We start from the raw sequence: 71465 nt of genomic DNA on the forward strand, positions 1-71465 counted from the left end.
GATTAGATTTTTTTTATTTAAAAGTCCCGATTCTATTCCTTTTTCACATGTATATATGAATTATAGTTTGAGTTGCGATGCGGACGTGCAAGCAACTAGACAAAGAAACACAATTCTCTTTCTTTCCCCTCTTTTTTTTTGTTTTTATTTTTTTAAACGCTTTCGACCCCCAGACTATTGGCACGTAAAACCAAAGCAATCTCTCATGCTTTCAAGGAACTATCTAAATCAAAGCACCCACTTGAGATTTGACCTTAAAAAAACACCCCACGTGGTAAGGGCCTCCCCCCCCCCCCCCCCCCCCCCCGCATGGGTAGCTCAGCTTTTTATCAGCCAACGTGGCAGCATGATAGCTTGTTTGATTTTATATTTTAAAAGTTTTTTGAAAAATTATTTTTTTATTTTAAATTATATATATTTTTATATTGTTTTGTTGTGTTGGTATTAAAAACAAATTTTAAAGAGTAAAAAAAAATTATTAAATAAAAAAACTTTAAAAAACAGTTTTTATATAGTAGCACTATGCTATAAATTTGCCACACCTACGCAACTAGACGTTTACTTTGACCAAAGAAAGCCACTCCCTTCGGGGCCTCATAAAAAGAAGGAAAAATTAGATGTACTGACCATATTTATTCAATTTTCTGAGAAAAAGAGCAGCCAAAACATCACCAAATTTGAGAGAGACATGCCAGTGCTAACTGGCCAAAAGAGTGAAATAACATTAGAACACATGGATTCCTACTCACCATGTTAGCTCAAAGAATAACTCTTGGGGGGTGTCTATTTTAATGGAGGAGGGGTGTCTCACGGCAACTGATGCCGACGGCCAAAACCTAGCTTAGCCAGTGTGGCAGAGGGAGACCATCTCATAAATGCCATTCTGATGGCTGGTTCTTTACATATAAATTTACATGTATTTGATGTTATAAAAGTAAGGAATCTACACACCTTCCAAGATCCCTAGTTTTGCCAGGTGCAGTCGCCGGTAGAAAGTTTTCTCTGCCTGTTTGTTTTTCCTTTTATCAGCCAACCCTATATTTTTCACTTTATCTTTCGGTTGCTTAGAGTTTTGTCAGTGTTTTGTGATAAAAACATGGAGATCATAAAAATAGAAACTTATTTAATTGAAGAAAAAAAATATAGATCGAAAAAAAATATATCTATGTTATAGTTTTAAAATTAATTAATTCTATGTTATAGTTTTAAAATTAATTAATTCTTTTGGGTGGTTATATATATTGAGACCTTTTTATTTTATTTCTTTTCTTACCATCTGTATCCATTCTTTCTAACTCGACTAAGTAATTATTCTTCAGAATCAATGACATGATTCCAAAGCTTGATTGCATTCTAAGTTAAAGCTTAATATGGGGACGAAACTAAAACGGTATTAAAACGATATATTATAATAAAAGCATATCTTCTGAGGCTTATATATATATATATATTCGAAAATTCAGAAAAAAATATAACTCCTACCTAGAACATTGATAAACTACAAGTTTAACTATTAATATTTTTTTCAAGAAACAGTGAGGCTACACACTAGGCATATTAGAATGGCTGGTTCTTAGATTTTTGTGTACAGAAAGAGCATAGGCATGCTATTATGTGTACGACAGAAAGCACCCTAGTATTTTAGAAGAGGGTCGCTCCTCCCAGTCCCAGCAGGAAGTGACTACTAAGATTTCCATGGACTTATTGGCTTTTGGACCCATGGCCAACCATGTCATATGGTTGTCACGTCTTCTATCTGTTCTTAATTTGGGAAACTCAATATTTTTTACTGTCATTTGAGCTTGGCTCCTTGGAAACTACAAGTAAAAAGAAAAAAGAAATCATTGAAACTCTCCCTTAAATAAATAACTACATTTTGGATCGAGAATTTAGCTAATCCTAACAAGTGATCAAACTTGTGATTAAAGAGTATACTCTCTCATTTCCTTTTTCTTTTCTGATTGATAATTAATTAAGTGATAGCTGTCTCTATTTTTTATTTAGTTATAAGACCCGGCTCTGTTCATAACTCGATCAACTCAATAACTTGCCAATAAATGAACAAATTCTACCTTTGATCCAAAAATTAAAACGCTATTGAGCAATGATGCCTTTACAGATAAACACCTATATTTTATATCATTCACTCCTCTTTTAAGCAACACGAACTCTCATGACGATTGATTACAACAGACATGGAAAGGGACGGAAGCTAAAGAGCCATTGCTGGGTACATTATATATCATGTTGGCAAAGTGGACAAAGAAGAGATCCTAATAATGCTCTGCTTTACCCATCTTCTCTGGGGTCCCTTCTATTCGAAGGCTTTTATCGAGCTTGTCATTTGCCATATTTCTGCAGCTGGTTTAAAACTTCAGCCACGTTAGCTAACTGTAATTATAAAGTAAGAATTTTATATGTTTATCTTGTCTATTTCCTAAATGTTAATTCTAAATTATTATTTTTTCCAGCTACTATGATATTAATGATATTGAACGGAATAGCGTATATATCAAATACACACAAACATATCAATTAGTTATCAACTAGTTACATTGGTTCTAAAGAGAAACTGAAGGTTGGCCAGGAGATTGAAAGCTAATTTAATAACTTTTCGAACTTGAAATTTTATTTTGGTATAAACAATACCAAAATAAGACCTTTTGAATTACAACTATGGTGAAGTTGTAAGAAATTTGGATCGAATTAGACCTTTATGTTCATTGCAAAATAAGTTCTCTATAAAATAAAGATCCTTTAATATTTAAGTTAATAAATTATAGAAGAAAATGACAGCATAACAAAGAGAGCAATAACTTAGGTGATTGAATACTGTGATGGTTGTATGTTCTGTGTGATGCTTTGGATGAATATGTTTACTTTATCCAAGAACTAATTTAACCTAAAAACTTAAACTGTTAGGTGAGATTTCAATATATGATTTTATATTTTTCTCTAACACACATTCTCGAATGAAAGCTAGTTGGACTTGAAACTGTACAGGTTCACACTATTTCACACTTAATTTTTATCAAATAAATGAAATGGTGAGATTCAAACTTGTGACCGCTTGATTATTGAGGATCTGATACCATGTCAATGAACTACACTACCAGAAAACCGGAGAAAACCAACGGAATTACCGACGGAAAAATTCCGTCTCAAAATCTGTCGGTATATACCGATGAAATAAACCCGTCGGCGACACCGTCGGTATATACCGACGGTGTCACCGACGGGGTATACAGTTTGTCTGGAAATATGCAACGGCGTGGTGACATCAGGTGATTTTACCGACGGAATTACTGAGGGATTCAAACTGAGATAGCTGTATGGTGACGTGACACTTTCACCGACGGCATCGTCGATGGAATCACCGACAGATTAATTCCGTTGGGGATTCCGTCGGAAAAAACCATTATATACCTACCGACATGCTCTTCCTCTGTTTCTCCTTCTTCTTCTTTCCCATCCCACCTCTCCCCTCCCAAACTGCAGCTCCCCTCCCAAACTGCAACCAAACACCCATCCCAACTCTCCATTATTCTCAACACGAGCACTCAAGTTTCTTATATCTTGTACGTGGTTACAATATCCGTTTCTTGTAGTTTTTATCATTTTTTTATAAGTAAATCTATCATTTTTAGTTTTAATATTTAATTGTGAATTTTATTGTTTTAATATATGTATTTTGTTAACGTTTGTGCTTGTTTAATTGTTATTTGTCAAAGAAACTTGTAGTATGAATGTATAATTTTGTAGTTGTTATAGTTTGTTTTAGATTTTCTCAAATTATATTTGTTTATAAATTGTTGAAATTTTGTTTGAATTACACCGAATTAAATGTGTCGTTGTGATGAAATAAATAATTAATAGCTTGTTTAACGAGTCTTGTTTAATTGTTATCAATTCTATTTTGAAGTTGTGATTTCTGTAAATTTATATATGTATAAATTTGTATGTATGAACGTTGATAGTTGATAATTGATAATAAATATTTAACATAAGTGTTGTTTTAGTTTGTTGGATAATGTTGGGGAAAACCAATATTTTTGTTATGTTTTATAGAGGTTCAATAGAAGTCATGGATGATCGTTCATGGATGTATCGGGACTCACCCCAAGGATTGTGGAGGATGGATTATTGTAACGGTGTCCAGGGTTTTATTAATTTTGCAACATCTATTCCGAGGAATTTTACTGATGGCGGTATTAGGTGTCCATGCAGGAAGTGTAAAAATTTAAAGTTTCTGCATCAAGATGTTGTAACGATGCATCTTCTAACCAAAGGGTTCATGGAAGATTACCTGTGTTGGTATGCTCATGGAGAACTATTTGTTCCTGATGAGAGCATGGAAGAACAGGTGGTTGGGTCAACTTCTAGTGCTAGCAACATGCATGAAGTTAGAAATGAGAACAGTAATCCTTACAGGAATATGGTTATGGATGCAATGAGAATGAGTGAAAGTAATGTCAGGGAATGTCCAATCGTAGAAGAAGAACCTAATGCAGAAGCAACAAGGTTTTTTGATCTGTTGAGAGATTCTGACGAACCATTATGGGATGGCTGCACGAACCACAGTAAATTATCAGCTGTAGCACAGGTGTTCACCATCAAGTCAAATCACGGGTTGAGTGAGGCCGGTTATGACAAGATTATTGAATGGGCGAGAAGCATTTTACCTGAAGGAAACAGGCTGAAAGAGAACTTCTATGCTGCCAAGTCCATGATGAAACCCCTCGGTTTAGGATACCAGAAAATTGATATATGCCCTAATTTCTGCATGTTATACTACCTTGAAAATGATGAGATGACCGAGTGCATGACATGCTGGCATTCCCGTTACAAACCCAGAACTGGTAGAGGGAAGACTCTCGTGGTATATAAAAAACTTAGACACTTCCCAATCATACCTAGACTGCAGAGGTTATTCATGTCACCAAGGACTGCTGAGCACATGACATGGCACCAATCACACCATGCGGTTGATGGAGTGATGGTTCATCCTTATGACAGTGAAGCCTGGAAACACTTTAACAGTATGCATCCTCACTTTTCAGCTGAATCAAGGAACGTGTGTCTTCGGTTGTGTACAGACGGATTCAACCCATTCGGGTCATTTGCTGCTCCTTATTCTTGTTGGCCGGTCATACTGGCGGTTTATAACTTGCCACCGGGGATGTGTATGAGGCCGGAGTTCATGTTTTTATCTATGGTCATACCAGGTCCGAGCAGTTCGGGGCGGAATATAGATGTTTGTCTTCGTTCGTTGATTGATGAGTTGACGCAGTTGTGGTCCTCTAGAGCTTTGACTTATGACATCTCGAGGAAATAAAATTTTGTTATGAGAGCGGCTTTGATGTGGACTATCAATGATTTCCCAGCTTATGGAATGGTTTCTGGTTGGAGCACACATGGAAAGCTAGCATGTCCATACTGTATGGAGAACAACAAGGCATTCACGCTAACAAACGGGGGTAAAGCTTTTTTTTTTTACTGTCACTGTCGTTTCTTGCCACATAACCACAGGTACAGAAAGAACAGAAAGGATTTCTTTGTTGGCAGAGTTGAAAATGATGTTGCACCCCCGCGTCTTTCCGGTGAAGAATTGTTTGATGTTGTGTCAGAGTACGGTGAAATTGTGTTTGGTCTCTAATCAAGTAAGCAGAAGTTTCCTGGTTTTGGTTTGACCCATAATTGGGTGAAGCGAAGTATCTTTTGGGAGCTTCCTTATTGGAATACCAATCTTCTTCGCCATAACCTTGACGTCATGCACATTGAAAAGAACGTGTTTGAGAACATTTTCAACACCGTCATGGATGTGAAGGGGAAGACAAAGGACAACATTAAGGCTAGATTGGATGTAGCGCTGTTCTGTAACTGTAAAAATATGGAGTTGGTTTGTGATGGGTCACGGGTCGCAAAACCAAGAGCAAGCTTTGTGCTAGAGAAAAACGCACAACTACTAGTTTACAAATGGCTTAAGAGTCTGCGTTTCCCCGATGGACATGCCTCGAACATATCAAGGCTGGTTAATACGGAGGAATGCAGATTATATGGAATGAAGAGTTATGACTGCCATGTGTTTATGCAAACACTCATCCCATTAGCTTTTCATGATTTGTTGCCAAAAGGGATATGAGATGCACTAACGGAGATTAGTCATTTCTTCAGAGACATATGCTCCAGCAAGTTGAATGTTGATCACATTGAAAGGCTTGAAAAAAATATCATTGAGACAATATGCAACCTTGATAAGATATTCCCTCCATCATTTTTTGACTCAATGGAGCATCTACCCGTACATTTACCGTTTGAGGTAAAAGTTGGAGGACCGGTCCAGTACAGATGGATGTATCCATTCGAAAGGTTAGATATTATAGTTGCTATGACATTTATAATTAAATGTTTTTATTTTTATTTTAATGTTTTTAATTGATAATTTTTTATTAATATATATATATATATATATATATATATATATATGCAGATACTTGTTCAATCTTAAAAAAAAGGTTAAGAACAAGGCGCATGTTGAGGCGTCAATATGTGAGGCGTATCTTGTTGAGGAGATCTCAACATTTATCTCATACTCTTTCGAACCTCATTTGAGAACGAGGATAAACCGTGTTCCACGACATTATGATGGTGGTGAAGTGCATTCAAGTGGGAACTTGTCAATATTCTCCAATCCTGGACGACCCACACCTAAAAATGCTGTGAGGGGAAGATATTTGTCTGAAATAGAGTTCAGACAAGCACACAATTATGTCATATTTAACTGTGATGAGCTGAGACCTTTTATTAAGTAAGTAGATGTTCGACTTAAACTTTGTCAAGAGTGTACTATTTATGTTTTGTGATACCATACACTCATATAATTTGGAACAAACTTGCAGGCAACATCGACGATACTTACTGTCCAATAACTCACAGCTGACCGAATCCCAGATCTTTCAATTACAAGATGAACAATTTGCCACATGGTTTAGAACACATGTAAGTCCTATCACAAACTCATTATCTCTTGCAATGTAATTAATTGTAGTCAATGTTACATAATATCTGTTTATTGATTATTGTTGTATTTAATTTACAAGCTAGGTTTATCAAATGGGAGGTAGTGCTGCTATTTCACTATCTTTACTATGTCTGGGCCCTGAAAGAAAAGTCAAGTGCTATAATGGATATTTTGTCAATGGATATGTCTTTCATACTGAAGAATACGGGCATGGAAGAAAGACATACAACAACGGTGTTTGTATTAAGGGATCGACTTTTAGTGAGTTTGAAGTTGACTGCTACGGTAGATTAGAAGAGGTCATCGAACTGCAATATCATAGCGAGCAAAATATAGTGTTTTTATTCAAATGCTATTGGTATGACACAACTAACAGAGGAATCAGAGTAGATCCTCACTATGGTCTCGTTAAAATCAACTCACAAGCTAGACACCGCAACGTAAATGACATCTTTGTTTTCGCAAAGCAATGCCAACAAGTTTATTACACATACACCCCTTTCCTTTAGAAAGGACCGATCAAGAGTTGATTGGTTATCCGTTTTAAAAACAAAACCCAAGGGTCGTGTCGAGGTTGTTCAGAATAAGAACGAAGACACAAGTGTGATTGATGAAGTCTTTCAAGCTAGTGAGTTGGTTGAACCATACCAAGTTGCTCCGTCGATTGACTTAGAAGAAAATTCTAATTTTCGTGTTTTCAATGATAGTCTTGTTGATGTTGACACAGAGGAGTTGAATGTTGTTCTGAGCTCTACTAGTGGAAAAAAGAATGTTGTTGAAGAAGATGATAACGAAATTGAAGAGTGCGATGAAGCTGATGATAACAATTCAATAGAGGACGAAGATGAAAATTCCGACTAACTAAACATGTGATAAAGCCTTATTTTATAATGTAATAATTTGAAACATGAAATATTTATTCTTCTTTAATGGTCAGCCCTTGTTATTGTGTTGTGTGTGCTGTAAGATTGCAATTCAAGATTTTTTGATAGGGTTACATAAAAAAAATAAGAAAAATTTACGGTTTCACCGACGGGTATATCGACGGACTATAACCCGTCGATATTCCAAAGAGAGTTGCAAAAAAATTATGGGATTATGCCACCATCACCGACGGATTTACCAACGGAATATAACCCGTCGGTATCTCACAGAGAGTTGCAAAAAAATTACGGGATTGTGCCACTATCACCGACGGGTTTACATACGGAATCACCGACGGCTTTACGCACATCCCGAAGCGCACGCATGTCTGACACGTGTCCGACTGCACCAATACCGACGGCATCACCGACGGATAACGCATGTATGAAACGTGTCCGTCTGCACTAATACCGACGGATTTGCTGACGTATTTGCCGACGGATCGAAAAGTTCGGCAAGATTTTTGAACATTTTTGGTGCGCATTTCAATTAATTTCCGACGGAATTACCGACAGAATTTAATGCCACCGACAACAATTAATGTCCGTCGGTAATTCCGTCAGAAAAATTGCCATATAAATCCCCCCTTTCCCCCATTTGGTTCATTTTTTTCTCTCGGCTTCGTTTCTCTTCTTCTTCATTTCTGTTCTCCTCTCCGTTTCTGTTTGGTAAATTGAAGAGATTTTATTGTTTTGGTGGTTGTGATTTTACCAAGGTATGTATTCTTTTTTCTTTATCTTTGTATTTTTTTTATTTTAATTATGATTATTTTTTTTGTGTTCTTTGTTTTGTGTATTGTTTGTAGATAAAATCTTAAATTCAACACACTATTAAGGTAAGCATTTTTCATTCCCAAATTTATTTTGAATTGATATAGTGTTTTTTAGTTTTGTGTATTGTTTGTTTTGTGTTTATGTTGTTTTGTGAAGTGTTTTTTGGTTTTTTAATTTTATTTATTAATTTAGGATATTATTGTTTGTATTGCTATAATTGTTATTGTTGAATTTATGTTAAAAATGTTAATTTATATATATAGAAATACATTTAATTAGTTTATCTTAATTTAGGATATTATTGTTTGTATTGCTATAATTGTTATTGTTGAATTTATGTTAAAAATGTTAATTTATATATATAATTGTTATTGTTGATTTATTTTAAAAATGTTAATTTATATATATAGAATTACATTTAATTAGTTTATCTTAATTTAGGATATTATTGTTTGTATTGCTATAATTGTTATTGTTGAATTTATGTTAAAAATGTTAATTTATATATATAATTGTTATTGTTAATTTATGTTAAAAATGTTAATTAATATATATAATTGTTATTGTTGATTTATTTTAAAAATGTTAATTTATATATATAGAATTACATTTAATTAGTTTATCTTAATTTAGGATATTATTGTTTCCATGTCATTGTTATTGCTTGTTATTACATTTTTATATTTATGTGTACACGCTAATTTTTATTTTGAGGTCCGTTAGGGTCGATCATGTTAGGAATGATATTGATTTAGTTATCTTTTGCTTTTGACCATGTAATTATTTATAAATTAAGAGTCTTGTCTCCTAAAACTTGAAATGTAATATTAATCCGTAAATTTGAATGTATGACTTTAATTTAATCTAATGTTTGTAACTCTAAGTACCAATTTAACAATGAATGTTCATAGTTGTAATTCTATATGATGTTATTGAATAAAATGTTGTGTTGATGATGATGAGTTGGGTTGAGATCTAGGATGATTGGATCGGGATGTGAAATAAAATTGGAAGTGTAATATGATTTTGTCGACAACTTGGGACCCCTCAGTACAGGGGAGACTCTTTCGATTTTTTTTTAAATAATCGAATTTAATTATGTAATTATTGGTATAAATTTATGTAGATGCGTAGAATGAAATCTACAGCACGTCGTCAGAAGACGGTTGCAGCTAATTCTTCTAGCAGCGAGGAGGACGTATCCTTAGGTGCTGATCACGGCGAGGAATCTACGTCAACTTGTGATGCTGCCTCTTCTAGCGCGGTTTCACAACGCAGAAGCACTGTGCCTTCACAGCGGGGTCAATTCACCCGCAAGTACCAGGCACAATGGAAGGATGACCTCTCAATGTAAGTTTGTTTAGGTTTTAGTTTTTTTTTATATACTTATAACATAATTTATGAACAGCTAATTAATATTACTACTTTTATTTAATTTCAGGTTCACAAACATTGAGGCTGCAAGGACTATAACATTGGCGTTTAAATCATCGATGGAGATTCCATTGTTTCAATGGAGCCAGGTTTCCAACCATCCTGAGTGGAAACCTAATATCGATGCATGGTTTAAGTGATTTCAGGTCGGTGTTAATTTTTAATTTCCAGCTTATTTTTAATAAATGATTTTTATAATTTTATATCTTGTACTATTTTTATTTTATATGAATTATTTATATACACATAACAAATTTGAGTGGTATAGGGCGGACAACAATGTTGTGAGGAGGGTATGGGAGAATCACGCGGCAACTAGGTAACATCGAAAATAATATTTATTTTTGTTTGATAATTTTATGTTTTAAATTCTAATTTGTTACTATGGAAGTAGGTTGCGTGATTTTTGGTATGACACCCAAAAAAAATCAAAAAGACATGCGAGGGATAATGGTCTTGAAGGATGGAATGAGGTGGCGGTTTGGCAGGAATTCAAACTGTCATTCATCTCGGGGGAAATATGGACGGCATATATTGAGCACGTGACCTTAGAGCGGTTCTCAAGGCGTTCACAGTCCGGCGCCGACAACCGGAACCGGCAAATTCATGGTTCGGTGACCACGCACACTGGCGGATCCGTCCCATTCAGCGCACATGCAAAGCGGATGGTAAGATTAATTTTAATGAAATATATCATTAATTAATTTGTCATTCCTTATAATATATTTAACTTTCAACCTATTTTTTCCTTACAGGCTGCGTCTCTTGGACGTGAACCGAGTCCAATGGAGCTGTTTGTAGAGACGCATGTGCGGAGTCAAGACTGCCAAAAGGGGGTGCAGCAGTTCTTGGACAACCGTGCTCAGCACTTCGTGGTATGTTCGTTCATTCATTTTATTTTGTAAGTTATTATTTTCTTGAATTGCATCTTGAATTGCATTTGATGATTTTTTTACCGACGGAATTTTCAGGAGACCTATAATAGCCGGTTGAGGGAGAGATATGGGGACAATTCGTCGACTCATCCAGATTTTGATCCAGATATGTGGATGGAGACGGGATCGTCTAGTGGACCCGATAAAAATAGGGTCTACGAGCTCTCCAACACTACGACTGAAAACTTGCGTTCGACTCGTAGTGTCTCAACTGTTGGAAGCTCTCCATCAGTATCGAACACCCAGTCTTAGGAGTTTATTGCGTTGAAACAACAATATCAACAACTCTCGATGAATTATGATGAGCTCCGTCAAATAGTCATGGAGATGAGATCAAAGATGGGTGACGATACTTGTGCAGCTTCTTTTTGGCCGTATGGTCCCGGGAAAAACTAGTCTCCTCCTCCTCCTCCTCCAGCTCCATCGCTATTCTTGTTTAATTTTGTTTTTTAAACACATTAAATTTGTAATGAATATTATTTAACATTACTTTTATATTTTTAATGTTTAATCCATTTTTTTTTGTTTATTAAGGTTTTTGACAATTAATAAATTATTTTTTTTATATATGTTAAATACCTACCGACGGATATACCGACGGATAATATCCGTCGGTATTACACAGAGAGTTGCCAAACAATTACCAGCCATGCCATCATTACCGACGGCATCACCGACGGATTATATCCGTCGGTGATTAAATTCAGACGACTTTACCGACGAATAATATCCGTCGGTATTTCACAGAGAGTTGCAACACAATTACCAGCCATGCCATAATTACCGACGGATAAATTCGTCGGTCCTTACCGATGAAATTTCAGACGGATGTATTCCGTTGGTAATATGTTCCCGTGGGAAACTTTTTTTTGGCGCGCGCGTATCCGTCTGTAAGACCGTCGGTGTTCCGTTGGTGGGTGTTTTTTTTTATTTGCGACAGAATTAGCGACGGAAATGAGGTTTACCGATGACTGGTATATCGATGAACGTGTTCCGTCGGTGATGACGTCGGTAATTATTTCACCGACGGATTTCATTGCTTTCACCGACGGAATTGGTCTGTCGGTGAAACTAGATAATGTTGTAGTGCTAGTTCAACCTAAAAGTTTAAGTTGTTAGGAGAGATCTTGAGATATGATTTTATATTATTATGTAACATACTTGTTGATCCAAAATATTTATACAACTCAGTTACTCCAACTTACCTGAAAAATAATTACTTTTGTTTGAAAGTAATCTGATAAGCTGAAAGGTTGATGCTTGAGGTTGATTGTCGTTAAAGGTTGGCATTTTCTGAGAAGACAAGTTTGAAAGATATAGCCATTAACGAGAAAATAGGTGCCATAAAAAAAACAAGTTAAGGGAGATAGTTGTTGGTAAGAAAGCTAGCACCGCACTAAAAATCCAGGCATAAACATAAGAGAGTGCAGCACCATACTGACTTTCTTGAAGATATTGACTCTACTTTACGGTGTGTGTTAGGCGTGGGAATTCTTGAGAATTTGCACGGGATTGGATTCGGTCATAAGATGGTTGGGACAAGGCCTATCATAGAGGCCACCTTATTGTTTGGGCTCCCAAACAACAAAGATCTTTTTTTTTGTACCATCATCATCGGTTACCATACAAAATTTAATTTATATATATAACGTAAATCAAAGGAAAAAAAGAAAGTAAGGCAAAAATAATGACCACTCTTCTAATAGTAAAAGGATTGTAATAGGAGAATCGAGCTCTCCATTATTCTTCTTATTGTTTTTTTAAAGAGAGAAATTCTACATTTCACACAACAAAATATTGTCTTAGACCTTTGATTCAGACCAATTTTGGTCCATCTATTTATATATAACCCAAATTTATGCTTGATTAGTAAATAATTTAGGGTTTATTTACATCAATAACAAGTTTTTGATGGATTTTAATCTTAGAGTTTTGGTTATGAATCAAAACCCATTTTGATAAAATCGTGATGTTTAAGTGATAATTGAAGTGAATGGATGCTAGATTATTGATCCTTGTATGATTTTCAACATGTATGTGCCCTTGTTTTGACCGTATCTGGTTTGATTTTGATTTCACGTTGCAGGGTTGGGTTTCGGTGTTCTTTATTTTTTCTAGTGTTTGATCCGTTTTGTTTAAGGATTTTATAGTTTTTGTGTTTTTTTGGTGTTTAATCTATTTTTTTCTTCGGTTTTATTTTTGGGTTGTTTTCTGGTCAAACCAAGATTTTTATTCGGTTTATGATCAAATAAAAAATTTTGGGTCAATTTAGTCGGGTTAAAATTGGATCAGGGGTTTAAGACCAAGTTTAGTTTGCCATGTTTTTGTTAAAGGTATTTTTTAGTTTAAGGGTGTGTTTGACAAACACCCCTTAAACCTATTTTAGTAGTTTTATTACAAGGAGAAATAAGTTTTTTTTACCAAACAAAGCCTAAAAAAATAATAAAAATAAAACTTTTTTTTTCCTTGCATATGGCCAAATTATAAAGTTTCCATGCATATTTTATTTTTTATATAAAAAATTTGCATTTTTATCATGCTTTGAAAAAAAAATACAAGAATTAGTCGAATAATATTATAACTAGTTTATGATTTTCTGTTAGAACTTGACCTACATTTCAAAAACACAAAAAAAATAATTGTTTTGTTTCTTTTAATATACAAGATTGTGAACTTATACATAAGATGCATTCTCGATAAAATAAAAAATAAATTATTTTATTTTTTATGTTTTTATATTAGAATGATTAGGTTTTAACCTAACAAGATAAAATTATCTTTATTTTGGAAGATTTTTTTTAATTTCAATATTTATTACAACATTAATTTTATAAAAATAAATTCATCTTAAATTTTTTTTTTTCAATTTTGGTAATAAGTAGTTCTTGTATTTTTTACTTCGATCTATATATATCAAGGCAAATCAACAACTAAGGTGTAATTCAATCATTTCATGGTAAGAGAATATCCGCTCAAGATCACCACAAATCAGTGATCGTTTCATGGCATGAAGATTGCCAGGGCACACCAAATAATTGATGTACATGTCAATCAATAATTTGTCAACAGAAAGATGAGCAAACCCTTATAACCACAAATATTTGCAGTTATAAATATATTAATTGTATAATAAGATGGTGTCTTGCAGTTTATAAACACCAACATTCTTTGACATAACCAAGACAAACTTTTAAAAAAAAACACTTAAATTAGTTCTCCAACTACTTGTTAATTCAATATGGTGTCCAAATAGAAAATTACTTCGATTGAGTCCCTCACCTATTTAGAATACCTCGATTGGGTCTTCCTACCTTATTATTCATAAAATTTTAATAGAAAATATCAAATTCTCTGTGAAACAGAGTAATTAAAATATACACATCAACTAGTGATAATAATTGATTTTATTTAATGTTTTATTTAGTATCGGTTCGGCCAACAACAATTTTAATTTAGCATTATAACCTCCCAGCACTCATTTTCAGTAAGTTCTTAACTATTTGGTGACAGGTTCTTTAACAAAATGGTCTCACGAGCTACTAAAATCAACAAGAACCGATCATCCAAGCTAGTTTGAAATAGGATGGTTAGAAGCTACCCAAAGACAAAATATAATACACTTATGCCTTTACCTGGCTCCAATATATATTTATAAACACAATTTACAACTAGTAAATGTGTGTTTGAGAATGTATTAATAATTATTTTTTAAAATAAATTTTGCTTGGAAATATATTAAAATAATATATATATTTTTTTATTTTTTAAATTTTATTTTTGACATCATAAAAAAATAATTTAAAATAAAAAAATATTTGAAAATAATTTTTGAACAAAAAAATTAATTTACTCATGATGTCAATCCAAATATTCACCTCATAGTTGGATTGAAAAATCAATGATTGAGATCTTTATCAAGTCAATGTGTTGTCTAATTAATTTTTCATGTTCTCTAATAAATATATATTGTACTAAAATACTATCTCATTTATAAAATAAAATAAAATGAAGGAGGTTTCAAGGGCTAGCTAATGTTAATTAACCATCAACAGTTTAATCATTTTGGATATCATTTTTTTCTTTGTGCTTCAATGTTTACCATTTCTTTATTAGTACAAAATTAATAAAATGGTTTGTTTTCATGAAATACAAGATCATTTTATTAAGTAGATGTTGTAGCCAAAAAAACAAAACATGGCTTGACAGAGAAGAGAAAACAAAATTTAAATTAGTCAGAATACATACATACTTACAACATAATATAAATCATATGAAAAAAAGGTAATTAACATTTTTAAAGGTTTACAATGGTATTTTTACTTGGCTCATTTGTTATTTTGAAATTGTTTAGGGGCATCTTGGTTTTTTCATGATTTTTCTACAATAAAATTACTTTATTTTCCATAAAAGTAAAAAATATATATTTAACTATTGTGTAAGCACTTTTTTTGTATTTATATTTTTTTGTTATAGGATAATGACTCTCGTATTATTGGAATCAAATTTCCAAAAGCTTGATTATACGGGCTTATTTGTCATTTCATAAATATTTTTTTGTAACAGTTTTTTGGTCATAGGAGCAATGTGGTATTTTCATAAATAAAACAAAAAAATAAAAAGTTACAGACATGTGTGTTGCACGAGTCAACCGCTTTACTGCTTTCGGGTGGTGCATATGACTGACTCTGGTGGTCAAAACCATTTTTCCACTGCATTATTCGATTCTTATAGGCCTTCTCTTCCTCCATGTGTGGCGTGTGTGGTCAATGGATCTCCAGTGCGGCATCGATACCTTTTTTCTTCCTCTTCTTTTCTCTCGTCTCCTAGAAATTTGTGTAACTAGCCCTCTAAATTTATAGATCAGTCCCTTTAAGTTATTTTTCTTTTGATTTTGTCCTTTATTTTTGTTTTCAATTTCATTCTTTTTTAATTTTTTTAGTTTATCAGATTTGATTCTTATTTTTTTATTTTTGTTTTATTTATTTATTTAAGATAGTTTTTGAATTTGTTTTATTTTTCAATTTCATCCTTTATTTTTTTTCTTCTTTCATATTCGATGCTCTTTTTTTTTTTTTTTGCTTTGGTATGTTTTTTAATTTGAGAATTTTTTTTTCAATTCATCCTTAAACGTTAAATTGGTTGAGAATTGAACTTCTTAATTAAATTCAGGTCTATAATTTCACAGGTTATGAATTTAGAATATTAACTCTGATTTAAAACATTTATTGGGATCAATTATTATGGATTGAAATAGTAAATTATTGTTTTGTCATAAAAAAAAAGCTTTCACACTCAGCATCTTTCAATTATTGTGGGTTAACTATTTTTTAATTCATCACTTTTTACTTCTTTTATGCAAAGTTAAATTACTATAATATCTTTAAAAGCAAACAACACTTAACTCGAGTCTAGGGTGTTTTTTCTTTTAATTTCACTCTTGAAGCTTGACTTTAGGAGCTTCATTGTAATATTAGGGGTAATTTGGTCATTTAAAAAATTAAAAAAATTATTTTTTTATTTCATTCTTCGATGTTGGATTGGTTGGGAAAGACTTCATGATTGGTTTTTTTTTCCTGCTTTATATAAAGTTATCTTGGTCACGAACAAAAATTTATTTTAGGGTTGATGTTCAAAATTACAAGCATATATATTTTTTTGTATAATTAAGTAAAGATTATTTTAAAAAAAAATTTATTAAAATCAATTAAGTCCATTAATCGAATCACAGGGTGACTGAGGTCATTCAATATATTATTGTCTAAATACTTCAAGTTTTCTTTTTGGTGTTTTTTTATAAGTTAAGTCATATTTTTATTTATCATTTTGTTTTTGAACCTATAAAATCAATAAATTCACATCTTTTAACATGGTTTAATTAAAAACTTACACTAAACTAAATTAAAACAACGTAGAGAGATTTTAAAATTTACCTGGTTGCTCTCGTTTATTATGACATTTTTTTTTTTTTAACTTCTAACAAAATTTGATGGCGGAGAGCACAAGACAATTATCTCGAAATTAAAGACCTCATACTGAGCACAAATCAAATTTAGTTGACCTGTCCTGTTGTGCATTATCCAGAGCCTAAAAATTAAATAACTTATGCTGGACAAATTAAGTTAAAAATGTGCCCTTTTATTCTCTTGCTTCATGTCAAACTGTCAAAGAATCATTCAATTTAAAACATCTTAGTTTCAAGATGAACCCTATATATCACCTCTCTTATCCAGTTAAAAATACAATATTCTTGCTGAATAACAAATTCATGAGAATTTTAATTTTCAGGTTGGTCCTATCATGAGGTTTAAACCTTACTAGTCGAGAAGATGACATATATCCCTCATTAAGTACCTACACAAACTTTGCATCTCCCAAGAAGATGAAAAACAGATGAACCCTTTAGATCCCCGGCCTTCTTTCTCTACAGCAAGAGTACAGGACATTAAAGTAAAATATCCCAGCAGATAGATGACAGTTAATGTCTGCTGCGATCCATTGAAATATACACAAGATAACAAACACTTGTTTTTTAGTTAAAAAAAAATATTGAAGTCTAAATTTCGCCCCCCTCGTCCGCCGTGGTATAGCAGAATTGAAGAGGGTAAGGTCACATTCACTTGATCATGATAGCTATCGAAGGGGTATGGTAATGCTGCCAAAAACCATTCCCTTCCCAACCCAAAAACCCTAACTCTCTTATATTTTAACTTTCCCATTATTTTACTTGTTCTTTTTTCCCTTTCAAGCGAGGTCCTAGCATTTTCACCTAAATTTAGCACCACTAAAAACCTTACCCTTTTAATTTTCCTTCAATTTCATAGTTACATCTCTATGCGTCTCTCTCTCTCTCTCTCTCTCTCTCTCTTCTCCATGACTTTCTATATATATGGGCCATAGAGTTTTACTGTTGTGATACAATAGCCAGTATCAAAGCAAAGAAGTTGTGAGAGAGAATCATAAAAGCCTTTTGCTTTCTGCTTTGTGTTTCTTTGCAATTTGCAGGAGCTATAGCTTACCTTGTTCTCTTTTATCTTCTTCTTGTTTGTTCTCCTCCTCCTCCTTCTTGACCTAAGGACCAGCTTGTACTCTCTTGACTATCAACTAATTAATTTCCTTACAGAACTCATCATGTCAAGCTGCGTCGATGTGGTGCCTCATGAGCAGCTCTGCTACATCCATTGCAACTTTTGCAATATAGTTCTTGCGGTACTATATATCTGCATGATTTCTTCTTTAATGGGATCTGCTTTCTCTTTTCATCAGTTCTGATTTAGGCCACTTATCTATCTTTCTTTTTTTTTGCTTTGTTTTGTTTGGTTCTGTTTATTTTCTTGTGTGTGTGTGTGTGTGTCTACACAAGAAAGAAACATTTTAGGTCATGATAAAAGCTGGTCTGGGTGATCAGGCTCGTTCTCGTGCTAATTCTTTCTGTGAATTTTTCTTTCTGGTGTTTCTTGATTTTAATTTGATATAGTCAAGTCTCCATCGTTGGACATTTCTTTTTCTTCTTCTTTTGCAGTCAAAGAAGAGTCAGACCTGAAGGTCCTATAGTGCTGCAACAGACCAGAGAGAGAGAGAGAGAGAGAGAGAGAGAGAGGAGATTATTGGCTATATTTTGTGCTCTCTTCTTGAATAAAAGGCTTATCTAACGTCAAAATAAGCCATTTGCTGATAAACCTGATGAAGACAACTCCTTCACCACTTGATCACCCCCCCCCCCCCCCCCCCAATCTCCCTCTGTGGCCAGCCAGTAACCTTTCCTTGACTAAAATTACTGCACCACAAAAGTGCTGCACAATTCCAACCTTATTTTGTCATAGGGAAGCAAGAAAATGGAGATCTCATGGCCACCCTATCTTCTTTAAAACACCACCCAACAGGAGGGAAATGAAGAAATTAACCCCACTAAGCTCTACTTCTGATTCTAGTGCTTGCTTTCCGTACATCTTTCTCTTCTGTTTTTTTCAAGAATAATTTGCAAACCCTCAATTCTATGCAGAAGAACCCTATTGTAATTATATCCAGAACTTTTCTGCTTCGGTTTTTCCTTTGTTATCCTTGCACTCTTCATATTTCAAAGCTTGGATCGAGAAAGAATTAAAGGAATCCCTTTATTTCAGACAGTTTATTATTGTTTTCATTGTACCCTTAATTCTTGCTAATCTTTAAGCTTTGATGTATAATTGTCAATAATCAATGTCTGCTAACACAGAAAGCATGAAATTTGTTATATATAGTGACTACTAACTATACCATTCCATGGAGATTCCTTCCAAGAAAAAAGAACAAACATTCTAAGGAGATCAGTTGAGTACTAATGGTGTTGTGTTGCAGGTCAGTGTTCCATGCAGCAACTTGTTTGACATTGTCACCGTCCGATGTGGGCACTGCACCAATCTATGGTCTGTGAACATGGCAGCTGCCTTTCAGTCCCTGTCATGGCAAGATCATGTTCAGGTAACTATATTTTGTAGCTTATTTTTAGGGGGTTGCTACATATATCCTCTAAAATCTAGGGTTTCTGAGCCTTTTTCCTCCTTTTTAGGGAATCAAAAGAGTCATCAGGATCTGAATTTTAACATAGATCGATGGAGTCTTTCAAAGCATTTCTGATTTCTCTTTAGGACCAACTATTTTTAATAGTTCTGTAGATATACCCTAGCAGCCGCCATAACCCAACCTATTTTTCTTGCTTTTTGTGGCTACAATAGCTGAATTTGGCGGCCACCACAGCTGCATTAGGCTCTAGACTCTAGAGATCACTAGGTTTTTTTCTTTTTCTTAATATCACTAGGTTATATGCCAACTTTGATTTGATTACACATTCGTTGTTAGGGTTCGTGTCTCATTGCCATCTTTTTCTTACAGCCCTTTTTCCAAGGTCTGTCAATTTGGGTTTTCTGTGCTTTATTTTTCATGTGCAGAAAAAATAAATAGACAATTCTAACAGATCAAGTCACTTCAATTCCATCTCTGATGCAAACATCACTTCAACTCTTTCTTTTAATTATTTGATTAATTTCTTAATTACTCTTAGTAATTAAACACACTAAATGATAATATATTTTTTGTTCTTCATATTTTTCTTCTGGTGGGCAGGCATCAAACCACATATCACATGATTACAGAATTGAGATGGGTTCCTCCTCAAAATTCAACAACAAGATCTCAACGAGAACCCCAGCTACCAACATTGTCACTCAAGAAAGGGTTGTTAATCGCCGTAAGATCGATCTCCATTGATCTTGGATTGTCAATTAATTAATTCATGTTCATGTTCATATTCTCTTGTTACCATTTTTTATTTGCTATGATGCCAATCTTTACTTTCTAAATATAACCACACATGATATTTTATTTTAAATTTGTTTTTATTAGTCATGTTGTACAAAACTTCATGTGCTGTTATTTTCCATTTTCAGCTCCCGAGAAGAGGCAGCGAGTACCTTCTGCATATAATCAGTTCATAAAGTACTGTATTGTTCAGTCACTCTTGAATTTTCCTTATCTTTCCCGTGGTGACACACTTTTTTGAATGTTCTTATTTTATGTACAATATTTATTAAAAATAAAATTTGATCTATTCTTAAGAAAAAATATTTCTTTTGCAGAGAGGAGATTCAGAGGATCAAGGCCAATAATCCTGAGATCAGTCACAGAGAAGCTTTCAGTACTGCTGCCAAGAATGTAAGTGGACAAGAACATTTTCGACTATTAACAAAAAAAAAAGTGGACAAGAACATCATTGCAAAGCTGATCATATAACTTTTGCTCAGCTTCAAAAATATATTATATATTTTCTTTTGTGGGTATTAATTATTTGTGTATCTTGTTTGACTAGTGGGCACATTTCCCTCATATTCAATTTGGATTGATGTTGGAGACCAACAACCAAGCTAAGCTGGATGATGTAAGTACTTGACAACTTACCCTAGATTAAATGTAAATCACATTGTTAATTTTATCTCTCATTTCTTTTTATTCTTAGAAAATAAAATTGCTTAGTATTTTGAAAAAATCCTTCAAGAACCCATATTGTTTATATATATATATATATATATATATATATATATATATATATATATATATATATATTAATTGATTTTTTTAATTAACAATGCGTTTTGAAAACATGGAATCAGCTCCTTAATTTTGAATTTTGGAAGTTGTATTCTTAATGAAGCTCCATTTATCACAAAATGATGTGGGATTGGCGCATGAAATTAAACTTCTATAATCAACTAGGACTCGTGAAATTTTCTACATAAAATTACTCCAACCGATATGTAGGTATGCTAATATTTGATTTTGCGCTGTCGAGCTTGATGATTTTTGTTAATTAATTTGGTTTATTAGCAACTCTACCTTGATTCGAGCTTTCTAATTACCACTTAATTGTGCACTTTAACCCCATATCATAGAATCATTGTAACACCAGGAAGAACCTAATTTGCCGATTTCAGCAAATATCATATATATCTCTTAAATATATATATATATATATATATATATATATATGAGCACGTAATTATATCTCAAGATGTTGGGAATTTGATGGATTGCTGTTCTTGTTTATTTTTCACTATTGATTACTTAATTTTGTTCTCGTTCACTTTGTACAGGGAAGTGATAAACATCTAATGTCAAGGTCAGCACTACTGAACAACTGATCAATATGGTTTTGACATTTCAAGACCACCTTCAAGAAATTCCATGCTCTTTGAAGTACATCCTTGAATTCAATGTGTTGTAATCAAGGAGGATATGAGTCTATGTTTTCTACAATATTGTATTTGTCCCCGACTGTTTAGCAGATGTGATTGCTTACTTGACTTGATGTAAGTTATTTACATTCGTCATCTATATGAATATTGCTCCACCTTTGTGATGAGTGATGATGCGGTTTGCATTGTTTTGGATATATTTCTTTAAATTATTAACCTTATATAATTCATGTTTTAAGAGAATATAAATTTATTTTAAAATTATTTTAAAGATAGATTTATTTTTATGTTCTTATCTTCGTTGCTGCTACCAGACACAAGAACGGTTCTAGAGATTTTTTTAGTGGAAATGTCACCATGAATGCTATAATTAAAAAATTGAAAATGAAAAAAATTGAAGAAAGATGGCCAAATGTCTATTTTGTGAAAAGGAAATTTATTATAAAGAGCAGAAACAGACTAATATTTAATCTTAGTATGCTAAATATGGCTCCACGATATTCTAAACATTAAAAAGAAGAAGAAGAAAGGTGTACTAAGAGAATTATTTTATATTGAATAGATTTTATTTACCAAATCAAACTCTTCATCCTGCATAAATATTTGAATTATTAAAATCGGATTTGGATCAAGTTAAAAGTAACATAATCCGTCATGGTGGTTATGAAATCTAAATTATTAATTTTGAAATTAATTATTCATAATTTCATGAGAAAAGTAATTGATAAATTTAAAAAAATGTCAACCACACCCACGAACTTCTTCAAACACATATATCACTTCCAGGCGAGGACGTTTTCCCCCTCGAATCCTAATATCCATTTCATTATTCAAGGATTTGAGCATGAAATCTTACAGTGAAAATATAAGATCTTAATTGTTGGATCATCCTCTTAGAGAGAGAGCGTTTTTTTCAATTGGTTGCAGGGTTAAACACTAGAACAATAGTTTATAGCGACAAACTTTATGTTCCCGTCACTGTGCTCATGTTTGAAGACTTTTGGCAACAGAAGTTCTTAACTTCGTCACCAAATGTCACTTTGAAATTCCTGGCTAAATAATTTTTTTTTTTCATTTCGTCCTAGAAAATGGTAGATTCATGTATGGATAGGTATAAGTTTAATTTGGGATGATCATATATAGTACGTAGAAGATTATCCCTAGCTAACAGATTACAATCTATTTCTTTCCTACAAACAAGGATTTTGGCAGAAATCTCGACTGATCATAATCTGTCGTTACATGCTTTGCAGTAAGGTGAGCTCCTACTTAGCCATTTATCAATGTATATAAACTATTTCTTACTTGGATGAAAAGGATAGAACATGCTGTCACACTTAAGTGTCATTCTTCCAAACTAACCAAGTGTCATTAGGTTATCAGCAATTATAACAGTTAATGACTGATATTGTCAAGTTAATTGAAAAATTATAACTCAAAATTTAGCTAAAAAGATAATGACTTCACCATAAGTTCAAATGGTATGCAGAGATGGATGAACACCAACAGTTTCGTATCACAGTTATAAGTAGTTCCCTTTACTTGGGAGATGCTAAAAAAGAAAAAGAAAAAAGGTTACCATGGCTTTATATAACAATCCAGCTCTATTAATTTCTATACATGATAGAATTTGAGAATGAAATGTATGAAAAAAGCTGTTTTCTTTCTCTTTCAAAAGAAGAAATCTAAGAAAAGAGTTTGTGTGTCTACCACTCATCATAATCCATGACCTCTTTGAAAAGGAGGAAATTTCTGGACCACCATTTTGGCTCCTGCAATGGCATTCCATATATCTCCATGCCCACAGAATCCTCCATAAAAGCACTAAAGGTAGAGCAAACACTTTTGCAGTTGTTTCAACCTTTTATTTCATTGAACTCTTGACTAAAGTGCCTATATGGTCAAAGTTTTCTGTTTCTATCACAGGATTCTCTCGTGGAAATTTTAAAAAAAGAAAAGAAAAGAGAGGTCCGTGTATATATATACATCTTCAAACAAAAAAGAGAATGGATTTTGGAATTTAGATTTTATATTGTATAATATTGGAGAAAAGGAGAGAAATTTATATAATATTACTTTCTCATTTATTAATTAATTGCTATATGGTTGAAGATATGTTTAATTACCCAATGATTTTAGTGGGGTCTCATGAGTTATAAGAAAATGGAATAAAAATGTTAAGTACTTATTGGTATTTTCAATTGATTGGTAGTAACATTGGACGGGTTAGCGTTGATGTAGATAATTTTACAGTGGAGTAATTAAGTATGAATAGTTATTTCCTGTGTTTACTTTGAAGAGAGAGGAAAATAAATGATTAAAAAAAACCAAATTTGAGACCCCAAAAAATAATAAGAATATTTCTATATAAATTTAACCCTCCAACAATTCAATAGTCTTCCTTTTATTTTTTATTTTTTATTTTATTTTTTAATATTAGATTATTTAGAAATTAAATTTCATAATTTTTTTATTTTTTTATGGAATTATCCTGATCTCATGTATTTATTTTTTTCTCTTAATTTCAACTTTTAACATTAGATCTATTTGAAATGGAGCTTTATAATATTTTATTTTTTTATAAAATTATCTTGTTCTCATAACCTAGATCGCAAGTTTATATATTAGCCTAGGTTGACTTGGGTTTGTTTTTTGTCTTTTTTTTTAATTGATTTTTTTATTTTATCCTTTAACATTGGATTCATTAGAAATTGAAATTCATATTTTTTTTTATTTGCTTTTCATGGGATCATTCTGATCTCAAAACCTAGATTGTGGATTTGTAAAATTAACCCACTTGAGTAGTTTTTTCTATCTTTTTTCTAATTTAGTTTTTATTTTTAATTTTATCTTTTAACATTAGATTGATTAAAAATTATTATTTATAATTTATTTTAATTTGTTTTATATAGAGTAATCATGATTTCATAACTTGAGTTGTAGATTTATCAGATTAGCCCTGATCAATTTAATATGTTTCATTCTTAATATTTTAAAAAATATATTTCAAAGAGTAAAATGTAATCATACTAATATTTTTTAAAAAAATATCATTAGATATACTTTATATATTTTGAGTTTAAAATTAAAAAATATATATATTAAAAAAACACATTATCAATTTTCTTTTTATTTCTCTCTTTATCCCTTCTCTTCATTCAAAACCACAATTTGCAGTTAACCTTTTTCTCTTTGTAGGTGAATCAAAGAGAAGAAAGAAGAGCGTAGGAGGCCAAATCAGGAAGAACAAATCTGTAGAAAGAAGGGCTCTTCAGCTTGGGCTTATATACGTTCCACCTCATCTCTTTTTGCAGGTGATAAGGACAGGAGAGAGAAGAGGGGGAGGCGAGATCAGGAAAGGAAAAAAAAAAAAAAAGTAAAGATAGGGCTTTTCATCTGCCAAAAAAAAGAAGTTCACCTACCTCTCTTTCCACCCGATGATGGAGAGGCGGTTGATCAACCTTGATTTCATTCATAGGCTGAACTCAATATTTCTAATTTGTTTATGTATATCCCAGCATCATCTGATTTAAGAAGTCTCAGATTGTGGTGGAGGGGGACTGTTTTTTTAATTGGAGTTTTGGAATTGGAGACAAAAAAATATGTAGCAAGATCAAAGAAGAAGAAAAAGGTTAGATTAACACTATTTTTGAATTTATTTTGGAAGTGGATCTTAACAATCTGATTCAGAATCTTATCCGTTTGTTTTCCAGGAATCTTTCGCCCCTTCCAGTCCCTAAGTGTGATGGCAAAGGAAACCAAATATAACTTGCTCTGGAATTTGACAGAACTTATGCAAGCTAGCACATTTTGCTCCATTAAACTCTGTTTTTTTTTTCTTGCCTTAATTTTCACTGCCAAGAATAGTTCCCCCATTGCCATTATATTTTAGTTCTCTGATTACACCTTTTCGTTATCATCTTCCTACAAGATTGCTCTGCTATGTTTTAGTTCGTTGGCTTTATGCCTTCCAATTCCTACTTTGAGAGGCACCCTTTATCTTCTTCCCCTACTATAATTTAATGTCTTAAAATGCTCAAACGCGCTATCTTTATCTCCATGTATCCATGTCCCTGCTTTTTTCCTTGAACTCGTAAACTTCTCAAGTGGACTGGGGAACGAAAGCATCTCATTTAAAGTTAATAAATGAAATAGTTGACAGATGGGGACGCAGCATAGCGCGAGAAAGTCAGCACCAGTGGTGAAACTAAGCAGGGATAAATAAAAAGAAAGATGGGAGAAGGAAGAGATGTGATAAGAAGAAAGGATATTAATGATTGATTCTCATCGGGATCATCAAGTGGATTGTAGTAGATTACAAGCTGGCACATATAGTGTTGTTGTTGTTTTGTGGCACCTAATTTATTTTACAGAAAAGAGAGACAAAATACAAAATAGTACAGTAATAGGAGTGCATGGTGGCTTTAAGCTACTACACAGCACACAGCTGCTGCTGCTGCTGCTGCTCTGAAATCTGCAACCCCATTTCTGACATTAGAATCTGAAACGTCAAATTCATGTCTGCGGAACGCATTAATATCATTTCAATGTCATCCACGCACGCACAGACACCCACAGGCCACAGTGACACATCCCCCTTCCCTCCCGCACCCACCCACCTCTCACCCTGTTTCTTTCTTTGGGTTTCATTTGGACTTTTTGCTCTCCTTGTATCTTGCTGTCTTCTAGTGGTCATGTATTCAGTTTCGTTTCCACTGTTCCTGTTCCTATTCCCATATACCTTAATAATTGCGGCATCTTATGCATTCATCATTGCTTCTTCTTCTTTTTCTTTTTCTTTTTTACTGTGGTTGGAGGCCTTTGCGACCAAAGTTATAAGAACCACTCTGGTGTTGAGCCGGTTTAAAGCTGGAGTTACGGGTTAGTAGAATAAGGTAGTGATTGGCAAGGTTGTTAAAAATATATTTTTAACACGGTATGGAAAATACAAAGTAAACTTGGATTGTAAAAACGTACTGTAAAATCGTGAAATTGTAAAAAGTTATTTTTGTATTTTAAAAATGTTTTTTTAAAAAACTATAGATTATTTTATTTTTTTTCTTCAAATTATTTTTATATGATTTTAGATTATTTTAATATATTAATATCAAAAATAAATTTTAAAAACTATTATTTATACCTAAAATTAAGCCCGTAAACATCATTTAAATTGATTCATGAAAGAACTTGATTAATTAATTATTATAATATAAAAATAATACGAATCATTCTGTGTAAAATTATAATGAATGATGCTTTTTAAAATAATTTTTTATTTAAAAATATATTTAAATATTTTTTATATATTAGTATATTAAAATTATATAAAAATATTCTTTGATGTTAAAAACATTTTAAAAAAATCTAGAAACACAAGCAAAAACTATGTCAATTGCCAAATAGCCATTAATATGAGTGATTCTTAAAACTTTACTTGGCCACATCATGCTATAAATATAGTCTTTAAAGCTTTATTTGACCACATCATGCTATAAGTATAGTCTTTAGACTCTTCACAACTTTAAGTATAGTCTCTACAGCTTTACTTGGCCACATCATGCTATAAGTATAGTCTTTAAGGTATAAGCCAAAGTCATGCTGATGTGAGTTGGAGGGCTAGAGCCTGAAGTATATAATTCTTAATGAAATTGTAAAAACGGTTCTAAAATTACAATTTTATGTGATTTCATTTGATTTTACTGATTTTAACCCGATTTCAACCATTTTTTAGTTTTTAAAACGATTTGGCACGTTAAGTATATATTGACTCGTAAAATTATACGATTTTACAAGTCAACTCGTGACTTTAACAACCTTAGTGTTTGGTATTGTGATAGGTTATTTTTTTAAAGTGTTTTTGGTTTAAAAAATATATCAAAATAATATTTATTTATTTTTTACAATTTATTTTTGAAGTCAGTATATCAAAATGATGTAAAAACATTAAAAAAATAATTTTTTAAAAAATAATTAGATTTTTGTTAAACACGCAACCAGCCACATTACCAAATAAATTCTAAACTTGTGGATAGATAGAATAACCTAACTCTATTTCAAAACAATGTAATTTTTTAAAAAATGTTTTTTGTCCATAACATAAGAAAACATAAAAATCTTTTTAAAAATAAAAATTTAAAAATCATAAGTTAATTTTTACTTGAGTTTTTCTAGATCAATGGAGTTTAACTGAATCAATTTTTTTAAATGAGTTTTAAAAAAAAACTCGACCCAAATCAGATTTTGAATAGCTATAACCATGGTTGAAACCCAAAATCCACATATCAAAAGATCTAATTCCGTGCCTTTATAAACAACTTGTGGAATTTTGCAGTCCCAGAACTTCTATTTTTTTATCAAATTGACAACCACTTGGTAACTTTGGACTCATTTTTATGCATCTAAATTGAGGTCTCAATTTGCGGCAAAGGGTTGAGGATGCATTTGGAGCCATTAGAACCCCATATGCACCAAACACCACCACTTGCGTTTAGTGTTTTAAATTATTATTAATTATTTTTTTTTCATGTAGAGCCCATTGTGAACTTGACACATAAAAGGGCAAAACATAGAAGCTCTGGTTTGGACCTAAATTGTATCTGTTGTGTGGTCAAAAATCAAACCATCTACAACAGCAATGGATTACTCGTAGAATTTTACTTTTCACAATTAAACTTGAGACTTGAACCCTAATGGTTTAAAGGGAAAAAAATCAAGAAGAAGAAGATGCACACACTTTCCAGAGCTAAATTAGATCGCAATCTAAGGTAGCAAGGACAACAAGAGGGAAGAAAATGAAATTAAACCAGGAAAAGAAGAGGAAAAGGTGGGGCATCATGAAATTGAATGGTTGTTAAGATGGAACCCACAGGGACAGGGTGAATAATAATAATTGTAAGCTAGCTGATAGGGTACAAGTTCTTCCTGCAATGAAAATGGGAGCAACATGTGATTCCCACGGCATCATGTTCTAATGTTGAAAACCAAAGCCTTTCTGTACACAAATTCTTCAATTGTGTGATAAGAATTTATGCCACTTACTGTTTAAATCATCAAGTTTCATCCACAACAAGGAACAGCTGGGGGCCAGTAAGGACCCCCTCTTGTCTGCCCCAAAGCAAACTCACCAGCAGGTATTTGGGCCTAAACAGATTCGACATGGGCCCTGGCCCAATCATCGGGCTTAGGGCTATGATGATTCAGAAATGAGAAGAACTACATGAGTTCTGTCAATAACTAATAATTCAATGCAGTTAATTTGGCAAATGTTGGAAAAGGATGAATACCTAAAAATACCAGGGAAAAAAAAAACATAAAAATGTCATTGTTTTCTTTAATAGCAGATGGCATCTTTGCCTATAGAACTGAAAGATAACCTAGTTGTCTTCTCTGATCCAAACTTGAACTTCAGATCGGAAGATGCATTGTCTGGTATTGAGGCGTTGCTTGTTGAAGGGAAAGAAAAAACAAGGGCAGGATCAGACTTCTTAGAGCCAAAACTATATGAAGGAATTGAGGATGCGTCTTTAGGTGGAGACGGAACGGTGGCTGAGGTTGATGGCATGATGGTTGGTGTTGGAGGCTCAGAGTTTACACCCGAAGATGCAGAGACAGGGAAAGTAAATCCGGAAGTTGTCTTATCAGAAGATAATGCCCATCTTTGATCAGGCTTGCCAACGGTAATAGAAGGCAAAACTGGTTTATTCCCTGAAGAGTGAGTGGGAGGCTTCTTCTGAAAACTTGGAAACTCCGAGGAAGCGGCATTTGGCACAGCCTTCATGTCTGAAGCTGAAGTATTATTTTTTGCAGCAGTGTCAGCTTGAACAGTAACTTCCCGAGGAGCAAACTTAAAAAGAAGATTCCCTCTATCTTCAGTCGCCTGAGCTGAATTTGTTTTGTCAGCTTGATCTGGTTTTCTCAAAGAGTCGGGGCCATTGGCCAAGCTATCATTGTTGTTTGAGGAGAGGGATTTCTTCCAGGAGGTGGCTAGCCTCAACTCAGCAGATTTCTCTTTAGGAGTTGGCAAATTTCTCTCCAAGTGTTCTAATATTTTCTGAGCCATCTGCCTGGAATGTGGAGGAACGGATGGAACACTGACTTTGGAGCTTTGTGGCTCACTATCTGCTACCAGAAATTTTGAGGGGCTACTTGTTCCTCCTTTTTCTGTACTCTTCTTTACACCTGAAAATAATCCTTCAAAGGCATTGAAGTTTTCCACCTGAGGACTGTTTAAAGTTGAATGATAACTAGCAGACCCTCTAGAAGGAGTTTCTGCAACAGCTTTATGCCGTATCCTAGTCCTACGAATGGGTCCAACAGAATCATGTACATCATCCACTGAATTGCCCCTTGAATTCACCTACAAGCTCAAAGGCTGAAATTAAGAACAATACTTGAAAGTTTATTGATAATGACAATAGTTGTACCAAGACAACAGCAACATAGAATCACAGACAAAAGGAAATTTCTATGACAGGACAAAAAGACTTCACCTTAGGCCAAGAAATTAGTTCATTTTCATGCAGCCAATGCATCTAAAATTCCACTGGAGTGTCAAGTCTCAACCAAAACTAGAATCACGATAACATATCACACAATTATGCCATATATTTTTTTTATTTTTTTGTCCAAGAAACAAAAGAACATGATAATCACTTCCACAAGACAGAAAAACACGATGACTATGAATATGGAAAAATTACCTGTCCATAAATTTAAAATTTTCTTGTCCAGGGTAACAGAACAACATGATGGCATCCCATTGAAATAAATTACATAGACAAGACATAAAAACACAATGACTCCAGACAAAGAAAGTTACCTGTCCATATACAGGAGTTTGAGGCTGCTGAAAGGGAGATGACGTCATATTCAAAGGCCTATCATGATCACCTTGTAACTGAAGCAACCGATAAATGTGTAGAAGAGAAAAGAGTCATCTCACATGTGATGAAACACATCCAAAAAAGCACCATTGGCATAAGAAAACTTGATTCCACATACCTGGGACTTAGACTTTGAATAAAAAGTTCTAGAATAAGGAGTTCGGGGAAAATTGTGAAGCCCGAATCTCCCTCTTTGACTTTGTGGAGTCATAAAACCACGCTGATCCTGTACCATGGCACCTGGCCAGCATGTGGAGGGCTTAGGTGAAGGAGATGGCAAAAGTGGCTTTGATCCAAGCAGGTTGCCAATCACTAATGCCCCTCGATCTTTTGAAACTAAACTCTTAGAGCCAAAGCCTACTTCTGATGCTCGGTTTTCCATATAAGCCCTTGCAATATCAATTGGTGAGGCTCCAACATCATCTGGTAGCTGTGAGATTACACACAACTATCAGGCTATCCATGGATATGAGAAAATGAAAACAGAGTATGCATCCAATTTTGTGCACTTCACTTGTGCATTTGCAAAAGTAAACCATTCCTAGCAATTATAAAAAAAAAAAGAAATTATAGAGGTATATGTGTCTGTATGTTGTATATGACTAGAACTTAGATTCCTGTCTTTTCTTGTTTCCCAATTTCCTCTCAAGCCTTTCCAGAAAAAAACTCTTTTCCTTGGAGGATGCAAGTAGACAGCCATGCCATTAACAAAAACACTGTCAAGCACTGATGTCCTAATTGTAACTTAATTCCTAAAGTCATAATCTGGTTAAGTTTACTTTAAGCCTTAATTCCAATGGTGTGCTGAAAAAATAGCTCATATGAGTGTGTGCCTGCATGCAGATGTATATTCAGATTAAATTCCAAACACAAATGTATAAGCAATCTCAAGAATGATCTTTTGCATGTATCTTCCCTGATATGAAAATCCAGTGCTTGATGCATGAGAAAGTACATGAATTTAGAGAAGTATGCGCCTTGAACATCTAATATACATTGTATCGTATTTATAAACACATGCTGCATTGAAAATGCACATTGATTGCAATAATTTATTCCACTCACAGTTGACTTGACAAGAGGGGTTGAGTTTCCCCAAATAGCTGTATTCAAATCTTCATGCTTTTCTTCGGTTGACTTTGTTGAACTTTCAAAGGGGATTGCAAGGCCTCCAACAACTCCAGGAATCACGCTTGAGTATCTCTTTTCTTGAATTTTTGAAGTTCCCCAAATAGTTGTGTTAATATCCTCTCGCTTTTCTTCAGTTGACTTTCTTGAACATTCAATGGCAGCAGCAGGCCTTCCAACATCTCTAGCAGTCATGCTTGAGTGTTCCTTTTCTTGCTCAACATTCGGAAGATTAGCAGCTCTTGAATGAAGTATCTCCATCAAACGATTAATTTCATCCCTGCATAGTGATGGAGAGAACTATAAATTTTTCATATTTAGATCATCACAACCAGGCTCCATGTCAGTTCAATGGCAATGGTGGAACAAAAGTGGTATGAAAAGCCCATGTTTCTTTAAGATTATATTTACACATGTAATCAATTATCATTACCTAGAAAACTTTTGGTCCTTCACTACTTGTTCAATTTCAGAAAGCCCATTATGACCAGAAATGCCAAGTTTTTGATGTTCATGGCCCTCAAAGTCAGAACCACTCTTGGATATTTCTGCAGCTCTGCTAGTACCAGCTACATCAGTTGATCTGGGTGCTGCTTGCTGCCAGAAATAATTCCCAATGGTGAGACTATTTTATTCACAGAAATGCCAGAAGTTAAAAAGCCTGAAGAACCCACAAAAGGGGGGGGGGGAAGAAACGGAAATGCGGGTTTACTTTTTACAATCAATTTGCATCAAGAATACCAGGTGTTTTTCTGCACCTTCAAAATAAGTAACGACTCATATAGCAAAATAAATTAAACAAATTCAACATGAATACACTAAAACATAAATGATCCAAAAGTTGCAATAGAAAAGGGGAAAAAAACACTACCTCTATTGTTAGTATTCATCAAAAACCATTCATCATACCAGGCATTACTCCTTACAAAACCATCAGCTAACCCGAAACGAAAAGTAATTGTTCCAACAAAAGAAAGTTGCAGCAAGTATGTCATCCAAATATTTCGAACTAGACTCAAAATTGGGAACAAGTCAAACAACACACGTCATTCATTTCAAGGCCAACATTCCTCAATTCAACCTATCTAATTGAAAGTTTGAATGTTTTTCCACAAAGATATAAAGTTTTGCCTTACATTAACAGTGAGATTGGCATCATCACCACTAGCATTCTGCTCCTCCACCTCCTCATGTGATTTCACTATAAATAAATTAAAAAACATATAACTAATCAAATTAAAAATAAAAACGTATAAATAAATAAATAATCGCAAATCGGCAGCTTCAAAAAATATTTAAAAAAAAAACATCATCATTCAAAATACTTAATACAAAACCCTAAATAATCAAAATTAATCACAAAGAAAACAGAGACTATCAAAACTGACCGTCATCTTCTTCCCGATTAGCATCGTCATCCACAGACTCCGATTTGGAGAAGAAAGAGGGGAAAATCAAGTTCGCACCGCCAGAAATCAACTTGTAAGCCGGATCCACCAGCTTCGACAACCACCGACGCCGTTGCGCTTGGTTATCCTGCGGCCGAGCATACGGTGTTGCCAGTGGCCTTCGCGACGGCGGTTTCCTCAATTTACCCCCGGCTCCTCGAACTTCCACTATCGATTTTCGTCCCAACGACATCGTTTCGCCGTCGTTTGTGCTTCCCATTTGATTTCTTACTTCTCTGACAGTGTCAGCCGTAGTGGAAGTAGAAATTTACCAGGTCCAGAGCGAGAGAAAGAGAGCAAGGAGGAGGAAAGGCCGCGCCTTGTTTTTTTACTGTGTCTTGTTTTTGTTATCGTTTTTAGGGGGGGAAACTACATTAGAGTCCTTCAATTATTATATATATTTCAACTTCGTATTAATGAAAGTTTCGATTTCACCATTCATGGATTGTATAATTGATATTCGAAAAATGTATATTTTTAGGGTTTTGGCTGGTGGGATTGAGTATAATACTATATTTCTTACCTTAACTTCCATAGTTTATTTTTTTCTCATGTTAATTAAATATTCAAGATGTTTTTACTTGGTTTAAATATTTAATATAAATTCCTTTTAATTTTTTTATTTTTTCTCCCTTTTTATTTTGTAAACTATCATGTGAAAATATCTCATAATAAATATATTTATATAAAGAAGGAAAAAACCAAAAATCAAGTCAAATAAGACTTGGTTAATCATTTTAACTATAAGAGGGTTACATTGAAAGTTTTGTAGAAACCACAGGATCAAATGTTGAAGCATTTTGAACAGATATGAATTGAGATTTAAATTTAAATTTCTTAATCCTAGGAATTAAAAATACTTTTAACCTTTTAATTTTCTCCTTTTCAAAATGACGAGAAATTGATTGCGGTGACCGTTGCGAATGGTCATGGTGAACCATCTTTATCTGGGACCGACTAATGGTGACAGTAACTTCTTCTTTTTTTCACTTGTTAAAAAAAATTTAGATAATTTTTGATGTTGTAGTAATTATTATTTTTTAAAATATATTGTATTTGAAAATATATTTAAATAATATTTTTTATTTTTTAAATTTTATTTTTAATATCATTACATCAAAATAATCTAAAGATATCAAAAAAAAAAAAAAGTAAAACAAAATCTCAAATTTTTTAAAACATAAAAACAAACCAAATATTTGATGTTGTAGATATCACTTTAGTTTTTTAATTTAGACCAAATTAGGTAAAAAAGTCCAGGTGTTTTTATTAATTTTTGAACTATTCAGTTAATTCAAGACAAGACAAGACAATTATTTTATAAAGATAATATCATTTTATTTTATTTATTTATTTTAGTATTGATTAATCAAATCAATAAAACCTCAATAATTTATCATATGCAACTGAAAAATCAGCCCAAATAAGGCTAAAATTGAATTTAATAACTACAAATATTATGGATGAACGAAAACGAATTCAAATAATAGTTGCATTGTGTGTTATTGAGAATTGATTGATAGGAGGAAAGAAAATGAAAACAATGGCATTTGAAATTAGATAAATTTCTAATTTGGGCATAACCTTGTAGATATTGACTACATAAAGGTACAAAAATCTCACCTATGATTTTATAATCATGGATTTAATCGGGTCTTATAATTTTTTATTATACTAATTTTGTATTGAAATATAAAATAAAAAAATTATTATAAAAAAAAGCTTAAAAAAACCTAGACACGTGAGCTTGGTGGCCAAACACTTCTAGATCTCTAAAAAAAACCTAGACACATGGGCTTTCGGGCCCGGGCCTATGTGCTTAGGCCTCGTATATTTTTTTTTATCTTTTTAAAGGGAAGAAGGACTTTAAAAAACTTAATCAAACAACACGTCATTTGTCTTCCTTAATTCTAGCCACTAGCATGATGATTGGAAAATCACAGCAGGATGTTTTTTGTCCTAAAAACCTTTTCTTAACCCATTATAACAAAAAAATCTTATAAACACTTTTATAATACTCAATTTATCAACCTAAGCAAAAAAATGATCAAAATTACAAAATTAAATTGAGTTAGATTTTCTTCCTCTACTTTGATCTACTTTCAGGCAATATTAAAATTTTAAATAATCACTATCAAACTCTTTTCATCTAATAGAGTCTATGAATATCAAGAGCAATAATTTTCTTGGTCAAAATTAGTGAAAACAACAACTCTTTCTATATCAAAATTCGACGATGCTCTTTTTCTTATCTCACAAAATAAAGACTAGAAAATAACAAAAATAAAGTTTTATACCAAAATTAAATTTGAGAGGAAAAAAGAATTAAGAGGCCAAAAAGATATCATTTTGGAAATTGAAGGACTAAATTAAACTTTTTACGCTAACTTTGAACATCCATTTATTTTCATCTTGGTTCTTCTTCTTTTAATTTTAACCCTGGTTAATAAATAGAAAGCAATTAGCTATCAATTTTGTAATTGAATGACTCAATCAATGATAAAAGAAGTTTGAATATCAAAATGAAAAAAGCATTGCTCCAACACTATTCTAGACCACCCTTCAATTTTTATTTTTTTTATTAACGTCTAAAAACTTTGGGATTATATTTGGAGGTTTTATGTTCAATCCATGAAAGAATAAGAGGGATTTAGGGTGGAGGGGCTATCTCACTTTTAAAATAAAAAGAGGTTTTTATTGTACCCTTTTCATTAATCATTATTTATTGGAATAATATTTTATTTTTTTTATTTAATGCTTTATTTTTAAAAATCATCCTTTAATATTGTATTTTTTTATTGAGTTATTTTATTCTCATTACATGGATCACGGGTTTAGCGAGTCAATCAAATTGATTCGAGTTTTTTTCTTTTTTTTAATTAATTGTTTTTTCAATTTTATCATTTAATATTAGATTTGATTGGAAATTATATTTTATTATTTGTTTTATTTTTTTATTGGATTATTTTGACTTCATGATCCAAGAATTGAGCTTAATAAATTAACCTGAGTTAATTCATGGCATTTTTGTGTTTTTTTTTAATTGAATTTTTTTAATTTCATTATTTAAAATTGAATTGGTTGGGAATTGAGCTTTATAATCTGTTTTAATTTTCTTTCTATAATGATATTTTAGTTTTATTATCACGATCGTGAGTTTTGATATTTTAACCCCGATTAAATTGATTGCTTCTCTTATTTTCTTTGAAAGCCAACGGTGCATGTAAATGTGTCCCAAGTCTTTTTGTTTTTTCTGTCTATATACCATAATCAAATGCTATTTAAAATAAATATATTTTAGAATAGTTTTAAATTGAGTTTTTATACTTCCAAAACAAAAATAAAGAAAAATATATCTCATTGTCCTCATTTTTTTTTTGTTTTCTCATTATTTATACGGTAATCAAACGCATACGGGGTAACTGCCGACTGGTATAATTGTTTACAAAGAATGAGTTAGGGGAAGATTATAATTTGAAGCACATCCATGCCATCTTGCCCCTAAACCTTTGGTAAAAAGCTAAAAGAAAATAAGAATTAAATCCCAGAAATCCCATAAAGAATCCTCGTCCAGCAAATATTTGAGGTTCCCATTTTTTTTAAAAAATTAACTTTTACATATCCCTTTCTAGGGTTTTCTTTTACCCTCGTGTATTTCTCCTTGTCTATTAATTTATTTATTTTTTAAATTCTAGCAATCATGTAAGTGCTAGATAAACTAAAGAACACTTTGTTAGTATCTGTCTTTTTATAAACAACTCTCAACTTTCATGCTCGTGGTTAGGTAAAAAGCCCTTTTGATTTTTCTTTATATGGGCAACATTCTGATAATCACCTAGGATGATGCTAGCTTAGGGTCACATTGCCATAAAGGGAAGTCAAGTCCATCTCCATTATGGAGTGTTGTAGCTAAATAATTTTGAAGTATGGCCAACATTAGCTTGCTTTTTTGTTGTCGTGTTCTTTATGGTCTAAGAGTTCTGCTATGACATGCTCTTGAATTGCTGCAGACAATTTTGAAGTATGGCAAACATTAGCTGCTTTTGTGTTATAATTAGTTAACAGTTGCAAATGTTGTATCCATTACTATTCTCTCATGTCTGTCTCCATCATCGAGTTTGAAAAAATTATGAATAGGCAGAAACATTAATATTTTTGCAGAATAACATCATCATCATCATCATGGTACATTTTTGTGTAAGATTTTGTAAAAGAAGCCTTTCTTTAAGGTAGGATTTTACCACCAGGTTGCGGGGACGATGGTGGGCTGTTGATGGTTACCTGTCATCATAAAGTAGCAGAAAAAAGAGAAGAAAGGTAAGGAATGATTGCAGCTTATAATAGCAGTATTGACAGATGTTAAAGGGGGCTTGGGGGAATCAATATCTACAGTTCTGAACAGTTCTTGACAACTGAGGACAAAATCAAGTTCCGCATGATAATCATACAGAGGAAGGACCTAATTCACACCGAAAGCCGAAAGAGCTTTCCTTTCACTTCAAGGCACCACCCTTGACAGGACCAGTTTGGCACAAGTGTAAACCCTTTAAAGATACTAAAATTAGAGAGAAATCAAATCTTGCATTGAAAAATACTTGCTATGAAGCCGAAAGGGCTTTAACAAAGAAATTAGCGGATGAGTTGATACTGGATTCTTTCCCCTCTCATTAGCAAATGATTGTCCTGCAACTTGTGAAAAGATCTGCAGGAAGATGTTGAAAATCTGGAAAAGACTTGTGATCTGACTTCAAATGGACCCAATAATTGCTAGAGCTCAGTGGTTATAGATTATTGGTGACTAACTAGCAAATAGTTTTTGTAAGATTCTGGCTAGGTCACACTGCCATCAAAACCTACACCATGTGCAGGTAGTGCACTTAAAGGTGCTTCTAACATCACCCATCCATTGATGTCCTCGCACTGCATAATTCCCTACATGAATTATCCCCATTGATTCCATAACCAGCCCATCAATCAAATCTGAGAAAAAAAAAAACTATGTGAAGCTGTCAACTAGGCCTACTGGCTCATGTTAGGAAGTTGATGGTTAGTTTTTTTTTCTCTCCAAGTAGCACAATGAAAAAAAAAATTCCCAAGCTAACAAGGTTAAAAAAAAATCCTAAACTAACACTAGTTGTACAGGGTTTGCATAAGTGACTATATAGCATGTCATGCATGTGCGACCTCCATAAGTGACCTCCTTATTTTGTTAGTTGCGCTATATAAAGATGAGCAAATACTTTATGACAAGTATAGGCCCCAGCTAGCCAGGCAGAGTTTCTTTCATCAGCTCAGCTTGTTTATGCCTTTCTAATCAACATGACATATCGCAAATTTGAAACATTTAGTTCCGCCTATATTAAGACCGAAGACTGTAAGTAATAAGATGACTGCAAGAATGCAAAAAATGGAAGGTGAGAAAGGAGCTGCAGATCATCCTGAGACAAGGGACACCTACAAAATTGCTTATATAATCCATTTTCTGCTTGGTGCTGGTAATTTGCTTCCATGGAACGCTTTTATCACAGCTATTGATTACTTTGGCTATCTCTATCCAACCAAGCACATTGAGAAGGTCTTTTCTGTAGCTTACATGAGCTCTTCTGTTCTGGTTCTACTAATAGTCGTGAGTTGGGGTGGCTGGACCAAGCATCTAAGTTATAGATTAAGAATGAACATGGGATTTTGCATTTTTGTACTCTCTCTAATGGTGGCTCCACTAATAGACTGGTCTTCGAGTGGCAGTGGGCCAGAAGGGAGATCAAATGTAGCCTATGGTGTGACAGTTGCATCAGTCGTGGTTTGTGGTATAGCTGATGGATTGATAGGAGGAAGTTTGATAGGAGCAGCTGGAAAGCTCCCAAAACAGTACATGCAGGCTGTTTTTGCAGGAACTGCCTCTTCAGGTAGTATATAATACCACAACTCCCAACTTTTCTTATCATTTCTTCCATGATTCAACAGAAAAGGAAGTATTAAAGAGTAGATGAGTAGGACACATGGTCAATGGTAAGTTCTTATTATGATAAAGCATATTGTCTCTTCCAAATTATGAATTAAAAACAAACAACATAGTGGTCATGGAATCATTTTCACCTGTTGGAGAGAATTTGATGAAGATAAATAGCATCCTAAGGAGACTGTCTTTTCTTTTCAGGGCCAAAGTTATAGATTTACTTCCAAGAATTTAGATCAAGGCACAAATCTTCACTGTTTTCCTTATACAGGTTATTCAGAATAAGAAATCATTTCCAGCAATAGCATGTTTTCACTTTTTCCATCATTGCCAGCAAGTACTTTCTTGGCACAACATAACTTCTGGAAAGATTTGAACAGTTTCCATGCCTTGTGGAGCATCAAGTGATTCAGAATTTCTTGAGTTTTGAGATTGCAGGGGACTAGAGCCTCAATGAATCCATCAGAAACCAACCCTATTACCACTATCAGTTATGCTTCCGAGAAGTTGGTTTTAAACTGTATAATTCTTAGCATTTTTTTGGGAGAAAGATGTAAAATACATGTTTGTTGTCTTGCTTGAACTTTATTTTGCATGTAAGGAGTAGGTGAGTGAAAGCAAGTATTCTGTGGTGAAGCAGATATTGTTAGACAGCTCAAAGAATCATACTCGGTTTCCCTGACCACATCAATTGCTTGTAACAGGTGTTCTCATTTCCATCTTGAGGATCATTACAAAGGCATCACTCCCTCAGAACCCTCAACGTCTCCGAACAAGTGCTCACTTCTACTTTATAGTTAGCGCCATCATTCTGCTGTGTTGCGCTCTCTCTTCCAATTTGTTATACAAACTACCAGTTATGGAACAGCATTACAAACTTGCTCCTGATGATTCACTGTTTCCAAAACCAAAATTTCGGGCTGTAGCAAGAAAAATCCGATGGCCAGCTTTTGGTGTTCTCATGATTTATATCGTGACTTTGTCGATATTTCCTGGTTTCATAGCAGAAGATCTCTCATCCAAGTTACTAAAAGATTGGTATCCCGTTTTACTGATAACAATATACAATGTTGCAGACTTCACAGGGAAATCTTTAACCGCAATATATGTTCTGAAGAGCATTAAGAAGGCAACATGGGGTTGCATTCTCAGGCTTGTGTTCTATCCTCTCTTTGCAGCTTGTCTCAATGGACCCAAGTGGCTGAAAACTGAAGTACCCGTGGCAATTCTAACTTTCATGCTTGGAGTGACTAATGGCTATCTGACAAGTGTTCTCATGATCCTTGCCCCCATGGCAGTATCAGTTTCAGAAGCAGAGTTATCTGCAATTGCAATGGTTGTGTTCCTAGGAATAGGGTTGGTTGGTGGATCAGTTATTGGCTGGTTTTGGATCATTTGAGCCTTTTTTTTCAGTCTCTCAGGCTAGTTGGGAACAGATCATATTCACAAGTAAAATTCAAGAACAAAACTAACCGGAGGTTAGCACCAGGAATAATCGATGGCAAATGATATGAATTTAGAGCTATCAATCTTTATTTTCCCAATCAGCTGCTGATTTCATGTTCTGAGTGAAAGTATCCTTATCCTTTGTGTATTGAAGAAGATTAGATTACTCTTCTTACCCTTTCTAAAGCACATGTTTACCTCTCCAAATATTCCCATTTGCACTCAAAAGGATGATGTAACAGGAGCCAGATGACCTCGACCATACACTGAAAGATAATTAAAACAAGAAAATCTCGATATATCTCAGAACACGCGAATCAGAATCCCCTGGTAGCTGGTAGTGAATTTTCTTAGAAAATGAAGCTATAACGTTAAACGACAGCTTGTCCGCCAGGCTTCCACTGGTGTTCGTCGAGACTTTGACTATTCAATCTCTAGCTGGAGGCTGTTTGATTCTATCAATCAGGGAGCTGGCATGGACCAAAAATAATAACATTGGTTCAGTCTTACGGGGCTTAGCTTGAGTTGCAAGCATAGATTTGCAGTCGTAGAGCCCCAATACTTGATGTGAAGGCACGCCCTAACCTAACAACTCACATCTTGACAAACTGGTAGATCAGGTCTTGGCAAACTTGTAGATCAGGTCCTGTTACTGTACTAGCTAATAGCATATAGAAATTTTAACGCTCCGGGGACTATTATTGAATAGGAAGATTAACCATTCACATCTTGTTTGTTTTTATATTTTAAAAATATTTTAAAAAATTAAATTTTTTCAATTTTTTTTTTTCAAATTAATATTTTTTAGTGTTTTTAAATTATTTTAATATTAAAAATAATTTTTAAAAACTAAAAAAAAATTATTTTAATACATTTCTGAATAAAAAACACTTTAAAAAATATCTATAACCCTCTAAACCTATATATGCTTTATAATTTCCTTAATTCCTTCAGGGTAATTAAAGGTGAAGCATAAACCCTAAATGACTTTTAAGAGGCAGCACATAACATGCTAAACGCATTGTTATTGTCTTAATTATACTAATATCTACAGCATTGGACACCTCTTTTCTGTCCAACCACAATGCTTATCTATAGGGGGGATACTTGCATGACCTGAGGAAAGGATATTTCGAACTTCAAAGTTTCAGCAAAACTCCACTATGCAGGGGCAGCAACACCTGCCAGAACAAGAGAACTTTATTGACAAATATATAACAAGCCAAGCAGAAAGTAAGAGAGGTAACGCCATAAAAACTCGCCTATCTTTTATTTTTCTTTCCACATCAAATTGCTAGACGAGCAAAGCATGGTAATTAAACAACTCAACTAAGCAGCTTAAAATTAAGGTTACTAGAAAAATTGCAAGAAGAAAGGATGTATAAACAAAGGTCAGAAGTTATGTCTAAGCTATGATACAAGATTTTTGGGAGAGGTGGTGGTCTCAAGATGAGGCGGCTAAAGGAGGGAGAGGAGGCTTGGATCCATGGAAAAAAGTTGGCGGTGACATTTTGCTCATATTTTCTTTCTGTTCCCGCTCCCCCTCCTCCCCCTCCTCCTCTTCAGCATCCCAAAGAAACCGAGCATAAGATGCCATCACATAACTGCAGCATCAAAACAAAGACATACTTAAAACTTGGAATCCATCATAACTACAGCGACAGTGGTAAAGTACAATACTGTAATACTGATAATTAGCTATCCACGTACAATCCTTTTTCCCATCAAACATTGAAACTAAGATCATGGTATAATTCATGTCTCTAAGGTTCCAGCAGCAAATTTTATGGACTCTACAATCAACAATGGTGCTTACCAATCATCGGGAGCAGCTTTAACAGCTCGATCGAAATAAGATTCAGCACGAGAAGCATCCTTATGACTCTGCCATATCAAATCAGCATACATTGAAAGAACATCTGCATCATTAGGGTTGGCTAGAATTGCTCTCCCACAGTACTCTTCAGCTTTTACAAAATCCAAACGAACCTGTTCCAATTCCAAAACAATCCATTAGAACAATCTTGCCCAACAAGATTGGCTTCTATTCACTTACTAAATCATTCCTAATTTACTCATACTCTTACCTTTTGTGTATGAAAATTATTGTTTACGTCTGAAAAACATTTTTTCTCACGATTTTGTAGCATAGAGTTTCAAAAACTTTATACTTTGAGAATATCCATTAAAGTAATTTCACACAAAGAGCAAAACTTTTATACAAAAGGAGCTTTAAAAGCACAAATTTCAGATGGATATTCACTGTTAATATACAGTTACATTAATTACACAAGACAGAAACATAGCTTCCCATTTCTTTAAACTTCAAAAAAAAAAATCACAACACAAAACACATTATCTAACCATAACACAAACAAATTCAATAAAAAATAAAACAATTTTTTTTTTTCAAAAACCATGCAAACAAGAACCTTTTGCAATACAGCAAACACGTACCTCTTTCAAGAACCTGGCATAATTTCTGAGAAAAAGAGGATTCCCAGGATTGGCTTCAATCATCGTCTGATAATAAGCATCGGTAGTTTCAATCCCCTCATTGGACTCCCGAGACCCTGATCCTCCATCATCACCAAAATCCGACCTACCACGACCACCACAAAACTTCCGTCCACCACCATCACTACCACCACCGGTCACCAAAACCTCTAGCACCCCATTATCACCCTCCCCCTTCTCTCCAGCCTCACACCCTTCAAAAAACAACCCACCCTCCCAAAATGATACCTTTTTCTCCATTTCTTCATCAACAGGGATTCCATTCAAGATTCCGTTACTGGGTTTTCTCTTTGGCACTGAGTGGTCCCTTAAATCTGCCTCGGAAAAGGCTCTTGTCATTCTTTTAATAGAATCATGATCTTGTGAAGAAAATGGACTAGAAGATGATGCTGTCAGCGAAATGGGCCGGGTTTTTTGAATTTGGTGCACAGATTCGGGTTCTGGAGATGGTTCTTTCGAGTGTGGAGGAATCCATGAATTCAGAAATGGCGTTGATGAGCTTCTAAGAAGCATTTTTTTGGCCTTGGATTTCTCTCAATTTCTGCAAATGTGGAGACTTGGCATGTGAGTAGGAGAAGAAGGTGATGTTTTTATATAGGAGTCAGGATTGAATCTTGGCCGTTGATTTTGTTAACGTAGGGATTCGGAGTGACTGTACACGTTCTTGTTTTTGGTATTGGAGTAAAGGATCTAAAGTTTTAATTTTAGAATTTTGTTTTTCTATTTTATGGTTTTCAAAAAATCTTTTCTTGAATTGTATTCTTTTTACCATTGTCATCAAAGCTTGGTCACGGGTTTGCGAATTTTAATTTTAAAATAATATTATTTTAATTTTTAAAAATAAAACAATATTATTTTAGACTATCAAAAAATTATAGGTTTAGATAAAAAATTTAAAAAAAAATTAAAGTTAACTTGATAACATGTCACTGAATTTGTTCAAATCATAATAAATATATTTTTATTTATAATTTGTATAATTTTGGAATAAGTTATTTATTTTTGTTTTTTTTTCAATTTATAACATGATTAATTGATGTATTGTTGGTCGCAGTTGATAATTGGCCACTAATAAATAATGTGGGTGATTAATTGTTTTATTTATTTGTTGAGTAATTAATTGGTTATTAGTTATGGAAGTTTGTTGACAATTGGGAAGATGATTTTTATTGTAAATTTTCTTTTTAAATGTCTTATTCTCTTATATGTGTGTGTGAGTGTCTATATATATAAACATGCATAGTCTTCCTTTTTAATTAGAGAAACATTGTCTAGATTTAATATTAATCAATCAAAATATTTTGTTCTTATTGATTTTAACATGGTTTAATTTTTGTTTAGGAAGAAAGTCTTTATTTATTTATTTATTTTCTTTTGGTGTGGTTTTATAACATTTCTTTATGGACCCAGTATAACTTTATAGCATATGATTATTTATTAAGGCATATGTTTCAATATTAATACTATCTAGAGAAAAATCAAGGAAAAATCGTGAATTACTATTGATACTATAATCCAAACGAAATCATTAAACACAATCAATGTGCTTCTCTTCCATTCACATAAAAGGAAAAAAAATATTAATGGTTTCATTTTTTTCTTATGAATGGGTGCATTACTATAAATACCTATTAATCTCTCACAATTCTAAATTATGAAAATTAAAGAAAAAAATGTTTTTTATTTTATGATTATTTATTTGGTGAATATTTTGTTTTTATATACTTATCAGAAAATTAAAAACAAACCGGAAAAAGATTTAGTTTTGATTAGTATTTTTATTCACATTATATGAGGGTTAATTTAGATTTTTTCTAACGTAAAAAAAGATATACAAATAGTGACAATATGAGTCAACTCGAGTTAACTTGACGAACATGTAGGATATTAGATCAGAATACTCTATAGAATGGAATGCGAAAAAAACCACAAAGCTCAAGGCCCAAGAACCTAATATTAAATGATGAAATTAATTAAAAAAATATTGAAAAAAAAACTTGAGTCAATCTGAGTTCACTATATTAACCCACTACTCGCAACATGAGATATATATATATATATAATGACCTAGAAAAAAGGATTGAAGTAAAATAAATAAATAAAACTTTGAAAAAAAAATATAAGTCACTCCGAGTTAACTTGACTAGCCTGCGATCCGGGATAACCTGACTAACCAATAGTCTAAGATAACCCCATAAAAATAAAAGACATAAAAAATCAAAAAAACTTAAGACTCAATAGTCTAATTTCAAATGATGAAATTGAAAAAAAACTTGAAAAAAAATCTAAAAATACTCAAGTTAACTTGACTAACTCACGATTTAGAGTAACCCCATTAAATAAGTAAATGATAAAAAGAGAGCATTTAAAATAATAAGGACCAAAATCGGATAAAAAATAAAATAAAATATTGAGGGACAAAATAAAAACATTGAGAAAAGGATAAAAAAAAACAATTAAAAGAATGAAGATAAAAAATGAATAAAAAAATAAATGAAAAAAAATATCAAGAGACAAAATTGAAAAGAAAAAAAAGAAGAACAAATCAAGAAAAGTATTAAAAAACAACAATCAAATGAATGGGTATCATATTTGATATAAAAGCCAAATAAAATTAAATGAGAATGAAAACAAAAATTAAAAAAATCCAAAACAAAGAAAAACCAATAAAAAAAGACCACAATTAAAATAAAAAAAATAAACGGGAGGACAACTCTAAATTTTAGTTAACCCAACAGTTATTTAAATAAAAGAAAAGAAAAAATAGATAGAGGAGAAAAAAATCTCATCGTTGCCAAACTGTCATGAATTGAACTACACATGCAGCCCTATTAGTTGCATCATAACTGGACACTTCGAAAAAATATGATGGTTGAACTTTATTGGTCATCGGAAAACACCGCACAAAATATACGGTAGCTCTCACTCATTAGCTTTTTTTTTAATTATTTTTATTTGTTAAAAGACTAGTTTACTTTTAATTCAAATAAATTATAATAGAAAAAACATGATAAAAATATCAAAATACTCCTTAATCCCTCATTTATTTATTTACTCGAAGAGCAATGAATTAGTTTTCTTATTTTAAAAATGAAATGATGCAAAAGACCTTCTTGTTTTTTTTTGTTTTTTTAAAGGGTATTTATGTTATTTAATTATGAAAAAAATTAACAAACCATTATACCCGGATTAATTTCATAAAACTACGTAAATCATCTGAAAAAAAAACTATTTTACCCATAAAAAGCTATTTATTTGGTGTAATTAAAAACACCCTAACCTTAGACTGACAGGGTTTAGTTCTTTTTTAATTTAGCGAAATCAAGTCCCATTATTTATTTATTTATTTATTTATTTCCTTTTCACTTACCCCAACGAGCTCCCCGTATATACGATGGACGGAGGCAAGTACGCGGTCAACATTTCATTACAGTAGGACCCGCTTAAACATGATCATGTGAGAAGGGGCCCACTAAAAACCTTTGATTTATCACATAACTCCCTTGGACGGTCTAGACTCAATATCATCACGTGAGTCCACACTGCTAGGACTGGCATCTGGTGGCGACTCATGAAAGGGAAAGGGGAGGGTTTTTCCGCGGTGTTTTAGGCAACAATAAAAGCCCGTAGATATTTCAAGTTTCTACGAATTTGCCACTAATGTGTTTGAGTGGCTGCCCTTGACATTTGTGGGGCCCAAGATCGCAAACTGGCACCGTGGGGTGGAGCCCATGGCTGGTGAGTCTTGGTGCTTGGAGGTCATGAGACTCATGACCATCGTGTCAGTCTTATGATTACTATTTTTCAGCAGTATTTAATCGTGCACTAAAATATTTTTTATTTAAAAATATATTAAAATAATATATTTTTTATTTTTTAAAATAACTTTTAATATCAATGTATCTAAAATTATAAATTAAATTAAATTTAAGTAAAAAAATATAATACTTTTAATAATATTTTAAAATACAAATATAAAAAAACTCTTCGATTCTTAAGGGAGTGATTAAAAATATAATTACGATTGCTTTTTAAAATGTTTTTTACTTATAAATATATCAAAATAATTTTTTTATTTTTAAAAAATTATGTTTAATATTAATAAATTAAAAAATATGAATTTAAAATAAAATAAATAAACTTTTTTAAAATTTAAAAACAAGGCGGCGTGCTGTTTTTTTTGTTTTGTCACGAAGAGGTGCAAGTTGATGATTGTAGGGGTAAAATTGTCAATATACATGATTAATCATGAAGAAAGATTTTTTTGATGTGATTTTTTTTACTTTTAATTTTTTTTTCTATTTTTGGCTTTATGCAATGAGTGTCTGTGCTGATGCGAAATAATTGCCTTGTACTTGGGGAGAATTTTAACAAATAAGAAATCGACACATGAGAGGTGTTGTTCGCACGTGGAGGTCCATTGCCTATGAACCATGCAACTATAAAAGCTTAATTTTAACATTAGTTATATATATATATTTGAACGAGAGATTTTTAGATACGAGAAAATAATATTAATAGTTAAACTAACATTTGTTTATTATTTATGACAAAAAAATAAAGATAGATATAGTGGACATGTGAGATGTTTCTTCATATCCTCTTTGTTTTTAAAATAGATAAATTAATTTTAATATGTATAAATTAATTTTATGTATTCATCCATGTCATTTCCATCAAACAAGTTTTTATTTATTTATTTTTGTATTCATTTTTTCTATCTCTAAATAATAACCAAATACTAATCAAGTTATTAGAAAAAAAATCATCGTACAATGTACTTCAATCCCATAACATTTATGAAAATATCTTATGATGTAAATCTGCTTGATACCTAAGCTAATAATGAGATGATCATGGTGGGATGAAAGAAAATGAAATGGTGAAGAAGAAGGTAATGATGAAGTGATGGTAAGATAGCAGTGGTAATAAAAAAAATAATTGTGAAATGGTGGTGGTAAGATGATAATAATAAAAAAAAATGTGATCGTGAGATGGTTGCGGTGATGAAATAATAATAATAATAATAATAAATAATAAATAATGATGAGGATGATGTAGGTAGTGATGATGATAAAAAAGAAGAAATTAATAGAGTCTTATAAAAAGGCATATCATTATTTTTAAAGGAGAAATTCTTAATTAAAAAATATTTTTTTTTCAAAAACCATCGATCAAACAGCAAAAATAGAAAAAAAATATGCATTTTTTTTGAAAAGGCAGTGTTGATTAATATTCATAGGGTACCTATTTGGATATTGGATGGAGGACGTACGTAGCATCCTGTAAGGCTGCTTCTTCTCCTCTATTCTTTAATGAGTATTATCATCTTAAAATCGAGGAGCCCATGAAGCTACTTCCAGCAGTCTCTGTGGAAAAACATGAACACAAATTTAGACCAAGTAAAATGGGATGGCACAATCGATTAGCACCGCATGCAACGATATCCAGGAATATTCTTGCCCAATGAAGAAAAATTAAAATATATAGTAACATTTCTATCCATGTAAAGCTAGTAATGGCGCCATGGATCGTGAAAGATTTATAATATGTTGTGCTTAATTTGTCGTAACGGACCATTACCAGAAAGAGAAATAGATATGGAATTTCCAAGCAAATTGTGTGAAGGAGATTCATAATGGCTTGGCGGCCAAGTAAAAGCCTCGAAGCATTTTCATGCTGATAATATATACAAACGATCAAAACTTGATCAAGCTAGGATAAAATGGTTTGGTAACCCTCTCAGCCTGCCAATTAGAAATATATATATGAGAAGCACATTACGTAGGACCCATGACTCGAGCTTCTCAAGCTCTCATGTCTTTTCATGGTGTCCTTATTGCGTAAAATATTAGTATTAACAGCCTGTTACTATATAATCAATGAAATTTAGATCTTTGAGAAAAACCCATTTGAAATCAAGCTTTGAATTTGAGCTCCCATGGCTACATTCATGGTTTGGATGCCGTCATTTTTGTTGGGTTTTTGTTTTGGATTAATGGCGGGTTGGGTTTGGAGCAAGAGGCTCCGTATCCCATTCTTTGTTCTATGTGGATTGCCAGGGATGCAGTGAGCACCAACTCTTGAAGTTACGCAACACTTCGGTGCCATTTGCGAACGCATTATTTATCAGACCAGGAGATCATCCGATGCTTACCTTAATAAATATAGGTGGAGAAAACAATGTACATGAAATGAAAATTGTAGAGGGTGTGTGATTGTAATGAACTTGTGTAAAGCTCTTGGATGAGCTTCGATGGCCTGAAAAATAGGTTCTTCTTTGTGTGGAGTTATAGTTATCTCGATGTGTGGATGGCGAATCATTGATGGAGAGATTAGAGCTATCATTAGTTGCTGTGCTTGCATGTTCAATGGTGGGGATATGTGGACAAAAAATAATTATTAACAAGAAAAATAGGGTTTATTCTGCATAGAAAAATGTGTACGCGCATGGTGGTGCGGCACTCACATCTTGGAAACAAATATATAAAGGTGTGTGCTTAGGTCACATGACCATGAAGGGAAGTCAAGTCCATCTCCATTATGGAATGTAGCTAAATAATTTCGAAGTATGGACAACATCAGCTTCTCTTTTTTCTTCGTTTTTTTGTGTTCTTTATCGTCTAAAAGTTCTGCTATGACATGCTCTTGAATTGCTGCATACAATTTTGAAGTATGGCAAACATTAGCTGCTTTTGTGTTGTAATTAGTTAACAATTGCAAATACTGTATCCATTACTATTCTCTCATGCCTGTCTCCATCATTGAGTTTGAAAAATGTCTGAATAGGCAGAAACTTTCAAACCAATAGCTGAATAAAACCACCACCCTACCACCACCACCACCGCTTCTTCTTTAAGGTAGGATTTTACCACCAGGTTGCTGGGACTATGGTGGGCTGTCGATAGTTTAATTACCTGTCATCATAAAGTAGCAGAAAAAAGAGAAGAAAGGTAAGGAATAATAGCAGTATTGACTGATGTTAAAGAGGCTAGGGGTTGGGGGGATCAATGTCTACAGTTCTGAACATCTCTTGACATGTGAGGACAAAATCAAGTTCCGCATGATAATCAACAGAGGACCTACTTCACACGGAAAGGACTTACCTTTCACTTCAATGCACCACTCCTGACAGGGCCAGTTTGGCACGAGTGAAAACCCTCTAGAGATACTAAAATTAGAGAGCAATCAAATCTTGCATTGCTAAAGACTTGCCATGAAGAGATTTTTTTTTAAATTAGCATAATAATGTAAAAGTTTTTAATAATATTTTTTAAAAAAATTTGGTGAAATAAACATATTTTTATCTTATTGTATTTTAGAAACGTTATATTTACTTAAATTTTGTTATTTTTAAACGTAATAAGATAGTTGTGAATGGGAGACATAACAGTATATGCAGGCTGTTTTTGCAGGAACTGCCTCCACAGGTATTATATAGTACCACAACTCCCAACTTTTTTTTTTTTATCATTTCTTCCATGATTCGACGGAAAAGGAAGTATTAAAGAGTAGATGAGTAGGACACATGGTCAATGGTAAGTTCTCATCATGATAAAGCATATTGTCTCTTCCAAATTATGAATTAAAAGTAAACAACATAGTGGTCATGGAATCATTTTCACATGTTGGAGAGAATTTGATGAAGATTATTATATGTTTGCAGTGCCGCGGTGAATATTCTATTCTTAGACAAGTATCTGGAAATTGAGAAATATAAGGAGGTAATAAATTCTTGTCTTTTATTAGTGGAAAAATAGAATAGGAGTCGTCAACTAATATTTTGGTCACTAGGAACCCTAACTGATCTCAGAGATTGGGTACGGAGACTGATTGCGTAAAGAAAAGGTATAAGCACTCCAATTACACTTTACCTAAGGTAAGTTGCATTGTTTAATTGTCTAATAAAAAGCTAAGGTATTATTGTATTTCTAATTACTGGTTCGTCTATGATTTAATAAAAGTCCTCCTCAGTCAGAAAAGTTAACCATTCTAACGTCTATATATATATATATATATATATATATATATATATATATATATATATATAAACTACATTTTTAATATTAGGAATACGTTTTACGTATAAATTCGTAATCTCAGGTACTAAAATAAAATAAAATATTTTTTTTTTTGAAATATTGGTCTAGTTCTCATGGCTCTAACAAACTTGTTATTAAAGTCAAAATGCATGCTAAAATATATTTTTGAATTTTTTTGTGTTTTATGTATAAGAAAAACAATATGATTTTTTTTTATTGTATGAAAATATGATGTGATGATTTTTCTTATCTTTGAGAGACTTGGTCGTATGCATGAAAATAAAATAATTTTTTTTCAATGTTTTTGAAAAAAACCGGGTATTTTAATACCAGATTTATATTTTTACGGTATAAAAATACAAACTAGTATTAAGCAAAATTCAGTAGAAAATTATGCAGAAAAATCATAAATTTTTTTTATAAAAAGATTTGTTTGGGATTTTTAAAAATTTTTTGGGGCCGGACCTGGGCTAGAAGTTTGGACTAGGCCAGGAACGGCCCGACCCATTGTTCACTACATGAACAGTGAACGTTAATATAATTCACGCCCATTGTTCATGTGTGAACAATATGACTTGAATTATAATTCATGTCTACTATTCACTAGCAAACAGAGAAGAAGAAGAACGTGAAGGGGGAGGAAGGCTGACATGCGGTGGTTATGACGGTGGCGGAGGACAGCGTGGTGCAAGCGATGGTGGCTGTAGCAAGAAGAAAAAAATCTGCAGAGGGAGAGGACCAGAGGTTGTTGTGGCTGGATGGTGGCTGTGTTGGCTTCCTGTGGTGGAGATGGTGGCTGAAAAGCTGACGGTGATGACAGTGGTGGTTGGGACGGCGAAGAGAGAGAGTGTGAAGAGATAGCCGACAAAAAAGGAAAAATTCTGAGGAGGAAGGCTGGTTTTTGGCCGACTTTGAACCCAATTATCTCCCCCCTGGAGCATGAAAATCATATCTATTTATAGGTGGTGGAAAAGGGATACTTTGTCTCTTCTACTGCCAAATGTCAGCCCTTGGTTCGACACGAAGGCACTCCAACCATTTCTTCAAAGAAACAATGATGAATTGCCAGTTTTGTGCAGGAAAATGGTTGGTCAAGTTGGCTACTTTGGAGCGATGCCACCGCTTCTGCAGCCTCGATAAGCCCGAACAGTTTATACTAGCGTGTAGTCAAGTATCACAGGGTCATTTTCGTGTAGGTTTCATTTAATTTGGGGAAGAAACGAGGCGTCAAACGCCTTGAGAAGGAGGCCCCTCGGGCAGCCTCGCTAGAGAAGAAGATGAATAGTAAATTTTCTGCCGATTACGCTTTAGTCCTTCAATTTGTGACTTATCTCTAATTACACCCCTGATGAACTTCAACTCAAACCCCAAATTTCAGCGTCCTTTTTCTTTGGTCCCTGGTTCTTAATTTATTCAATTAAGTCCCTAATTGGGCCATCAAACTTCAATATTTATGTAATTAAGCCCCTGATTTGACCAAATTAACTCTAAAAAATTCTAATTTGACCCCAGAACTTTAATTTCTTTCAATTAAAGCCCAAATTGACTTTAAAAATAAATTTTCTTGCAATCAAACCCTCCATAAATCAATTAAACCTCCAATAAAATTTGTTTTTGAACCTTTCTTCTTCAATTTAAATTTTCCTTGCCAACGAGGCTTTTTATCTGTAAAAACATATACTATCAAATTTTAATCTTTGAATTTTTTAGCTTCCTCCATTTCTAACCAATTTTTTGTTTTTAGTCTGAATATATTTTTTTATTTTTAGAAGTGAAAAAGTGAATTTTGAGGAATAACTTAAAAACGGGTTATTAAAAGACTGTCCCCTGCAATCCTAAGGAGACTGTCTTTTCTTTTCAGGGATAGATTTACTTCCAGGAATTTAGATCAAGGCACAAATCTTCACTGTTTTCCTTATACAGGTTATTCAGAATAAGAAATCATTTCCAGCAATAGCATGTTTTCACTTTTCCATCATTGCCAGCTAGTACTTTCTTGGCACAACATAACTTCTGGAAAGATTTGAACGGTTTCCATGCCTTGTCATCAAGTGATTCAGAATTTCATGAGTTTTGAGATTGCAGGGGACTAGAGCCTCAATGAATCCATCAGAAACCAACCCTATTACCACTATCAGTTATGCTTCCGAGAAGTTGGTTTTAAACTGTATAATTCTTAGCATTTTTTTGGGAGAAAGATGTAAAATACATGTTTGTTGTCTTGCTTGAACTTTATTTTGCATGTAAGGAGTAGGTGAGTGAAAGCAAGTATTCTGTGGCGAAGCAGATATTGTTAGGCAGCTCAAAGAATCATACTCAGTTCCCCTGACCACATCAATTGCTTGTAACAGGTGTTCTCATTTCCATCTTGAGGATCATTACAAAGGCATCACTCCCTCAGAACCCGCAACGTCTCCGAACTCACTTCTACTTTATAGTTAGTGCCATATCATTCTGCTGTGTTGCGCTCTCTCTTCCAATTTGTTATACAAACTACCAGATATGGAACAGCGTTACAAACTTGCTCCTGATGATTCACTGTTTCCAAAACCAAAATTTCGGGCTGTAGCTAGAAAAATCCGATGGCCAGATTTTGGTGTTCTCATGATTTATATCGTGACTTTGTCGATATTTCCTGGTTTCATAGCAGAAGATCTCTCGTCCAAGTTACTAAAAGATTGGTATCCCGTTTTGCTGATAACAAAATACAAGGCAACATGGGGTTGCATTCTCAGGCTTGTGTTCTATCCTCTCTTTGCAGCTTGTCTCAATGGACCGAAGTGGCTGAAAACTGAAGTACCCGTGGCAATTCTAACTTTCATGCTCGGAGTGACTAATGGCTATCTGATAAGTGTTCTCATGATCCTTGCTCCCATGGCAGTATCAGTTTCAGAAGCAGAGTTATCTGCAATTGCAATGGTTGTGTTCCTAGGAATAGGGTTGGTTGGTGGATCAGTTATTGGCTGGTTTTGGGTCATTTGAGCCTTTTTTGGTTTCTCGGGCTAGTTGGGAACAGATTATATTCACAAGTAAAATTCAAGAACAAAGGTAACTGGAGGTTAGTACGAGGAATAATCGATGGCAATTCCCATTGCATGATATGAATTTAGAGCTATCAATCTTTAGTTTCCCAATCAGCAGCTGATTTCCTGTTCTGAGTGAAAGCATCCTTATCCTTTGTGTATTGAAGAAGATAAGATTACTCTTCTTACCCTTTCTAAAGCACAGGTTTAACTCTCCAAATATTCCCATTTGCACTCAAAAGGCTGAGTTGCAAGCATAGCTTTTCTGTCGCAGAGCCCCAATACTTGATGTGAAGGCATGCCCTAACAACTCGCGCCTTGGCAAACTGGTAGATCAGGCCCTGTTACTGTATAGCAATTTTAACACTCCTAGGACTTGCTAAGTTTGAACAGAAATCAGCTCGTTAAATTATTGAATACAGGGGAAAACAGATGATGATAATTTAACGATTTAATCTATCCAGGCTTTATCATTTCCTTGATTCCTTCAATAATTAAAGGTGAAGCATAAACCCTAAATAAAATTGAAGAGGCAATACATAACATGCTAAACGCATTGTTATTGTATCTAAAGCATTGGACAGTCTTTTCTGTCCAACCACGATGCTTATCTATAGGGGGGATACTTGCATGACCAGAGGAAAGGATATTTCAAACTTCAAAGTTTCAGCAGAACTCTACTATGCAGTGGCAGCAATACCTGCCAGAAAAAGAGAACTTTATTGACAAATATATAACAAGCCAAGCAGAAAGTAAGAGAGGTAATGCCATAAAAACTCGTCTTATCTTTTATTTTCCTTTCTACATCAAATTGCTAGACGAGCAAAGCATGGTAATTAAACAACTCAACTGAGCAGCTTAAAAGGTTACTAGAAAAATTGCAAAAAGAAAGGATGTATAAACAAGGGTCAGAAGTTATGTCTAAGCTATGATACAAGATTTTTGTGAGAGGTGGTGGTCTCAAGATGAGGCAGCTAAAGGAGGGAGAGGAGGCCTAGATCCATGGAAAAAAGTTGGCGGTGACAATTTGCTCATATTTTCTCTCTGATCCCGCTCCCCCTCCTCCTCCTCTTCAGCATCCCAAAGAAACCGAGCATAAGATGCCATCACATAACTGCAGCATCAAAACAAAGACATACTTAAAACTTGGAATCCATCATAACTACAGCGACAGTGGTAAAGTACAATACTGTAATACTGATAATTGTCTATCCACGTACAATCCTTTTTCCCATCAAACATTGAAACTAAGATCATGATATATTTCACGTCTCTAAGGTCCCAGCAGCAAATTTTATGGACTCTACAATCAACAAAGGTGCTTACCAATCATCGGGAGCAGCTTTAACAGCTCGATCGAAATAAGATTCAGCACGAGAAGCATTCTTATGACTCTGCCATATCAAATCAGCATACATTGAAAGAACATCTGCATCATTAGGGTTGGCTAGAATTGCTCTTCCACAGTACTCTTCAGCTTTTACAAAATCCAAACGAATCTGTTCCAGTTCCAAAACAATACATTAGAACAATCTTTCCCAACAAGATTGGCTCCTATTCACTTACTAAATCATTCCTAATTTACTCATACTTTTACCTTTTGTGTTTGAAAATTAATTTTTACGTCTAAAAAACATTTTTTCTCACGATTATGTAGCATAGAGTTTCAAAAACTCTATACTTGGAGAATATCCATCAAAGTAAATTCCTATTGACAGAGCAAAACTTTCATAAAAAAGGAGCTTTAAAAGCACAAATTTCAGACAAAAATATTCACTGTTGATTTACGATTACATTAACTACACAAGACAGAAACATAGCTTCCCGTTTCTTTAAACTTCAAAAAAAAAAAACACAAAACACATTAACTAACCATAACACAAAACAAAAAACAAAAAAATTCAAAAACCATGCAAGCAAGAACCTTTTGCTATACAGCAAACACGTACCTCTTTCAAGAATTTTGCATAATTTCTGAGAAAAAGAGGATTCCCAGGATTGGCTTCAATCATCGTTTGATAATAAACATCGGTAGTTTCAATCCCCTCATCAGACTCCCGAAACCTTGATCCTCCATCATCACCAAAATCCGACCCAAAACCACCTCCTCCACCACCACAAAACTTCCTCCCACCACCATCACTACCACCACCCGTCACCAAAACCCCTAACACCCCATTATCACCCTCCCCTTTCTCTCCAACCCCAAACCCTTCAAATAACAACCCACTCTCCCAAAATGACACTTTTTTCTCCACTTCTTCGTCAACTTCCTGGTCAACAGTGATTCCATTCAATATTTTGTTGCTGGGTTTTCTCTTTGGCACTGAGAGGTCCCTTAAATCATTCTTGGAAAAGGCTATTTTCACTCTTTCATTAGAATCATGGCCTTGTGAAGAAATGGAAGAAAATGGACCAGAAGATGATGCTGCCAACGAAATGGATCGGGTTATTTGGATTTGGTGCAAGGATTCGGGTTCTGGAGATGGTTCTTTCGAGTTTGGAGGGATCCATGAATTCAGAATTGGCGTTGATGAGCTCCTAAGAAGCATATTTTTGGCTTTGGATTTCTCAGTCTCTCGAGGCTTGGCATGTCATATGTACGTAGAATGTTATGCTCTTATATAGGAGTAAGGCACCGTTTCATTTTGCGGTTGTAAAGAGTTTTTGCAAAACCTTAAATTTGTTTTTAATGTTTTTTAATTATTTTTTTAAAATAAAAAATACCTTATAATGTCAAACGGGATTTAAGGATTCAATCTTGGCCGTTGACTTTGACACTTGGCAGCGTAGGATGATTCAGTATGGTCCTGTACACGTGCTTATTTTGGTATTGGGGTTTTAGTGGCTTGTTTGGGGGAAAGTATCTAAAGCTTTCATTTTATAATTTGTTTTCCTATTTTGTGGTTTTCAAAAACTTTTTTTTCTTGAGTTTTGTTATTTTTACATTGTATTCATGCTTTAATTTTTAAATGCAGACATACATTTTTGGAATAAGCTATTGGTTATATATATATATAGACACACACACACCATGAGTGATAAATAATGTGAGTGATTAATTGTTTAATTTATTTATTAATTTATTGATCCATTGAGTAATTAATTGGTTCATAGTTATGGAAGTTTGTTACCAACTGGGAAGGTGAATTAAGGGTGCATTTGTTTTGTGGCTGCTTATTATCTAAAAAAATCAAATTAATATTTTTATGTAATTTTTTATGATTTTAATATACGGATATTAAAAATATAAAATAAATATTTTAATAAATTTCCAATTAAAAATACTCTTACATAAACATCTTGCATCTTATTACCAAAAATTTACTAGTCATCCTATATTCATCATCCAAGTTTTATTTTAAACTTTTTAAATGTCTTCTTTTCTTAAAAAAAAATATTTATAGGTTTTGTTTGTTTGTTAAAAAGTAGTTTTTTCAAGTAAAATCATGAAAAGTACATTATTATTTTTTTATGTTTGACAGTGTCATGAAAAATAAGATAGAAAATATTTTTTAATATTTGATTATGCAATGAAAAATAAACTAAAAAATAACTTATAAATATTTTTTTTTTCAAGTTTATCTATTGTGTGTGTGTGTGTGTGTAACACTGAAAGTAACTATATGACCACTTGCAATTAAAAAAAAATGAGATATAAAATGTGTGATTGTGGGAAAAAAAATATTATATCATATATTTACATATATAGTTTATTTTATAAAATATAAATATACATATAATATAAATATTTTAAATGTAATATAGACATATAACCTTTTTAAATGTTTTTTAAGTAAATTTTATTTTTAAAACCTCAAAATAATTTTTTAAATTAATGCAAAATCCAAATTAGTTAATTATATTAATTAAGAGTTTATTTTGTATGATATCATGGAAAGAGAAAGAATTGTGGAAGGTGTATTTATATGAGATTTATTTTATGCCTTAAAAAAAGTGTTTTACCAAATTATGAAGAGGGAAGCAATTTTTTGATGGGAAAGATTTATTTTTTCTTTTGTTGGAAACTAATTTTCTCCAGTTCACCAATATACTGAAAAGCTTGAAAGCTATTTTCTAGAAAAATAGTTTTCTTAAAACTCAAGGACGTAATCTTCCGTTTAAATAGATGAACATTGTTTAGATTTCTTATCAATCAATTACGAAAAAATTTCTTTTTAATTTTAACATGGTTTAATTTTTGTTAGAGTTAGGGATATGAATTTGACTCGGACTCGATGAATATCAATTTAAATTGGTCAAAAAAAAAATTCAATCGAGTTTAGATTGAGTTTGGGTAAAACTAAAAAGTTAGAATTTAAGCTTTAAATTGTGACATGGATACTAGAATGCTTGACCTGACCCAAAACCTAACCCAAAAAAATAAATCACCTCAAAGTTTTTTTTTATACAAAATATACATGCATATCAAGCTAATTATATATTAAATAGTTCTAGTTGATAACATTTAGGTTTAGATCTTAGATTCGGATCACTGATACATGATGGATATTCAAAACCTGATCAAGTCAGGATCGGATATCCATATTTATTTTAGTTCGGGTTGAGTTTAGATAGTTATTTCAGATTTGAGTTTAAGTTTTGATTATAAATAGTATAAAAATTGATTTATAGATATTTAATATCATTCATGGTAAATACTGAAGACCCAATTTATTTATTTATATATTTTAAATTTAATTTACCATGCAGTTATGGTGTGGCTTTCTAACATGTCTTTAACCCATTATAGCTTTACAGCATATGGTTATTAATTTGATCTACCGCATATTGTTACAATATTCATACTATATAGAGAGAAACTAAAGAAAAGACGTGAATAACTATATTAATTAACAAAAAATTAAAGGAGAGGAGGAGGTGAATTCATGGTTAATGAAGCGGTGTTGGAATATAGCTCTTTTTAAAAAAAAAATTGTTTCTTTTACAATATTAGGTTGAATTTTATAATTTATCTTAGTTTATTTTGTATGAAATTATTTTATTTTTATAACTTGGATCATAGATTTAAAAGTTTAACTCAATTTAACTTATTTTTTTAGGTTTTTTTTTAATTTTATCTTTTCAACATCATATTTATTAATTGAGAATTGAATTTTATAATTTTTTTTTTGGGTTTATATTAATCTCATAACTTGGATCACAAGTTTAGTATACTAACCAATATCAATTCAATATGTTGTCATCTTAGTATTTTAAAATATTTAATATTAAAAAAAATTAAAAAAATATAATACTTAATGAGTAACTAGTAACATACAATTAGTTACTTTTCAAGCTCACTTCAAAGAAATAAGATAGAGAAAAATTCTAAGATGAAATAATTAATAAAAAGTCACTAATTACATCCCTAGCATCACAAAATTTTCCAGCAAAATCAAGTCATATTTTTTTCTTTTTTACCTGCCAAACAAAGTCTAAGGAACTCCCCGTATATACGATGTACGGGGCCAACATTCCATTACCGCAGGACCCACTCAAACATGGTCATGTGAGAAAGGATCCGCTACAAACCGTCTGTTTTGTTACATTACGCCCTTTGACGGTCCAGATTCAATATCATCACGTGAGGCCACACTGCCGACTCGCATTTGGTGGCGGCTCATGAGAGGGAAACAACGGTGTTTTTCCGCTGTGTTTTAGGGAGCAATGAAAGCCCATAGAAACTTCATGTTTCTACGAATTTGCCACTATACTGTTTGAGAGGCTGCCTTATCATTGCGGGACCCACGATCGCAAACCAGCAACATGCGGTGGAGCCCAGGGCTCGATTCAACGGTGAGTTTTGGTGCTATGAGGTCATGCCAGTCAAGTCGTTGTGTGGCTATCTTTTCAGATTTTTACGGGTCCCATTTGGGGTGCTGCTTTCGTCGGCAAGTGGTGCAAGTGGATGAATGTAGGGGTAAAATAGACAATATACATGAGTAACGATGCACCTAGAGTGTTATTTTATTTATTTTTTTATTTTTTCGCCCTCTCTTAATTGTTATCCCATTTTTGGCTTTTATGCGCTGTGTGCGTCGCTCTCGTTGAAATGTTGTAGCCCTGTGATTGGGGAGATTCTAAACGAATAAGAAGTTGAGATGTGGCAGCTATTGCTTGTAAGCGGAGATGCATCGCCTATGAACCATGCAGCGACAAAAGCTCCCATACTTGCCGATTTTATCGAATATTTTTCTTTTTTTTTCCTGGTAATTTAGCTCAGGAGATTCGATTGTCTTTAAAGTATTGTTATTAATCTTGGCTTAGAATTCGATTCAAAATTTAGCTAACCTATCTCGTGATTCAAATCAGGTTTTTTTTATAAAAAATAATATCATTTTATTTAAAATAAAACTTAGATGGTAAATTAATTTAATTTGATTAGTTCGAATCAATAAATAATATTATATAAACAAAATTAACAATACTCCATTAAACTCATTAATTTTTATCTTTTTAAAATGATATTATTTTATTTTTTAATTAACTTATTTAATATATAACTTGAGTTTTATACTAGGTCAACTCCAATGTAGGTAAAATTATTATATTCCTATATTCATTAAAGCCTATCCTTTTGTGAGGAGTTGAATTATAAGTCATTAAAAAAAACTTGTGTGATATTATTATGGAAATACAATCTGCAGATCACGGCACATCAGCTCATGCAATAACAGACCACGACAAATCAGCAGATGAAATTACACCTTGATTACAGGAGTTAATTACTTTCCTTCCATGTACATTCCATAGACCACACAGCTGTAATTGATAGACTACACAGCTGTAATTCATCCCCTCCTTAATTGTACTTGTACTGCAACCAATATAAATATACATGATTTCTCGCTGAATAAGACACGGGAGTTTCTAGCATTTTTCTGAATTGTTTTATGGTATCAGAGCCTAACATAACCTCTGTTTTTCGATCCCCTATTATGGCTTCTTCTTCTTCCAACTCCGTCACTCCCATCAACATCCATAGCCTCGTCACAGTCAAACTTACCAAGGATAATTATCTGCTGTGAAAAACTCAAATCGTACCCTACCTACGTGGTCAGCGTCTTTTTGGTTTTGTTGATGGAACCATCTCCAGTCTTAGCCCCACCATTCTTAATCCTGAAGCAGCAACCTCCCAAACCGCTCCTGCTGAAATATCAAATCCTCACTATTCTACCTGGTATGATCAAGATCAGGTTGTGCTAAGTGCACTGGTTTCCTCTTTGTCTGAGAATATTCTGGCACAAATGGTTGGCCTTTCAACATCCAGAGAAGTCTGGGTTGCTCTTGAGAGAATGTTTGCCTCTCACTCCTTCGCTCGTGCCATACAAACTAGACAATTCCTGGCCTCTACCAAGAAAGGTAATCTGTCAATCTCTGATTATTTTTAAAAAATGAGATCATTCTCAGATAACTTGGTAGCCATCGGACAACCCCTTCAAAACAATGAATTTACAGTTTATCTTCTTGGTGGTTTTAATACCTCTTATGATGCTATTGTCACCTCAATTTCCACTCAAATTGACAAAATGACCTCAGAAGACATGTTTAATCATCTTCTTGCATTTGAACTACGTCTGGAACAACAACAAATTCATTTGATAACTCTGTTAACTCGGTGAACATGGCCACAAGAAATGACCACAGATCACGTGTTGGAAGATATACACAACACCAACGTCTCCCTCAGCATCAGTCCTCTGGCTCCAATAATAAAGGAAGGGGACGTGGCTATAAAGGAAGAGGTCCACCTCCAAACTACTCCTCTAATCCGCGACTACAATGCCAGATCTGTGGCAAACTTGGTCACACTGCCATCCAATGTCATTACAGATTTGATCATGCCTACCAAGGCACTTCTCCTCACATGGCAGCTTACATGGCAACTTCCTCACCACCTCATGATACCAACTGGTATCCGGATACTGGTTCCACAAATCACCTCACCAACAACTTCAACAACTTGTCTCTCCAGTCAGACACTTATCTTGGCAACGACCAAATTCATGTTGGAGACGGGGCAGGTTTGCCTATAAAACACATTGGCTCTACAACTCTATCCACACCAACAACTTCTTTTACTTTAAATAAATTGTTGCATGTGCCGCAGATTCAAAAGAATTTAATTTCTGTTAGTCAATTCAGAAGAGATAATAATGTTTATATTGAATTTCACTCCTCTTCTTTTTTTTGTGAAGGACGAAGCAACGAGGAGAGTTCTTCTGCGCGGCAAACCTAAAGACGACCTTTACATTTTTCCAACCTCCATGACATCAATAAACCGTCCACAAGCCTACCTATCTCAACGAGTACCTCTTGATGTCTGGCACTACTGAATGGGACATCCGTCCTATCAAACTGTCCGTCATCTCATTTCAAAATTTTCTTTACCTATTTCATCTAATAAAATTCTGGGTATCTGTTCAGCTTGTCAACAAGGAAAGAGTCATCTCCTTCCTTTTTCTAGCTCTCAATCAGTTTCTAATCAACCACTTGAATTAATTTTCTCTGATGTGTGGGGTCCCTCCCCTTTCATGTCCACAACTGGCAATAAATACTATGTTTCATTTGTTGATCATTTTAGCAAATTCACATTGCTATATCCAATCCCCAATAAATCCAGTGTCATGCCCATTTTTTGCTCATTTCAAAAACTTGTTGAACGCCAATTTAATTATAAGATAAAATCTATCCAAACCAATTGGGGTGGGGAGTATCGCTCTCTTCACACATATTTTACAAAAATTGGCATTCAACATCGAATCTCCTGCCCCCATACTTCACAACAAAATGGATCTATTGAACGGAAACACCGTCACATTGTTAAAATGGGTCTCTCCCTCTTATCTCACAGTCATGTTCCTCACACTTATTGGGATAACGCTTTTCTCATGGCCACATATCTCATTAATCGTCTTCCTACCTCCCCCCTTGGCATGTCACCACTTGAAAGACTCTACAATCATGTTCCTGATTTTTCATCCTTAAAAATCTTTGGGTGTGCCTGTTTTCCTTTTCTTTGTCCTTTCAATCGCAACAAACTTGATTTTCGATCTAAACGTTGCGTCTTCCTTGGGTATAGCAACTCTCACCGTGGTTTTAAATGTCTTGATACATCCATTGGGAAGGTATTTGTCTCAAGGCATGTGGTATTCGATGAAGGGTCTTTTCCCTTTGCTAATTCAAATACATCCCCGTCTCAGCCTCCATCCAACTCATATAGAACTCTCCCTACCTCTCTTTTAAACAATATCAATCACAGCCCGACACCACAGCCTAACACTACCCCTACACCAGCTTCATTCCCGCCAACAACACCTCCTTCCTATCCTCAACCATTCCTTTCATCCCCCTCTGTCCCTCCTCCTTCCCAAAACATATCACCACCCGACATAAATTCCTCCACCCCTACCACCGACTTTGCTCCCACACCAAAGTCAACCCAACACATATCAGTTGCTGCAGAACTCCCTGTGCATCGTCCTCATCAGATGGTCACATGATCTCAACACAATATCGTGAAACCAAAGAAGAATCCTAATGGAACTGTTCGGTATCCCCTACCACAAACTTTTCTTGTAACAGGTACCATTCCAGAATCACCAACCTGCTATTCAGAAGCTTCAAAACATCGTGAATGGCATGCAACGATGGATGAAGAATTCACAGCATTCATGCGGAATGGCACATGGTCTTTAATCCCTGCCACACCTGGTCTCAATGTAGTTGGCTCCATGTGGATTTTCAAATCCAAACGCAAGTCTGATGGTTCTCTTGAACGGAGAAAGGCAAGACTTGTCGCCAAGGGATATCATCAACAACCAGGAATCGATTTCGATGACACGTTCAGCCCTGTGGTAAAACCTACCACCATTCGCGTCATGCTCAGCTATGCTGTCTCCAATCAGTGGCCGATACATCAGATTGATATACAAAACGCCTTCCTTCACGACAACTTATCTGAAGAAGTTTACATGCACCAACCTCTTGGTTATGTGCATCCTCGATTTCCCAATCATATTTGCCGACTACATAAGGCCCTCTACGGCCTGAAACAGGCTCCATGAGCCTGGTATCATCGCCTACAAGAGCACTTACTCTCTCTCGGTTTTATGAACTCCTGCTCCGACACTTCTTTTTTCATTTGCAGACACGGGCCAGCTTCATTATTCCTACTTGTTTATGTTGATGATATCCTAATCACTGGATCAAATCCACTGGCTATCTCCCAACTGATCACCAATCTTAGCCAAGAATTTGCTGTCAAAGACCTTGGACACCTCAAATATTTTATGGGCATAGAAGCACATCAGCTCGCCGAAGGTCTTCTTCTCTCGCAAAGCCAGTACATCTTCAACCTTCTCCAGCGCACAAATATGGTGGATGCCAAACCGGTCTCTTCACCAATGTCCTCTTCACAGAAACTATCCTTGGTCTCGGGTGCACCTTATTCAAATCCTTCCAATTACCGCAGTGTAGTGGGAGCATTACAGTATTTGTCCCTGACTCGACCAGATATTTCCTTTGCAGTTAACAAAGTCTGCCAATTCATGCACCAACCTACTGATGAACACTGGACAGCTGTGAAAAGAATCCTACGTTATCTCAAGTTTTCAATTCATTTCGGATTACTTATTAAGCCAAGCACCTCCACACAGCTCTCTATCTACTCCGATGCTGACTGGGCGGGCTGTCTAGATGATCAAAAATCCACCTCAGGTTTCTACATATATCTTTATGACAGCTTAATCTCATGGAGCTCCAAGAAGCAACAAACTGTGGCACGTTCCAGCACCGAAGCCGAGTACCGCGCAGTTGCACATGCCACTGCTGAATCTCTTTGGGTGCAATCCCTACTGCGAGAAATTGGCATTCCTTTAGTCCAGTGCCCCATTCTATGGTGTGACAACATCGGTGCCACATATCTCACGGCCAATCTAGTTTTCCATGCATGCACTAAGCACGTGGAGATCGACTATCATTTTGTCAGGGAAAAAGTTCACCAGAAAACTCTTGACGTGCGCTTCATCTCAAGTAGAGACCAGCTTGCTGACGGGCTCACTAAACCAATTGTGTCCGCCCGATTTGCCTTCCTAAGAGACAAGTTCAACGTGATTTCATCCCCGTTAATCTTGAAGGGGCATATTATGGAAATACAATCTGCAGATCACGGCACATCAGCTCATGCAATAACAGACCACGACAAATCAGCAGATGAAATTACACCTTGATTACAGGAGTTAATTACTTTCCTTCCATGTACATTCCATAGACCACACAGCTGTAATTGATAGACTACACAGCTGTAATTCATCCCCTCCTTAATTGTACTTGTACTGCAACCAATATAAATATACATGATTTCTCGCTGAATAAGACACGGGAGTTTCTAGCATTTTTTTGAATTGTTTTAGATATTAGTCTATATCAATTCCACATTGATGCATGGAAAATTCTTGTTTCAAATGATTTTGTGAGTGAAATAAAAATTATATTCATTTTACAATACAAATTATCTAGAAAAAATAAGATTAAAGCTAAAATAATAATGTGATAGATGAAAAAATAAAAAAGCAAAAAATTAAAAATCATTAACATAAAAAATCTTCTTGATTAAGTTGAGGCATGCCACTCACACTCTAGTTTAACCCGGAATGACTTGATGCTGATCACCTAAGCTAATACCTGACATGGTATATAAAAAGGAGGACATTGGAAGGAGTGCTTCCGGGTGATATTAGTCCACTGCATTTGAAGAAAATAATTATGTATAATTAATGATGGGAGAAGAATTTTCAATTTATACTTTATAGGAAAAGGAAGTTGAGAATTGTACAATTACTTCTCCAGCTATTTTTATTTTTATTTTTATTATTTTTAAATTATTTTTTTAGTATTAATTCTTCATTGTTTTGATTTGTCGAGGTTAAAAACAAAAACAATTAATGAAAATATTATTTTATTGACGAAAATGATAGCATATGAATTGAGACTGAGGGAGTACACTTGTGAAAGCTAAAGGAATGCTGGTTTTTAGTGCCATGGAGTTCGGCAATTTGCATTCTCTTCGAATTTTTTTTTAATAATTAAAAAATATTATTTTTATATAAAAAATACTTTTAAAAAAAAATTACTATAATATTATAATATCAAATAGACTCCAAGATCAAACAACAAAAAGAAGAAAAAGAATATGCATTTTTTTTAAAGGTAGCGTGTTAAATTAGTATTAAAAGGTGTAAATTGATTCTATTTAAACATCTTGTGTATCATCAGCACCCTCCTCCTTCTCCTCCTCCTCCTTCTCCAATGAGAAATACATCTTGAAATCGAGGAGGAGCCCATGACGCTACTCCGATCAATCTCTGCGGAGAAAAACAGAAAAAAAAAATCCAGGCCAGGTAAAAGGGGATGGCACAATCAATTGGGACATCCAGCAACAATATCCAAAAATATTCCTAAATGAAGAAAGATAAACTTGCAGCATTTGTATCCATGGAAATCTAGTGGTTCCACTGTGGATCGTGAGAGATATATAGATATGAAAATTCCCGGTAAACTGTGTGAAGGAGATGCGTTGTGATTTGCCAGTAAAAGCCAAGACCTCAAGAAGCATTTTCATGCTAATAATAATACAAACAATCACAACTTCATCAAATCAGGTCGCCCCTGGTTTCCATCATGGAAAGATAAATCTGTCTGGTTCTCTCTCGTCTTGCCAATAGAATACGAGCAGCACTGACCTTCTCAACTTTTCATGTCTCTTCGTGTTGTCCTTGCTCCGTCCATTATTCAACCTTTACCCAAAATATCTACACCTTGGATAAAACTAGGATTTCTTATTTTTTCCTTAAAATTACAGCTCTAAACTAGCCCTACCCTATAAAAAGGGGTAGGTAGAGAAAAGTATTATAAATTATAAAGAGGAAGGTTTGATATTTTTTGTAGAAGTCAACAGTTCAATTATTGGATAAAAAATCAACACACCAACTGTCCTGACAAAAAAACAAAAAAAAAAACAACTTGACAAAACCCTAAAACTAAGTAGAAAGAATAATTAAAATATAAAATTACCTAGAGCATGAAAAACAACATCTTCTAAGGTGAATTTCATATTAATATGTTTTTTAGAGCATTTTTTATTTAAAAATATATCAAAATAATATTTTTTTAAAAAATTATTTTTAACCTTAGTATATCAAAAATAATTTGAAAATATCAAAAAAATATTAACTTGAAACAAAGAAAAAAATAAAAAAACTTTAAATTTTTTCAAAAACACTTTTAAAATACAAAAATAAACAGGACCAGAGATAGTTTGGTTTAATTATCACTATATCAAAAAAAAAATATCTTAGTATTTATTTAATTTGGTAAAACTAAATTTAATTTTATTGTTAAAAACAATAGAGAATTATTTTATCACTTTGCCTTCATGAAAAACTATACTTTACATCATCAACTCCATAACTTTATAAAACCTTACATGCTCAAAGCTTTGGTGAAAAAACAGAAAACATTATTTACATGTTTTTCATTGTATTTATAACTAAATAGCCCCTGTAATATTAATAGTATAACCTTGTTCATTGAACTCAAAAAAACCCTATCCAACCTGTATTATGGGTTTAATATGTTGATTAAGGTTGATTCTGTTTATTTTTTTTATTTTATTTTTAATTGAATTTTAACCAAGCTTCATAATTTTTCTTTTGATTTATTTTTTATGGGGTTATTCACATATCATGACTCCAATTACAAGTTTGACAGAATGATTCAAATTGACTTGGTTTATTTTTTAGTTATTTTTTAATGTAATATACATATTTTTTTCAATTTCACCCTCAAATAACTCAGTCTAATTTTTTATTTTTTATTTTTATTCTTTAATGTTATATTTTTTTGGAAATTGAGTTTCATATGTTTTTTCTTCAAATTTTCTTTATGTAGAGTTATTTTGATATCATGAATTTATCTTTCTTTTCTCGATTTCAACCTTCAACATTAAATACGTCGTAAATAAAGTTTCATGATTTTTTTAATTTTCTTTATTAAGTTATCCCAATCTTATTACTCACATAGAGTGTTTAGCAAGTTAGTTTGAATCAACTTGAGTTTTTTTTTAATTGATTTTTTTAAGATTTAATTATTTAACATTGGATGCACTGGAAATCAAATTTCATATTTTTTTTGATTTGTTTCTATAGTGTTATCCCTATCTCATTACCTGGGTCGTGGACTTGATAATTTAACATAAGTTAACTCATGTATTTTCTTTGTTTTTATTTTTAATTTAATATATATGTTTTTATTTTTTTTAATATTGGATTGATTGAGAATTGAATTTCATAATTGATTTTGATTTGTTTTTTATAGAATTATCATAATTTCATGATCCGAGTTAAAGATTTGACAAGTTAACCCGGGTCGTTCTAATATATCATCTCAATGTTTAAAAAAAATCATCCTATATATATATATCATATTTTGATTTCATAATTATTTTTTTATTAGAAAATACATTAACAATACTTAAATATATATATATTTTTTTAAAAATAATTTCACTTTTAGTGGTACCAATAATCTAGTTCATTACTATGTTATGAATTAAATTGTGCATTTCCAATTTATAAGTTATCAAAAACCCGAACCAAGACTAACCCAACCCAACCCAATCAAATCAAACCAAACGAACCCAACCCCACCTCCCTATCAGAGCTCCATCCATGTTTAAAAAAAATCCCCAAAAAACACTCCGCACGATCCGGCGGTTCCATTTCCCGGTGAGATTCGATTCTCGCCTGAATATGTGTATTTACTTCCATTAGTAGCATTCATTCCTATCTTAATTTTATTCTTATTATAGAACATTCATTCTCTCACTGTAACCAAACACAGAAATTGATCCATGCTGTTTTGAATATTCGATAATTGAGAGCGAAAAGAAAAGAAAGAATGAGCTGATCGTAATTATAATTTATAATGATGAAGAAAGTAACGAGAAAGGTAGGAAAATATGAAGTTGGCCGTACAATTGGTGAAGGAACCTTTGCCAAGGTCAAATTTGCTCAAAATAGAGAAACAGGAGAGAGTGTCGCCATGAAGATTCTTTCTAAATCCGCCATTCTTAAGCACAGAATGGTTGATCAGGTTACTAATTACTCCTTAATCTCTCCTTTTCTCAATTTTGTTTTTTAGGCTAGCAGGAGGAGGTAAATAAGGTTAAATTTTTGAGCTTGCAGATAAAAAGAGAGATATCGATCATGAAGCTTGTCAGACATCCTTACATAGTTATGCTGCATGAGGTAATTATATTGTTAATTTTTTTTTTAAATTCTTGTTAGGTATTATTGCTTAATTATTTTGATTGATTGATTGGATTCGAGGTTTTGGCGAGCCGGACGAAGATATATATAATTCTAGAGTTTGTTACTGGAGGAGAATTATTTGATAAAATTGTAAGTTTTTTTTTTTAGATTCTTGAGCAGGAAATGATTGCTGTTTTTTTTCGTTTTAACGGATAATTAGCTAATAAGTGAAGGGATTTTGTTGTTGTTGTTTAATGTGGATGGATTGGATTGGATGATAGGTTCATCAAGGAAGACTTGAGGAGAACGAGTCGAGACGGTATTTTCAGCAGCTTATTGATGCAGTTGCTCATTGTCATTGCAAGGGGGTGTACCACAGAGACCTGAAGGTGGATATATTGGGCAGTTTAGTTGCTATTTTGAGTTCTTTGTTTTGTGATTGGGCCTGCTGTGATCGACTTTGTTTTTTTTTTAATGTGTAGCCTGAAAATCTTCTTCTTGATGCATTTGGAAATTTGAAGGTTTCTGACTTTGGATTGAGTGCGTTGCCGCAGAAAGTAAGCATATGGCTATCTTACTTTCAATAAAACATACACACATGCGGGCACGCACACACAAATTTCATCTCTGTCTCACTGTGTTTGTCTGTGATTGTTTCTACTTGCATGCAGGGGGTTGGACTTCTTCATACGACATGTGGAACCCCGAATTATGTTGCACCTGAGGTATATTCTCAAGTGGAAAAGAGGAAATATATGATTTGGTCTCTTGTGCCTTTGCCAACGTTTTCTATTCTATTACAATAATTTTTCCATCTATGCCAATATTTGACACCCTGGACTGTTGTATGGTTTTTATTCCTGAGATGCATCCCTTACATAGAATATTTCTCTGTTTTTGTTCTTTTGTTCCCTGTTATGGAGAAAGGGTTGCTGTATTCATACGTAAGTACAATGCTGTATTGAGCTGAGGATAATATTGATGGTGGAAAACTGAACATCACCATGTTTGAGTTGATTGGCTGCTGATCTTTTGAACCTAATTTATTCTCCGTGGAACTTTTTCCTCCCATCTGCTATATACGAACTTTTCTGCATGGCTCATCTGCAGCTTCACTGTTTCTTATAGAAAGTCATTTGCATTTTCATGTAGTTGAAACATAAATGCAACCTTTTCCATTTTTTTCCTGGTGCACTATTGTTCCTCTGTTTTCTTAACACAATTTCTTACAGTAAACAACTGCTTATCAGGTGCTTGGTAACCAAGGTTATGATGGGGCTGCTGCTGATGTGTGGTCATGTGGAGTCATCCTCTTTGTTCTAATGGCTGGATATCTTCCATTTGAGGAGACAGACCTTCCAACCTTGTACCGAAAGGTTAGCTTTCTTTTCTTGGGAGGAATTGAACAAGTGAACAAAGTGCTTTGTATTTGTCAATTATTTATTCTTTTAAAACTCCCTTTTGTGCAATCATTCACTAACTTATTATCAAGTTCTGCAAGGACACTTCTATTCATTACAAAGTTTTCAAAATTTGCAGATTGAAAGCTTTTCAAGCAGCCACACTTGTTCTTTTTCTTCACTTGTAGTTCTGTTTGCACAAGTTTTTATCAAGAGCACCTTTTTTGGAGGTTTTAGTTCCAAACATGCACTGATACCCTTGCATTTCTCCTAACCTTGCATGGGAATGGTGAAAAAGCCCATGTTCACCTAGTTCCATTCCTGAAAGCATAATCTTGCTTGTTGTGCCAAGTTTGAATTCTTTATGTAGTTATAATTTCCCCAAGCATAATGTGGCAATTCCTAACTGTGTTTTCTGGTTGATGCATAGATAAATGCTGCGGAATATTCGTGTCCATTTTGGTTTTCCCCTGGGGCGAAAGCATTGATAGATAAGAT

At 33.5% G+C, this 71465-nt stretch overlaps 6 protein-coding genes, 1 long non-coding RNA gene and 1 pseudogene across 10 annotated transcripts in view; 5 read left to right on the plus strand and 3 right to left on the minus strand.

Moving 5' to 3' along the window:
* Positions 1 to 17901: 17901 nt before the first annotated feature.
* LOC133674261 (axial regulator YABBY 5-like) lies at positions 17902 to 21978 on the plus strand. Of its 2 annotated transcripts, none has more exons than XM_062095290.1 (7): positions 17902 to 18293; positions 19422 to 19544; positions 20187 to 20310; positions 20510 to 20558; positions 20699 to 20774; positions 20929 to 20997; positions 21710 to 21978. In XM_062095290.1, the coding sequence occupies exons 1-7, from the start codon at positions 18216 to 18218 to the stop codon at positions 21755 to 21757; spliced, it is 567 nt and encodes a 188-aa protein (XP_061951274.1). In that variant the 5' UTR covers positions 17902 to 18215; the 3' UTR covers positions 21758 to 21978. The 2 variants fall into 2 exon arrangements, with proteins under 2 accessions (XP_061951274.1, XP_061951275.1); XM_062095291.1 differs by lacking the exon at positions 17902 to 18293 and adding an exon at positions 18342 to 19098.
* A 3030-nt stretch (positions 21979 to 25008) lies between these two features.
* On the plus strand, positions 25009 to 25803 carry LOC133673915 (uncharacterized). Its single transcript, XR_009835094.1, has 2 exons — positions 25009 to 25442; positions 25525 to 25803. It is a non-coding gene; the product is annotated as an uncharacterized LOC133673915 (long non-coding RNA).
* A 3211-nt stretch (positions 25804 to 29014) lies between these two features.
* On the minus strand, positions 29015 to 33600 carry LOC133674465 (nuclear pore complex protein NUP1-like). The gene is made up of 7 exons (XM_062095573.1): positions 33210 to 33600; positions 32958 to 33022; positions 32255 to 32418; positions 31759 to 32101; positions 30812 to 31123; positions 30630 to 30707; positions 29015 to 30167 (listed from the first exon to the last, which is right to left on the minus strand). The coding sequence occupies exons 1-7, from the start codon at positions 33487 to 33489 to the stop codon at positions 29142 to 29144; spliced, it is 2268 nt and encodes a 755-aa protein (XP_061951557.1). The 5' UTR covers positions 33490 to 33600; the 3' UTR covers positions 29015 to 29141.
* A 4884-nt stretch (positions 33601 to 38484) lies between these two features.
* Positions 38485 to 40844, plus strand: LOC133673819 (equilibrative nucleotide transporter 8-like). The gene is made up of 2 exons (XM_062094718.1): positions 38485 to 39175; positions 39930 to 40844. Exons 1-2 carry the CDS (start codon positions 38656 to 38658, stop codon positions 40622 to 40624), a joined length of 1215 nt encoding a protein of 404 aa, XP_061950702.1. The 5' UTR covers positions 38485 to 38655; the 3' UTR covers positions 40625 to 40844.
* An 832-nt stretch (positions 40845 to 41676) lies between these two features.
* LOC133673820 (uncharacterized) lies at positions 41677 to 43769 on the minus strand. Of its 2 annotated transcripts, XM_062094720.1 has the most exons (4): positions 43129 to 43769; positions 42488 to 42660; positions 42091 to 42275; positions 41677 to 41852 (listed from the first exon to the last, which is right to left on the minus strand). In XM_062094720.1, exons 1-3 carry the CDS (start codon positions 43699 to 43701, stop codon positions 42116 to 42118), a joined length of 906 nt encoding a protein of 301 aa, XP_061950704.1. In that variant the 5' UTR covers positions 43702 to 43769; the 3' UTR covers positions 41677 to 41852; positions 42091 to 42115. The 2 variants fall into 2 exon arrangements, with proteins under 2 accessions (XP_061950704.1, XP_061950703.1); XM_062094719.1 differs by lacking the exon at positions 41677 to 41852 and having other exon boundaries at positions 41915 to 42275.
* Positions 43770 to 50584: 6815 nt separating this feature from the next.
* On the plus strand, positions 50585 to 54304 carry LOC133674004 (equilibrative nucleotide transporter 8-like; annotated as a pseudogene).
* A 385-nt stretch (positions 54305 to 54689) lies between these two features.
* On the minus strand, positions 54690 to 56901 carry LOC133674069 (uncharacterized). Of its 2 annotated transcripts, none has more exons than XM_062095038.1 (3): positions 56203 to 56901; positions 55580 to 55752; positions 54690 to 54953 (listed from the first exon to the last, which is right to left on the minus strand). In XM_062095038.1, exons 1-3 carry the CDS (start codon positions 56803 to 56805, stop codon positions 54920 to 54922), a joined length of 810 nt encoding a protein of 269 aa, XP_061951022.1. In that variant the 5' UTR covers positions 56806 to 56901; the 3' UTR covers positions 54690 to 54919. The 2 variants fall into 2 exon arrangements, with proteins under 2 accessions (XP_061951022.1, XP_061951021.1); XM_062095037.1 differs by lacking the exon at positions 54690 to 54953 and adding an exon at positions 55019 to 55367 and having other exon boundaries at positions 56203 to 56897.
* Positions 56902 to 68909: 12008 nt separating this feature from the next.
* LOC133674503 (CBL-interacting serine/threonine-protein kinase 24-like) overlaps positions 68910 to 71465 on the plus strand; it is a 6019-nt gene continuing 3463 nt past the window's right edge. Inside the window, exons 1-9 of the mRNA XM_062095639.1 lie at positions 68910 to 69042; positions 69158 to 69409; positions 69502 to 69564; positions 69646 to 69717; positions 69849 to 69956; positions 70050 to 70124; positions 70239 to 70292; positions 70818 to 70943; positions 71398 to 71465. The exon at positions 71398 to 71465 is cut by the window's right edge and continues 22 nt beyond it. Coding sequence (XP_061951623.1) covers positions 69242 to 69409; positions 69502 to 69564; positions 69646 to 69717; positions 69849 to 69956; positions 70050 to 70124; positions 70239 to 70292; positions 70818 to 70943; positions 71398 to 71465 — 734 coding nt within the window. The 5' untranslated portion in view covers positions 68910 to 69042; positions 69158 to 69241. The remainder of the gene's footprint in view (positions 69043 to 69157; positions 69410 to 69501; positions 69565 to 69645; positions 69718 to 69848; positions 69957 to 70049; positions 70125 to 70238; positions 70293 to 70817; positions 70944 to 71397) is intronic.

The sequence above is a fragment of the Populus nigra genome, chromosome 15, assembly GCF_951802175.1.
Source record: "Populus nigra chromosome 15, ddPopNigr1.1, whole genome shotgun sequence".
Taxonomy (NCBI): domain Eukaryota; kingdom Viridiplantae; phylum Streptophyta; class Magnoliopsida; order Malpighiales; family Salicaceae; genus Populus; species Populus nigra.

Coding starts and splice junctions, on each gene's coding strand:
- LOC133674261 (XM_062095290.1), top strand. CDS start 18,216: ATGTCAAGCTGCGTCGATGTGGTGCCTCATGAGCAGCTCTGCTACATC. Junction 18,294..19,421: donor TTTGCAATATAGTTCTTGCG/GTACTATATATC, acceptor GTTGTGTTGCAG/GTCAGTGTTCCATGCAGCAA. Junction 20,998..21,709: donor ACCAAGCTAAGCTGGATGAT/GTAAGTACTTGA, acceptor CACTTTGTACAG/GGAAGTGATAAACATCTAAT.
- LOC133674465 (XM_062095573.1), bottom strand. CDS start 33,489: ATGGGAAGCACAAACGACGGCGAAACGATGTCGTTGGGACGAAAATCG. Junction 32,102..32,254: donor AAGGACCAAAAGTTTTCTAG/GTAATGATAATT, acceptor ATCACTATGCAG/GGATGAAATTAATCGTTTGA. Junction 30,168..30,629: donor AAACTCCTGTATATGGACAG/GTAACTTTCTTT, acceptor TTGAGCTTGTAG/GTGAATTCAAGGGGCAATTC.
- LOC133673819 (XM_062094718.1), top strand. CDS start 38,656: ATGACTGCAAGAATGCAAAAAATGGAAGGTGAGAAAGGAGCTGCAGAT. Junction 39,176..39,929: donor TGCAGGAACTGCCTCTTCAG/GTAGTATATAAT, acceptor TGCTTGTAACAG/GTGTTCTCATTTCCATCTTG.
- LOC133673820 (XM_062094720.1), bottom strand. CDS start 43,701: ATGCTTCTTAGAAGCTCATCAACGCCATTTCTGAATTCATGGATTCCT. Junction 42,661..43,128: donor ATGCCAGGTTCTTGAAAGAG/GTACGTGTTTGC, acceptor GAATTGGAACAG/GTTCGTTTGGATTTTGTAAA. Junction 42,276..42,487: donor AAAGCTGCTCCCGATGATTG/GTAAGCACCATT, acceptor TTGATGCTGCAG/TTATGTGATGGCATCTTATG.
- LOC133674069 (XM_062095037.1), bottom strand. CDS start 56,805: ATGCTTCTTAGGAGCTCATCAACGCCAATTCTGAATTCATGGATCCCT. Junction 55,753..56,202: donor ATGCAAAATTCTTGAAAGAG/GTACGTGTTTGC, acceptor GAACTGGAACAG/ATTCGTTTGGATTTTGTAAA. Junction 55,368..55,579: donor AAAGCTGCTCCCGATGATTG/GTAAGCACCTTT, acceptor TTGATGCTGCAG/TTATGTGATGGCATCTTATG.